At 41.3% G+C, this 54,592-nt stretch overlaps 1 protein-coding gene across 1 annotated transcript; it reads right to left on the reverse strand.

The window, feature by feature from the left end:
• Positions 1–10,497: 10,497 nt before the first annotated feature.
• osbpl5 (oxysterol binding protein-like 5) lies at positions 10,498–52,421 on the reverse strand. The gene is made up of 23 exons (XM_070906817.1): positions 52,394–52,421; positions 41,414–41,475; positions 25,827–25,982; positions 25,494–25,567; positions 23,981–24,061; positions 23,513–23,614; positions 23,020–23,223; positions 22,334–22,418; positions 22,044–22,206; positions 18,052–18,265; positions 17,594–17,778; positions 17,345–17,426; positions 16,457–16,555; positions 16,092–16,188; positions 15,715–15,813; positions 14,641–14,738; positions 14,388–14,477; positions 13,864–14,000; positions 13,270–13,449; positions 12,990–13,119; positions 12,626–12,740; positions 12,447–12,549; positions 10,498–12,295 (listed from the first exon to the last, which is right to left on the reverse strand). The coding sequence occupies exons 3-23, from the start codon at positions 25,960–25,962 to the stop codon at positions 12,160–12,162; spliced, it is 2,610 nt and encodes an 869-aa protein (XP_070762918.1). The 5' UTR covers positions 25,963–25,982; positions 41,414–41,475; positions 52,394–52,421; the 3' UTR covers positions 10,498–12,159.
• Between the last annotated feature and the right edge of the window lie 2,171 nt (positions 52,422–54,592).

Consider the following 54,592-nt stretch of genomic DNA (forward strand, 5'->3'; position numbering starts at 1 on the left):
TGTTTGGAGAAAAGCGATTGTTGATTAAATTAAATTAATTTCCTCTAGATTCTATGTTCATTATATACAGTACAGATGTGATACAATCAGTAGCATCTAGTATATGTAAGCTTTTATATTTTTTACACATGATGCTGGTGTCTGTGACAAATCATCAGGACCACCTGAAGTGATGTGCTTTACATTTCTGGCAACAGCAGTTTGTTTGAATAAATGAGCAGCAATGATTATAGCGGATTAACAAATGAGAAAAAAGAAAAAAGACAGAAACTCAGCAGGAAATGTGAGGGCAAAGTGCTGGTTACACTGTGTGATAGCCACGTGATTTCTTCAAGGTGCCACTTGAACTAACTCCACAGCAACTTATCGTCACTCACATGAGTTACAGCAACTTACATCAGATTGTTGGTGCAGCAAATAAGGCAGCAACATGATCAAGTTTGCCTGACATGAAACTGAAGGTGAAACAAATGGCTGTAATAACCTGTAATGATGACCCCGGGTCCAGAGCTGCTATCAGAGTGAGAGGAAATTAGTTCACCGCAGATATTACACAAGAGGAAAGCGAGTGAAAGAGAAAGAAAGATAAATGAGCACATAAAGGGAGGGAGGAAAAGCACAGAGAATAGAGAGTTTGCTGAGAGGAGGATGCAGGAATTCCCCCCCGAGCCACACAAAAGCCAACAACATACCAGGCACGATCTAATCGACTGGTAATTCAGCAGGGATACTGCACCCTGCACAAACAGTGTGCAAAATGATTTTCAATCAATCTCTCACTTTGTCTTTACTTTAAGGAAATGGTTTGACATGAGTAAAGAAATGGAAGAACACACATTATGAAGAAAGACAAACCTTTATGAGAGCAGTTTTTACTGTTTGTTTGGCACCAAACACTGTGTTCATCACAAGCATATCAGTATTTTCCACAATTTTCCATTATAATATAATATTGTGACATTTTGTCCATAATTTGTTGAGGAAATATTGAGTCATAAAGTGAAGTAATATCTGACATTTATGTGGTAGGTGTGGCAGTTTTGGCATTTTGTGTACAAAACAGTCATAGGTGCAGTAAATAACTTTTTACTATTAAGGAATAAAGCACAAACATCAATTACTTCATTGTCAATCTGTTTTCATTTCTGTCTAGCCTGAATATTTTGTCAATATTACATGATTACATGGTATTTCTAGTTCTAAATGTGTGTGAAAACAATAAAAAGATGGCATCACTTTTGCAAAGAAAAGGAAAGCTGTCTATCACGTGCCTTTGCTCAGAGAGGTTTGTGGGAAACATTTGGAAAACATTATATTCTACTTGATATTTAGTGTTGTACATCAGGGAAATTAAGGCTGTTTGTCTGAAAATGTCTTTCTCAGTGTGAGCAGACCACAAGGAGCAAGCAGGGGAAGCTGGAAAGTCCCTTTATAAGAGTATAGGTTCTCACACAATGCATTCCTGCAGTCCCAGATCCTATGTATTGTTTGGCTCTAGCTCCCTGATCACTTCAGCAGTGTGGTACTGACCCAACAGCAAATGTCTCCATCAATCATAGCAGGACACAACAGAGGTATATTGTTCAAAGACACAGCAGAGGGTGTGTAATCGCTGCTGATCAGAGTGTACTGTGCATACCTTCGCTGAGGTGACGTGATCTCTCAGCAGTCGCCCAGGAGCTGGACGCCTGTGTGGGTTGATCCATGAATGGATGGGTGGATGGATGAAGCTCAAAACAAAGGAAACCACAGTTCAGTTTCATTTGTGTTTCTCGTATTCCTTTTCTTCTTACTAAAGGAAACGTTATTTATATTGTCGTTGCTCTGGCCGTCAGTTTCACTCATCAAAGTGAATGTTGAGATCTTGAAATGTGGCCACATGGCTAAAAATAGGTTCAACAAACATGAGCAGTCAGACAATCATACAGGTTGTACATTTTAAGTACAATGATAAAATAAAAGATAGAACTGATGGCAGGAGTTACGAAAAATCAAATCCAGTCTGTAATAAACTGTAGTTTTCGTTTAACATAGGTAAAAATAGTAATGATGGTTGCCATTATAGCATTAGCTATAGTAGCAGTGCTATTGTGGTAGAAGTAGACGCAATAGCAATGCCAGTATGGTCTTTAATAACTGACTGTTAAACCTACATATTTAATTTGTGATGACAGCACAACAAGCACAAAACACAACATTGATTATTATCACAGAATAACACATCCAGCAGGAGCAACTTCATCATTCATTTACAGTCATGTTTCTGGCCAACTTCCAAATATAATTTCAATATTAACTCTACATTTAGCTCAGTTTTTGGTCTCCACCAACTCCTGGGAGAAATATCTGGCTTTAATAGCAGCTAAATGCCCCACTCTTTTCACCAGCTAGTACAGTACAGTAGATTTATCAGCAATTTTCAGATTAAAACAGCTGCCTGCTGCGGTTAAAAAAGGACGCTGAATGAGCGGTGAGAACCAGAACAGCACAGTTTTAGGCTGTAAAACAAAAACAAAGAGCCGGAAGACGGTAACGTACTCCGTGGAGCTGGGGGGGACTCGGACGAGCAGCCTCCTTCACATTACACTGAGACATTTGAATGTTAATACAAATACTGATTAGAGCGTGATTATTCATTTGTCCAGTGTTAGTTTATTTCTGCACTGTAATACGATGTGTTACGGTGTGGTAATGGCAGCTAGCACGGCTGCAAACTGTCGCTGTTGATTGTCAGTTAATGTTCTGGAGCTAATAAAGTTTTAGATTTTAGCTAAATTGTAAAATCCGTTGATAATTTTGTAATAAAGTACTTATATTGTACAGTCCATTTAGTAGTAGACACTTTGATTTTGCTTTGTGGTTGAGTTAAATAGTTGAGCATCTTTTAAAGGTGTGTCACAGTAGGAAAGGCACAGGTGGAACTAATAACCTCAACTGAGCCATGTCATTAATTACACCTGTGCTTTTCATCCTATGACAGCTCAAAATGTCAAATGTCAAAATGTTACATTATCTAAAAATCTGACATGCTGGTGGACTTATTAATAAAAAATCAAACTGGTCAATCATTGGACACGGTAATAAAACCTCATCAAACCTGCTGCTGCCCGAAGCTGAATTTTGGTGACACTACAGAGCTGTAAGTAGCTGCTTTATACATCCCCTATAGAAGAAGGACATGGGAAGTAAGAGGAAATCCTGTTTGTCATGGCTCAAGGGTCTTTCCCAAGGAGCAGGGGAACTCACAATGGTCCTCTCTGTTCACATGCTGCCCCGAGACTAAGCACAGTGGCAACCTTTTGCCAAATAGGCTACGGTTGTATTGGAGGTCAGCATTAATCAAATTAGACAGCACGTTTAAATGCAGCGCAAGCACACTTCAGCAATGTAAACACAGGCGTTTATGGACTTGTTATTTCTATAGAAATCCATAACATGTTGCCTTAATCCTTTTCATCTTTACTTGCATCACACAGTTGTGTAATTTATATGCCAGAAAGAAATAGAATTTACATCTTGAGTAGTGGTATTTATTGAAGATTTTAATGTAGCAAAAAGTTACGAAAACCCACAACTTTTTCTTCAATCAGAACTTGAACTCAGAAACTGGCCGTAGTTTTTACTGAGGGGCAAAAATGTGTGCAAGGATCATTTGTAAAAGAGGTTAGAAATGTGACATTCAGCTCCCATGCAATGCACAGCAGCCTCATTGACTCCTTTTGTTCTCCACCCTGTTTCACAATTCACATTGAATCAGTCTGAAAACTGGGCACAGACTGTGAGCCAGGAGTTTCACATTACACTTCATGCTCATTTCAAATCGCGATGCACTCAAACTTATTGGAAACATTTTCCCATGAACGCAGAGGCAAATTATTAAGTTTTGTGAATCACTATGTAATTTTGCTCTTTGTGCTCCAGACAGGAAGACCAAATGATGTCACCTGCTATGGATGTCATCTTTAATGAACACACTATATACAGACACCCGGCAGTATGTGAAAAACATACACATGTCCTGGACCAATTGCTAAAACATTGGCGCAGATGTCTGGTTTTGTCCCCACGAGGTGCGCAGATGTGTGCTCACACCAGTTAAAGATGGGGGGGTATGACCCGGGTGAGCTGTGGGAACAGGAGTCTGTGGTGTAGCTTTACACAACCCCCAAGGAAACACGAAGAAATTACTCGAGTAGGAGAGACGGAGGAAGAGATCAGGATGTCAGGTTTATACATGAAATGATGGAACATTAAATATGAAAACTGAGATCGTATCTGATAAAACTTGCTTCCACATGCTGTTAAAAGTGAGAAATATTAGATGAGTTAGTGCAGTGGCTGACATACAGTACAACATCTACACACACACACAGAGGAGTCTTTCACAGAGGTTCGGTCCACACAATCCCTGTTCCGCTGAAACAGAATCTCTTTTCTTCAGTCAACGATCGACGAGTGTGTGTGTGTGTGTGTGTGTCTGCACTGCATCTGTGCCAGAGGACAAGGGGCAGGGGCTGGAGCGAGGATGGAGATGTTTGGGGGGTGTAGAGGACACGAAGGGTAGGCGGATTGTTGGGTAATGAGTCACTGGAGCCTCCTTCAAAGCCTGCTCCCCAACCCCAACACCCCCCTCTGGCCCCAACCCACCCGAGCAGGGAGGTCCACTGGAATCTGGGCCTATGGATGGAAGAGCTGAGTGGGCAGGCCACATGCAGTGTGCATACACATGGACGACACACACACACACACACACATTTCTTGTCTCTCTAACTAGGGTCAGGATCTCGGCGCAGAGGATGTGGCCCCTGCAACAAAGGCTCCTACTGTAGAAAATGTGAAGGGTGAACGTACAGTGTGTACTTGTCTGTACTTTGTGTAAGTGCAATGCAATTTATTATCTTTCCATAGCGAACTGGCATACACACTGTGAAACTGTGGCTTGTATGTGTGTGTGTGGCTGAACTAAAAATTATGTTTAGTCAAATAAGATATTTGGTGGTTTGTGTGTCTGTAACTTAAATTTCTTTTTGTGTGTTGTTCTGTGTTTGTTCCAACAACAACAACCTGCTGGCAGCAAACTCCCCTGTGTCACATCTCTGTGTTAATGCCGACGATGATCCTGGTAGCAAGTATGACGTCTGTATAGGATTTCAAACATACACACCAGCTGTGACCTCATGTCACAGCTTTCACTCTCCTGTTTATTAGATCACGAGCAACTGTTGAGAAGAGAAGTAAAGAAGTGGCATGAAACAAAAGTAATCAGAAGGTTAGCAGAACAACCGGACTTCCCTGACCAATGAGGACAAAACAAAGAGACACAGACAGGAAGTAGGAAGCTGAGCTCAGTCAGCAGTAGCTTTTAACGTATGTAAACAAGACATACAGAGGGACAGGATCAAACACAAACATAGTCTTGGCACTACACTCCATACATAGATACCACAACTATATTTAGATGCCATACATCCTCATGCGGAATTGCACCCATGCTGTACAGGTCAAAGGTCACTCCTCTTGTGACACCGCAGTTCATAAATGCTTAACAGAGGTGATAAAAATGATGGGTTCCTCTCTCTTTTGAGAGTAATATACACTCTATTTTTGTTTGAACAGACGGGACATGATGGCCTTTTCTTTACAGGGAGAATTTAAGTTATAGCGAGGCGGTGATGGGCGTGTAGTGATAAATGCCCTCTAAACGAGTGTGTGTTTGTCTCGTTAAACTGTGGGACGGGCGCTCCGGGACAAGACTCGACAAGAACAGCAGCTCTACTTGGAAACCCCACAGGCGGGCAGCCCCGGCGCCATGGCAACAAATCAAAGCGTTACACTATACAACTGGTAATAACTGTATTTGAAGATTATGTAACTGCTGGCTGGTAGTGATTTCCAAACATTAGAACTTTGTGAGAGACTCTTCATTATCGCGCCTCGCTGCTTTTAACATTTTTCATCTCAACTGTGGATGGAAATGTTGCATCCTGGGAGGTAAAAGAAGAAGAAGATCCTCCTCTGTGTGTGTTTTAACAGGTCATGGCTACCTGTCTGCACAGGAAGACCACCCCACATCCTTTTCCTCGCATTTACATCACATGCTGTGGGCGGTTGGCACGGCAACAAACAGGCAGGGCATTGCTGCAGCCATAACAGCAAATCGGTACTCACCTTGAAGGGTTTTTCCTATTATAGTGAAGCATAATGATTCATCCTTTGAATGATCAAAGGCCATGTTTAATGAGTCGATTTAGATGGAAACCAGAAGCTTGAGTTTGGTTTCATTATCTCTTCAAGGGACCAGAGATGGTCAGGCTCAGTAAATACTAAATACTAATGAAATACACAAAGATTATCACACACTAACCTACATCAGGGTCTGCAATCAAATACAGATGATGGTTGAGGGTACTGTATTCCCAAGACCCAAATTCTCATCACGTACTGTAAATTATTGGATTAAATTACATAAAACTAGGTTAACTCATTAACCTAAGGGCTTCATCCTGACCACAAAAAACAGCTCTGATTTTAAATATTCTATATACTGTTGAACAGCGGAATCGATAACAATGCAAAATATTCAAAAAGCTGATCGTTTTCTATATGTAAAAATATTATTCTGCAAGGTAACTAGTAACCAAACAGTAAAAAGTATGATATTTGCCTCTGAAATCTAGTGGAGTACAAGTGTAAGATACAGCATAAAGACAGTTCAAACAGCAGCATCATATGGTCTTCTTCACCATCATCATTTTGTGACACAGTCGAAAGCTCCAGAACAAATGAGAAAGTGGACCTTGAGTAGAGGTTGTTCGTCTGGAAACTTGAAGTTTAACTTTAAAGCCAACAAGTGATGGAGTCTGAACAGAGTCTGAACATCTAGTAAACCATGGCAACAGGGCACATTTCATCTGCAGATGAAGGCCACATATTAGGGTCAAAAGCTCCAGAGCAAGCATGCAAATGAACCTTGAGTGGAGTGTCAAAAGTGTAAAGTAGCATTAAAGTTAAGTACGCACCAGTACTTTCAAATTCTAATTAAGTGCAGTACTTCAGTTACTGTACTTACTTACTTTTTCACCAATGGCAACGCCAGACAAAAGGTCCACCTACATACCAGACTTTTAAGATCTCAGCAGTGATTTACTGGTTTACTTGGTGTAATTAACCTGACAGCATCTGCTCTCGTGCAGCAAAGATAAAGAAATAGACACATGACACACGTTGCCTCAGGGTGCACCAGACTACTGGATCCCTCCTCTCCTCTGCCTTCTGAAAGGCAAGTCCAGACATGTCCTCTGTCTCTGCCTCACTCTGGCCTGTTCGGGACGAGCCTGAGCTGCCACAGAGAGGCAACCCACAGTGCAAAACATCTGACCTGACTCCTGCGGCCCTTCAGCCAAAACAAGCAGGATGTGCCTCGGCACAGCTGGCCTCTCACTCACTCACCTGGGGAGAAAATACAGAGGAGGAAGAGGCGGAGGCCATGGATCATAGAGGGAGAATAAAGGGATTATTTTTGTCTAAGTATGGCTCAGTGATGTTGAAAGGTGGAGAAATAAAAGCTTAATACAGCTAATCAAAATGATTTCGGAAACGAAATGTATGCCAATTATATAAAAAAACATTTAAGGTATTATTAGACTTATATTACATAATAGGATCAGTTTCATGTTAGCTTAAATTCAACAAGTTAGATGAAATAAATATGAAGCTATAGCTAGCAGCCGGTTAGCCTAGCCTAGCATAAAGACTGGAAACAGAGTGAAACAGCTAGCCTGGCTCAGTTCAAAGTTAACAAAAGCCGCCTACCAGCACCTCTATGGTTCACTAATTGACACATTATATCTGGTTTGTTTAATCTGGACAAAAACTAACATGTAAAAATGTTCATGTGTGGTTTTAAGGGGGGTTGTGTGCTGGTATGGACTATTTCTTAGCCAGGTGCAGTAACTTCCTAGAGTCTCCACTGGTTGCCTGACAACTGGTCCTTGCCGACAAATACCCATAACCCCCTGTAAAACCACACATGAACATTTTTACATGTTAGTTTTTGTCCAGATTATTAAAATAGTGTCATGTGTTAATTAATGCACTTTAGAGGTACTGGTTGGCAGATTTTGATACCTTTGGACAAAGCCAGGCTAGCTGTTTCCCTCTCTTTCCGCTTTTTCTGCTTAGCTAAGCTAACCACTGCTAAGCTAACTGCTTTTTAGGCAGAAGGGGGAACAAACGTAATTCTCAAAACGTAGATTGTTCCTTTAAATGTTCAGCAATGAAAAATGATTTTTGCAGGACATACAAGAAACATTTTGACAAATGTTAGAGAAAAGAAATGCTTGAAAAATGAATGTAGTCTGTTGTGATGACTGAAGTGTGTTCGTCAATGCTGCCAGTGTGTGGGGAACTGTCTTTGACCAGAGAGCAGTTTACACAGTGTCAGGAGAAGTAAACACACCGACACACATGGAGACAGACGAAGAGGGATCTAGAGCAGGGAAACTGTTACAAACTCAAGTCACACACGCTGAGAGGAACCTCCTTTGATGGAGAGCTTACTCCCTGGAAAATAAACACACACACGCTCTCCTCTGGCCTAATTTGGGCTGTCGCTCCTTCCGTCAGCCCCACACATACAGTCGGACAACACAATGGCCCAGTGTGCACCCACTCACACATCCAGCTGACTGGAGAATAGAAACAAACCATGGGGGAGGAGATTACCCCTTGATCTTTACTCTGCTACCAATCTGCCCAGTCTGCTGCTTCAATCCCATTCCTCATCCTGTTCACCTCAAAAACTCCTCATTTTAGAACAAAAGACAAAAAAACTATCTTGTTAACATTTGGGTAAGAGATGGGAGAAATGTGGATTTGCTGGTTTAGATCCATGCTTGGATCTGAGCTGCTGTGGTTCAGCCATAGCAAGGATTTCACAGTGAGTACATTTTGGGTCCAATCCCCTTGTTTTAGCAAATATCTGCGTTGCTTTAGTGTCTTTGAGCAAGACACTGTATCCCTACCAGCTTCACATAATTGTTCTGGTGCTAAACCCGTACTCTGACCTGTGGAGGTGGAGAAATATCTCTGCAGGTCAATAATTACCATCTTTTAATGAGATCCTTAAAGGTTCACAGAGAGAGTTTGCTTTCATGGTGACTTCAAGACAACATTTATGTTACAATGTGGATTTGCTGCAGGCTGTATTAAGGTCTTAAGTATCATTATAGCCCTTGGTATCACACAGGACTGGCAGCTTCAACAACTGCCTGTATTTCAGAGACAGAAGGGGACTTGAGTTCAGATCGAGTCACACATAAAGGCCCCAGGTAGCTTCAGAGAGCACTAAACCATAAACACATTCCACTTCTGCAGATTAGCCTCTGTTTGGATAGACGTGACACTTTGATATGTCAGGCATTCACCTCATCACACTTCAAAGGCTTTCTCCGTAAGCAGGATGGGAACGAGACTCTGTAGTGCCATCACTCACATCGCCTCACGTAGGGGCAAGAGGAAGTGGCGGACTGTGGATACTAGAAATTTGTGATTAAATTTAATACACAATAATAAAGTATTAGCGTGTCTCGTCCCATCTGTCCCATTGCTTCTGCCTGTTAAAGTCAGTAATGTTGCTTTTACTTAAGATTTATTGGTAAGAAATGTAGTTAACATCACTAGTTGAGAGACACATTTCTTAGCAAACAAATGTGGTCAGCTTCTCAGTTAAGCACCATTGACAGGACAGCTACAGAGCCATTCAGTCAAGAGTCTAGGGATAGAGGGTGTCATATGCTCAGGCATTTTTGTGATATTGGGCTACATAAATCAAATTAACTTCACTTGTTTGTGAGCATTTTATAATATCCAAATACTGAATCCAGGTTGAATTCATATAGGTTTCTCTTTTTAAAAAAACCTAACTTGGTCACTTTGAATTGTATGTTCACAGTGCCTGAATGTCAGTCACTCTAAAGGCCTCCACTGGGGCTTAAATCTCTGTGTGTGGCAGAGATGTTGATCCATGTGTCGTCTACTAAGAGATTTTCACCTGCTCAGGTTCAACTCCCAGGCCTGTGAGAGGGCTCTGCAGCCACTGTGTCAGTCACTCGTCTCAATTCTCATGTTGTTTGCATTAAAACAATGTTGCCACCAACGTTGTTAAGTTTTGCGTGTGGGCTGCTGTGAGGATCTTTGTTGTATTGAGGGAAGGATTGTCACCTGTAGTGGCCTTAATTTCGTGCAGTCTAACATTTTCTTTAATTTGTACCCAACGCCTGGAAGATTTTTCAGTTCGACTGCTGCAGTCTGGTTATGTAAATGGAAATCACTTAATCAGTCCCACTGTTTATCCACATCAACGTCTCCCTCTAGTGGAGGATATTTCACTACAGAGGAAACATATTTCTTCTGTAAAGAGAAGTATTTCTCATTGTTTTGAACACCAGCAGACACAACCTTCTAGCATAAGACATTAAAGAGAGCCAAGGGCAGTGGCAGGGTTAAAATGTTTTACTGTAGTGCTACAGTACGCAACAGGTATGAATGAAAACATTGGGCAACATCATGTTCTCTGTAGTTTCGTTCCATATGACAAAAATATCTGGCATGTAGAATCCCCACAACATGGCAGTAGAGTAGAAAACAGGGAAACAATGAAAATAAACAAATTAAGGTGTAAATAAAAGCATTCAAAGAGTCGACTTCCTTCTTGTGCTCTCCGAGTCTCTCCCCATGGGTAGATCAGTACTGGCAATGGAGACTGAAATTCAAGAGTTAAAAACCAGTAAAAACCAAGATCACAGACCTGGCTTTGTATAGCACAACCATAATGGCTTACTCGCACACATGTGCTCCCTCACACTGACACACACACACACATACATACATACATACATATACAAATATGACGAACCCATACAACCCTGGGAGAGCGATTGTCACCCCTGGTCTCCGTCCTCCAAGCTGAATTAGATTAGGAAAGTCAAGGTTAATCACCCAATAAATACATTCTGAAATCTCTTTTTGAAACACAGACCTCCAGACAAATATATACAAATTGATTAAAAGAAAAAAGAAAAATAACATTACTAAGTGTTTACATCTTTAAACCGTCACTTGAACATGGTGTGGACCAAGATGCACACACAAACCCCTTCTATTAGGCCAAAGTATTCAGTTTCCTTCGTGTTTTGCCACTCGTTCCCTCTGTCCCTTCCTCCACACGCTGCTTCTCTATGTAGCTGATTGTACACACTAGTGTCGTGGTCTAGACCAAAAGCAGTGCTATGCTATTATCCCTTCGGTTACAGCACTACAGGCACACAAATACAAAGACACTCTGTTTGGCTCTCTGCCCTGCCTCATTCCCATTATCCTTCCTTCCTATGTGTCACTACAAACACACACAGTGCTCCCTGTAAACAAGTACTCTTTGTCCTTTCGGATTATAAATACTGTTTTGGTAAAATCATCATCATTAAAAGATGAGACAGAGTGTATTTGAGCGTACGTCAATACAAAACACACGGAATTGCACTGTTGGAAGATATTCCTTCTTCGTTTGTATACGTCTTGTTTTTCTTCTTCTTTTTGGCTTCAGCGTTAAGGCCCAAAATCTGGCGTGGAAGGGGAGTAGGAGAAGTCCAAGCGGTGATCTGCCTGCGCCCATAGGGCCTACGGTACTGTAGGTACGAACAACACACATACAGGCACACAAACAGATAAACAGTATTGCAGGGCAATATAAAAAGACACTAAGGAATGGTGAAACATCCTCTCTGTCATTTCTTTTTGCAAAATCATTCTTCATCTTCATCATACATTTCATCTTTTTTTATTCAAAATCTTTTTAGCCATGCTCGTCTCTCGTCCCTCCTTTCCTGTCCAAAGTGCGTGGGTGCCGGTGCTGTTTCAGTCTGGCTACACTAGGGGGTGCCGTTACTCTCTGCAGATGACTGACAGGCGGTGGCTGTGGCTGTGGCTGTGTTTATTGCTATAATGTCCGTGCTCCTCCCCTCTTAGAGGAAAACAAAAAAGGGACAAAGTTGCCCTCCTAACACTGATCTGAGGTCTCATCTGCTGATTAGAGACTGTGCTTTGTGGAGGGATCTGATGCCAGATCAGTGCCAGAGGGAAACTCCTCCCCGAGGAGTGGGCTCAGGTGAAGACATAGTTGAGGAGGAGCTGTGAGAGGAGCAGAACGCAGAGGATGAGACAGTGGCGGCCTGTTAGCGATGCGCTGTCGTCTGTCACCCTCTGACGAGCCAGCTGACGACTCAGAGCCACCAGGTTCCTACAGGGGGGAGAAGGGTCAGGGCAACAAGTGTTCAGTGCTCAGCAGGAACCCAAACACTGTCAAATTATCACAATAAAACATATTTCTTAAGTTCTGAAACTGAAACTGATATCAACCAATTATGGATATTACTGTGTGTTATTTTCACCTCTGGATGTCCTGCTGTGTCTTCTGTATAGATGTGATGGAGGCCTCTATCATGGCGATGTCCTTCACCTCTTTATTGCACCGTGCACATTGGTTTGAGAACCCTGGGAACACGACAAGGAAAATAAGACTTCGGTAGCACAATTTAGGATTTTGTTTATTTCTCAGTGTGTGCCTCACCTTCATTGTCCGAGGACTCGTGTGTGGGTTCTGGCGTGGTGCTGCTGCTCTCTGTGTTCTGGCTGCAGCTTGACGGCTGGCTGCTGGCCTTCCTGCGCTTCCCGTTCACCTCAGCCTGGCAGGAGGGAGAGGAGTCTTACTGTAAGTTATTCAAACTTCACTGCAGACAGACAGCTGAATAAAGCTATCTGGGCATCATTGCAGCGAGTGAGAAAGGAAGGGGCTGATCATACTTGTTAGTGATTGTGGAGCAGATGCAGTCTGGCTTGACAGGACCCAGTGCACCTTTCATTTTGATGAAATGTCAATGACACACCCATCAATAATAAATCAGTGTAGCTCTAGAGGTGTGTGATTGGCTGACCTTCTGTCGGCTGGCCCAGCTGTGGCTGTAGGAGAGTCCGTTGTGTCGCCTCTGGCTTTTCTCGTGCGTCTGAATCACTCCGTCTTTCTCAAACTGAACCAGAGAGCGCTCAGGGTCCCACGGTTGCATGCTGCCAAACAGGACAAGAAATTAAGCTGAGGGTGCAGTGTAATTCAAATCTGAACACCTTACTCTACAGGCTCAATCCTCGCTAAAATCTAAATTAAAAAGGCCAGTGTGTGCCGTCTGTTTTATTGGCTTGGTATGAGTGTGTTCATACTCCATGTGCCTGTAGGTCCACTCGGAGGTGACGGGGTCCTGATGGAAAAGTCGCGGGGTCCAGGGTTTGTCTCCTCTCTCCCTGGCCTCGCTCCGCTGAGCTTCCTCCAGCACAAACTTCTCCTGGGTGGCCCGCAGCTGGTCCCGATCCATGATGGCACTAGTCACATGCTGCCACAGTCTGGGGAGAGCATATTAAGATTACATCAACATGAGGCAGACGTATTGTACATGTAAGCATCACTGAAGTCAGCAGTAGTTTGTGATTGTTTGAAGTGAAAGAAGCTGTTTAACTGGACCGGTTATTGGCCGTCACAGCGGCCATTTTATCTCGTCGTCAATATGCCAGCTCCAGAGCCCTGGTGTTGTGCATGTTGGCTCACTGACATGACATACTGACACACCTAAACGGCTGCCATTATTCATGTTATTAATTACACCTCTATTTTACCTGCAAAATGTACGCTGAGGGAAAGATCTTTAATCTTGTTTTCATGTTTGTTTCCTCCAATTAACAAACTTTAAATTCAGGATAAACAAAGGCATACATAGGTGACATACAATTTAAGTTAGGAAATAAGCGTGTGTGGTTTACCTTTCAGACTCAAACTCTCCCTGCTGCTCTATTTGGACCACTTGTCTCTTGAGGCGGCTGCTGCGAATATCTGGACTCGGGTTCCACAACGTCTCCTGCTGGCCCGAGCGCTTCTCATGAATGAACACCTCGCTGTCCTGAACACAACAAAACGCAACAGAACGTTCAGAATCATGAATCAAAGCAATTCATCACACGGACCTCTCAATATTATAATAATAATACAAATGGAAGGATCTGGTACTCTACTTCACAGGGAGGTAACACTAGAAAAACTGGAAAATATTTATACCTTGTTGTTAACAATAACCACAATGTAAAATGACCATGTTCCTTTTCAAACCCTTCCAAACTTTCTTACTTTTTCAGACCCTTCAACCCACTGAGAGCCCTCTAAAACTCTAATTACCAATTCTGCCAAATTCAGAGAATTACTGGGTTGCAGCGAGGGATGCTAAAAGATGAACTTAAGAGGGAGTTTGAGGCGGTAGGCAGAGGGATAAAAGCTGGATAAAAGCTCTTACCCAGTGTCCATCAACGGTAGCCAGTAGCTCCTCCCCCACAGAAATCTTCCCGCTGATCTGATTCACAGAGCAGGAGCCTCCGAGGAAAGGCTGCAGTGAAAAGAGTCAAACACCTTCACTAAAACGGCTGTTATCTCAGAGTGTAAAGTATCAATTGCTGACTAGTCAAGCAACTATTATAATACCTAAGAGTAAAAAATAACTAGTCAAAGTACATTTACAAACATTACCGATGTAAACACAATTTTAATACCTTGAGTTTGAACTCCAGCTCTGTGAAGCACTTTGTTTTCTCACACTCAATGGTAACCTTCCCACCCAGTTCCAGTGTCATAGTGCCGTACAGGATACCTGCACAGATACAGTATTACAGAGTGTAGATGAGGACAACAACTAAATCCTGTTGGAAGTCAGAGATCATTCCCTGTGTTACTGTACAGTTAGGAATATAATTCATGATCCAGGCACTTGCAGTGAGTGCATTCCTTGAGTGGACTGGGAGACAAGATAAAGACAGTAATTTACAACATCCCCATGTACTCTCGGAGAATAAACAGAAACTAGACCTGACTTAGATTCCACCCATCATCCATCTCTAATTTTGGCCGTTTGCCATGCAAGAGTTCATGAGCAAGGGGCTATTTGATTTCCAGTAGCTCAGACAGCTGCATCCATGGCCGATGAGTTTGTATGTTAACCTCCTGTACCGTAGCAGCGGCACGTTAGCACAGCAGCAGTGCTCTGTCTGTGTCTACACAGGATGCGTTCAGGCACAGTATTGAGTGCAGGTCACCTGCGTTTTGGCAGCACTTAGAGCCCAACATCCTTTAACATCCTAAATTGTTAACAACTTCACAGGATTTACTGTATTTGATGAGTAGTGCCAGAGATCTTTTTAGATGCTCAAAGGTCCACAAAGAACCTAATTCACTCACAACATCCTATTTGTCCCCTATCTGTTGAGTGGCTTGGAAAACTAACAATTGTATTTGAATGCTCTACAGTACAGTACTTATACTTATCTTAACCATGTAATTAGCTGGTAAATGGATTCAATAGTATTTAAGGGGACAGTGAAGGGGACTGAACATAATTGGATTATTATTACCATAACAGCATTAAGAGGGACATCAACACCAAAATGGACCTTTAGACCAGAGAGTCTAAACAATGTATGGCAATAAAAACCTCTACACAATGAGTTTTTCCAAAGAGATGCCGTATTAAGTAGATTATGGGAACTTACTGCCAGTGTTAACATAGCATCAAGGACATGGACAGATTACCTAGTAGTGATGGTCACCAATATTTACTGTAGATCTATTACCTTTGCAGTGAGCGTACGGCATGGTGATGACATACTCCTCCCCCCTGCTCAGGAACAGCAGCCTGGCTTTGCCATCCAGAATAGCTGACAGAGAGTTACCTACAGCAGCAGAAGGACAGAGAAGCACTCGATTAAAGAACATAAGTATCAATTTTCCTTGTAGATCCCTCTTAAAAAGCTTATACTGACAGCCATTTGTAGTGCCTTGTGGCAAGGGTGGGAATTTACCTCGACGTGCAAGGACAAAGGGATCAAAATGGTGACCAAACCTGTAACCACATTGTTGTGTCCTTGCACATTGTTGTGTGTATATGTATGGGTCTATGCTGATCTTTCATCTGTGACAAACAGATCACATATCGTAGTATGCTGTGTACCATAGAACTTTGACTTTGCCAGGATGCTCCCACTGATAGAATAACCATCCTTCCTATTGCAGACATAAAAGGCAGAGATGGGCGGATGGTGGGACACCTGGTAGAGACAGAGAGAGAGAGAGAGAGAGAGAGAGAGAGAGAGAGAGAGAGAGAGAGAGAGAGAGAGAGAGAGAGAGAGAGAGAGAGAAGAGAGAGAGAGAGAGAGAGAGAGAGAGAGAGAGAGAGAGAGAGGGGTATTAATTTTACACTTGCTGCATTTCACAGGTGTGTGCTCTGTGTGTTTGCCAAATTATGCTAAATATTACACACAACGAATGAATCGTGTCCTGTGCATTTACATGTTCTAGCTATGAATCTGGTTTAACCTGTTCAGCGATGTAGAAAGTGCAGCTGTCGGTTTGAGGATGAAGCCAGCAGCAACGAAACGTTTCCCCCAGGATCGGGTTGTAAGGCTTCTTCAGACCCTGGAAAAAATACATGCAGAAGTGTTGGTATCAATGTAAGTTTGTCTCTCTCAAGTCAAATGTGGAAATAGTTTGATGCTTTTTTTCCATCACAGTCAACCAAGATTACAGTTTCTTAACACTTAACCAATACCCGGTGCTGGGGACAAATTACATTGCAGATGATGACTGGATCAAACTTGCCTCACCCATAAGATTGAAAAAGTTACAGATAAAAAGCATCACCATGGAACTCATTACCACTTGTCTGGACTCAATAACTCAGCAGGAAATAATGCACAGCACAGCAGGCAGACAGCCCTGTAAATGTCCTAATAACGATAGGTTACCAAGTTTCATCCATCTCCAGTGAGTCTCCAAGAGTCAGCCCAAAAAGTGTTGAGCCAGCCCAGTTTAATCTACAGGCGTTGAGTGTTTTGCTGCCACTAAGGAAATAAATTCCTAATGAGTGTCTTCTGCTGTCTTTACTGCAGGAATAGATCCAGAGTTGTTTGTCAAGTGGCCGAGAAATACAGTGTCACAGAACGTCGTTAGAAGATGGTGATCCCAAAAAGGACGATCTGAAAAATGCTAGCACTCTGAGAAAATCTTCCAAGAGCTTGACAGGAGTGTGTGAGTGTGAGACTGAAAAACTGAATGAAGGGAGCTGATATTCAGCTGACAGCTTTGGCAGTCACCAAACAGCTGAATCCTCTGGTTACTGCTAATCTTTGAGGTGGTAAAATGGAATCTGACAGACCACTAAGCTATAGTATATAGACATCTGGTATAGTAGTGAACAAATCTTACCTTGGGCTTCTTGTAGAAGCCAGATAAGTACCATCTCAGCACCTGCTTGATCCGCCCGTATGCACTCTCCTCCAGTGCAGCTCTGTGGCAGGAAACAGACACAATTATGACAAGAAAAGCAGATGGATAATAATTCCAGTCTTCATCTGACTTTGAAGGAAAATACTACAAGGTGCGCACTCTTATGGACACACACACACACACACACACACACACACACACACAGTATAGTGACTTTAAGTTACTGACTGTGAGAGCAAATCAGCATGGTAGTAGTAGTCAGACAGCTTGTCCAGGAAAGAGCGTGGCTCCAGGATGAAGGTGGGAAGCACCACCTTGGAGAGATCCATGCCCGGCCGCAGCTGCTTCAGTAGTCCCCAGATCAGACCCTTGTTCTCCTCTGATACAGTCTCCACCTGGGACGCCTCCCCAGCCTGAAGTAACACATACGTTCACGAGAGGGGTTAGAAAAGAGTCACACTGTTGGCTCTCCAGTCAGAGAGTTAGGTTGAGACAACTGGGACAAGCAAAAAGAGAAAGAGAAAACTTATTCACTGGTATTAGGCCAAAGCAAGTAAGCGAGGGCACTGAATTTAAGTATGGTGGATATGCCTGAGTCATAAGGCCGAGAACTGTTATGAGGGAACTGTAGCTCAAACAAAACATGGCAGAGCAGAGATACTGTATCTGTAAACACAGCACCTCACCTCAGCCATGTCCTCTGTGCTTTGCTCTACATAGGCAGTGGCCTGCGGCCCGGGGGACAGCTCCTCTGATTGGTCCATGTCGCTCTCCCCCGTCAGCCTTCCACCGTTCTCATTGGCCGTAGTGTCCCAGTCATCATGAGCCTCGCGCTCGGATTTATCTGAAAAGCCGTCATGCTCCATGTGGTGATTGCCCAACAGCACAGTGTCATTTAACCTAGTAGGAACAGAGGAGAAGTGAACACAAGGTTAGATTTTCAGCCATTTTTTTTGCTACTGCATGTCCAGTTGTTGATTAAGCTTAATCAAACTTATTTAGGAAATGTTATAAATTACAGATGAAGAATAATCACGGGATGTAATGAGGTGCTTCCTCTGCGCTGATCTTTGACTTATTGTTGTCTATCTTAATAGATTTTAACTGGTATCATAAGTCATTACCAGGGATAATCTAATTGAGTGTGGAAGCTTGTGGAGGTTTTAATGATCTCGATTAGACATTAAAAGATAAGTAATGTCACATGACATCTTACTTAATTTTAGCTCAGTGCTGCCAAAGCTTTTTTGATTGCCTCTCAAGTCAGGCAATCTACAAACAGCTCCAACATTCAAGTGTATTCAATCTGTGATGTTCTCTTGTATCCTCCTCACGTCTATGATGAATAAGCACAGTGCGTTAGGAGACTATCCACTAACCACTTAATCCTTATCCTCCCACCACCTATTCACCTGGTCTGAATGTGACTGGCAACAATCAGGGGGCACAAACAGGGTAATATATGCATATGCATGTACTTTACATACATACATACATACATACATACATGTATGCACACACACCCATGCTTTCATAGATGCATGCACATGTGCACACACATACAAAGTCGAAAGATAACTAATTCAAACTGCGGCCTATGCTGATTTATTATTTTCTTGATGTGGAATTTTCCAGTTCAGTCCAGTCAAACCCAGACCTCAGATCTGTCAGCACTTTAACAACCAGAACAAAGTAAAAAAAAACAACACAGTGAAGAAAGTCACGCATCAGCTTCTAAATGGCCTAAGAAAGGAGAAGTGAGAATGAGAGAAGGGAAGAGAGACGGGGGTGAAATCGATAGCTAAAAAGGACATCATGGTTCGAATCCTACAGCCATTTTACAAGTCAGACAGTGGATGTCTGTGTGCTCTGGCGGGTGCACACATCCAAAACCACACTCAAGCACAAGGGATACACAATTAGACAGACAAATTAATGCTTAATCATGGGTCTTAATCATGTGCACACTCAAAGGTTTTAAGTCCTTGTGGAGGACCACACTCTGGATCCTAACAAAAACAGAAAAACATCAGGACAGTGGAAGATAATTGTAGTGTGTCATACGCTTTCAAAACCACACTCAGTGCTGGTATTATGGCAACAGAAAACAAGGAAACAGCTTATTTGCCCGACAACAATGGAAGGGAGTTGAATTTTCAAAATGCCCTAGGGCATGACAGACCAGACTAATCTCATTCCTGCGCACTCTGTAAATCACTAAGCACACAGTAACGTTATTTATTAATCTAAACACGCCCTGGAACAGAGGCGACCTACCTTACCTCAAAGACATGGACCGTACAGACAAACTCTTCCTCAGGAATCAAAACACCACCGATGATGTTACCAGCAAATCCAAACACAGGCGCAGTCTGTCCTTATCTCTTCTCCTCTCATGTGTGCACGTACATGTTTTTCATCTAGTGACTAAAAGGTGCCATTCTGTTTCCTCGACTCCGGCACGCCCGCTTCCTGAATGTGTGTGTGCATATTTCTGTCTGTGTACCAGTGTGTGTGTGTGTGTGTGCGGGCTTGCAATGGCTGTGTGGCTGCTGTCTCTTTCTGGGTGGTGTATGGTTAACATTCTATTCCATCTTCCTGCTCCTCTGTCAGTCATATGATTGTATGGGCTGCTGTGATTGGCTGGGAGAGGAGCAGGAGAGGAGGGAGAGCTGGGACGGATGGCCAGAGGGAGGGTTCAGCCATGGAGGGAGGTAAGGGGAGGAGGGGATTGGGGAGGAAAGGGATCTTTAATGTAGGATGTAAACAGTACAAGAACAGCACTGAAATAGGAAAATACCTAAAATATACATATAAAGAATAATAATACAAGTGTAGATGCAAAACAGGGTAGGGTTAGATTTATATATAAAGTTTTTAATAGAAACTACATACACGCCCTGGGTAACATGCTGGACAGGTTTTGTATAAAAATTTGGTGTGGCTAATGTTATTTGTTGTATAATATTTATGGTTTTATAGCTTTCTTGTTATCTAACTACTCACACATACTTCATACTTTTATTTCTAAATTTATGCTGCTTTCCAATCTTGAATGGAAGCACCAGTACTGTAAAATTTCCCCCCGGGGATCAATAAAGTATTTCTGATTCTGATTCTGACATCCCTATTCCCTGTCAACATAGTCACTCTTTAGGCTACTATTTCACAATCTATATCTCAATTTAAAACTGTATTTTTAAAGACAATATAAATGTCGCCACAATATAAGACTGAGACTTTAAAATCCTTAGCAGTTTCATTGACAGCATAAATTGCTATTTGGAAGACATTTCCACACTTAATAATCTAACACATGACACGTGGTTAAAAACCTGCTTTACTGGGCACTGGACAGTTTCACAAGGTGCTACTATATATATACACTCAACAAAGCAAAGGTGACTACCGGAAGTTTACTGGCTCCAATGTTAAAATAAAATAAAAAAAGAGCATTATATGAGAGGCTCAAACTAGGGCAACATCACACTATACCCACACAGTTCCAGCACAGGACAAACACGTCATAGAGCTGCAGTGTAATTATATGCCACATTTCATCAATGTAAAATGACACACAGCAAAACCACAGCAAATTTCTCTTTATGTCTCCCTTGCTCTCTATGCGTCACACACATACAGTACGTACATACATGCAGGTAGACCTATATATACATTCAGCGCACTCAGCTTCACTAATAAAGCAAAAAACAGTGACAGACTAATTTTAGCATAAGCATACAAAATTTAGATTCCATTTTCAGACAATGGATTTTCTAGGGTAAATTAGCAACAACAGGCAATAGAGTGGCTACAGTAGCTACCTCCTGCAAGACTACAAGATCAGACGCAGTCACAGCTGAAATCTGCTCTTTGTTTGAGAATGCAGCTAAGTGCTGTTGAAAAGTTATTTTGATGCGTTTCTATTTTAAAGTGAGGACTCTGTTGTGTTGACTCGCCAATTTTGCCTCAAGATTGAAAAGGTTTCTATGTAACTTTCTATTCTACACTAAAGGCGATGAATACTGCATTACTTTTAGGACAACATGGTTTTCAACAGGGGTCACAAGATTAAATGAATGGCATAAAATTATGTTTGAACACTCTTTACTGGTCTTATTGTTCATATCCACAAGTATGTATGACAACATCGAAGATGCACACCTGCATCTGACTATGGTTTCATGTTACAGTCTCGGGAAAACCAGACATGGAATAATGTACACAAGTATGAGCGTGTAGCTCGAGTAATTTCTATATGTGACTGGCACTGCATGACCTCCAGTCACATGTGTGTGTAAAAACAAAGAAATCTGAATTTTACTAGAATGGTGTATACATAAGTAACACAGCTAACCTTGTCTGTTACATTAGGGGCCAATATTTAGCATTAAGGAAGGAATACCTCTGGGAGTCTATGTTTCTTTAGCTGATATTCTGAGTTGATGACCTACCATCTGGGAATTCCTGACTACTGCATACATAAGACAGCATAAATGTGTTTGGTAGAAATGCCAACAGTCCTGTGTGTGAGTTGGCAAGCACAACAACTTGGAGTGTGATAACAGGAAGCATAGATCATCCAATAACAACAACTAATAAAGCTGAATTATATCTCAGAGGCTCTCAGTGTATGCAGCTATATGAGTGTATTATTATTAGTAGTAGTACTACTTACTGTAGCAGCTCTGCATCACTGAGTGCGGTAGACTGCAGCAGGTGGAGTATATGGGAGGACTCTGAGGACATGCTGATATCTGCCTCCCTCCCAGCTTTGGCTGTCAGCTTGTAGAGACTGGAGCAGCTGAGAGCCAGCTCCAAGGCATCCATCCAGCACCGGCCTGGAGAGACAGACACATTTTTGAGATGGGGATGAGTGCCTTCAGTACATTTTGCTCATAAAAACTAATTCATTGAAACCTCAAGAATGTACACTTCCAACCAAAAACAATCACACATAAGCCTCACCGTCAGACTCAGATGTTGCTCTGAAGATCAGGTAGTTGCTGGGTAGAGGCTGCGTGATGGAGCCAACATTCTCTCCTTTGGGACCCTGAGCATATGGATGAAACAGTGAGTCACGCTTCACACCATTTTAGTCATGTTGTACCAACAGACACAAGGGATATATGCATAATGGAGCCCTGAACAGGATAATTATCACTTAAAAAAGAAAACTATTGGTGAATAAATATGAAAGAAAACTGAAATGTAATTGCAGATTAAATTGCTGTAGTGCAAGTAAACCCTGCAGTTTCATGCAGTGTTGCTAAACCAAATTTTAATTAAAAACTTTAATTAAAAAACTTTTTTTTTTACAGCTTCAATGCTGGTTAGACCATTTCATTTTTGGCTTTTTTCAATTGTTCCCAATGACAAGAGAGCATATGCGGTAGCATGCAGTCAACTAGAGTAAAAGCGCTGCACCCAGAGTCTTTATTTCAGAGAGCTCAGACTTTTTTATACAGCCACTCCAAGTGCTTCTCGTTGAAAAAAACCCTCTTGTTTTGTCTAATATAGAATTACCTTAGTATACTGGGTAAATAGTTTTATTTAGATCTTAAGTCAGTCTCACTACGATCACTGAAGTTTTCTAGATCATCTGTTATTACTGGGTTTGTAAGAATGCCAGTGAGCCTACAAACTTGTCTGACCTTGACAGCCCAGATGGATTTGTCCAGTGGGTGGTAGAGCTTGAAGCAGAAGCCGTCCTTCTTGGAGGGTCTCTCAATCAGCTTGCATGCACTGAGCAGGATGGTGCCCACCCAGTGGTCTGTTTTGGGGGTCTTATAGATCAAAAGAACTCCAGGCTTCAGGACACACCACAGCTTGGTCCAACTCTTTAAAGAGCCACGGATCTACAGAAGGTCAAGGGATGAGATGGGAGGGAATTTTCGTATGAGGGATTGACATGCAAGGTGCAAAAAGGGCTCACTTTGTTTAGTAAACTGAACATAAACATGAATACATTCTGAGCTGTAGAATTGTTTCATTGTTGCACAATTATTTGTTAATTATTAACAGCGAATGATAATTAGCAAAAGGTGTAAATGACAGATGAGACAAAGTCTGAATAGCTTGCGGTCAGTGTGACTGCAGAGATGTCATTACTCTAGGTGTCAAAGTAGCAGCGCAACATCCCCACACCTTTAGCCAGTTGGACATGATGACAACACTGGGATCCTTTAGTGCGCTAAACATTTCTTTAGCTGCCCGTTTCTTCTCTTGCCTGTAATTCTGCTTTTGGACCTGTGAAACAGAAAAAAAAACACATATGAATGAGTCATCAGTCTTACTGGTCAGAGGACCTATCTGAGAGAACCAACACTAGGTGGAAGCAGAAGCAAACACATGCCAGCAATCATGCTGTCACACCGATGTCTTTAGTTATCATTAGCACGATTCATTGTTGATCATTACAAAAGGGTACACATTTAACATATAATTAGAAGTCATTTCAAAAGATTCCCAAATGGCTAGTGTACTTTTAACCCACTGAGCTTAGACTGACAGACATACTGAAGAGCTAAATTATATGCACTTCATGACAAATCCAAATGCACAATAATGCTCAACATTTTGCATGACTGTCTGATGCAAGGAAGTGATGTGCACCTTGAGAGACTCCTTCCGGGCCAGCTTCTCTGTGGGGGAGGGGCAGTCCTTCTCAACACCATTAAACATTCTGGACTCAGACTAGAGGCAGGAGGGAGGGAGTAGAGGAGACAGTCAGTGATCACAAAGACAGACATTATTAACTATTACAACTTCTGTAGAGACTTTAGTTTATGAAAATGAACGATGTAAAATATTGACTCGTAAAAGTAAATTTGTCAAAATGTAGAAAAATAGTTCTGTCTCTTATTAAATGTGGATTAAATTATGCATGATTAACAATCACAACAACATTTTAAACAAACTTTTTGGATCATATTTTAGAAGATAACTGCGCAGCCCTATTAAACAAACAATAGCTCTTGTGATATACTGCCAGAAGAGTTCACTATCTTGTCTTGCTTGCATTATGAACAGCACATTGAATAATTGTTCCCTTTGCCACGTGGCATGTTTGATCTGCCACAAGTTTGTATGAAGCAGGTGGGTGGCCCTTTCAATCAGCAAGGCAACTTAGTTGCTTCTGGTGTTGTGACCACAAACCCACTGACTTCCTTGGTTAGACAGCAAAGGGCATGGACTGTTTGATGTTCTCCTCTGATCAGTAAGTAGAGATTAGAATCTCAGTGGTAAATGATGCTGTGATATGCAATTACATAACCACTTGTTCCGTATGCGCTAAACCAATATGACTCACAATATTATTTGGTGAGCCCACACAGCCGCTTAGTCTCATCTATTTGTGTTAAAAGAAGCCATTCTTAAAGCACACTACACTATTACAAGCCCGTATAAATGACAACATGCAAGGGGAAGGCTGTGCTCAGTCTCCTATTGTCCCATAAGGGCTTTCAGGATGGAAGAAAGGGCAAAAGGCCAGGGATGCAGCTGCGCCAGTGAATTATTCCACATATAAATAGACTATATTGCGAGACGAGGCGAAGCGAAGCGACAAGAGGAGAGGAGACAAGACAAGATGAGTTTACCCGGTTGCCATAGGAAACATTTACTGACCACTCCTAATTAGTATCACTATAGAATGGAGACAGGTTGTTAGGACTAATACAACATGAGCAGGAGAGGCAACACAAGGACCATAAAGCTCTGGCTTAACAAATAAATGGCTTGTGCTAAAGACACAGTTCCCACCATGGCCCTGACATAGAAAATCCCACAGCTTTTTTTATCAATTCCTGGTTTGTTTGTGCTGTTTTACTGAGAAAGTAAAATATCTGTTTTCCATTTCAACTGCGTTGAATGTTTGAAACAAGGTGGAAATCGCAATCTTGTATATTTCATGACGCATTTGTAAAATGCACTGATATTACTTGACTTCCTCTAAGGCCTCAACAATTGTAGGTTTGTCTACTTCAAATCTTGTGAATGTTTCAGGTTGCTAATACTGCAAGCAATCAGAGCAAAAGAAATGGCATACAAAAGGCGAGGGGCTCACCTAATGAGTCAGTTAGAGTGAGCTGTTGAGGAGCTGCCCAATCAGGAACTGTGTTCTTACCTTGCTGCCTGGTGATTGGGCAGGACTAAGTTCATTACTCAGCATGGAGAGACCGTTCCTGTCTGTCTCACTGCCTGGTGGGATCCCACAACACACAGTCACATACAAATGAACTCATTGAATAAACCTGCTGACAGACAATTAAAGCATGGCAGCCCCAAAAGCAGCTAATAAGCAGCAGCTGAGGTTTGTTGATTTGTATGGAGTAAGTACAGTACAGCACAGTACGCCATTATTTCACAGACGCTGCAATCCACTAGCACACATCACTGAAATATCAGATTTTGTCATATTCACATTTCATTTGTCAGCTTCGACCTCTTGGTTTTTTACCTGGGCTGAGGTTGTAGAGGTCGTTGTCTCCTCCATAAGACAGGTTGCGGGTCAGGGTGCGGGGGTCTATTTTGGGTGGGGAGGTGGCATTGGGGCACAGAGAAAACCTCCGATGGAACAAATTCTCCTCCTTCATCTTGACAACCTGCTCGTCCTCTGCAGGGGGAGAGGGAGGAAGGAAGGAAGGAGGGAAGATTTGAAAGGAAGGAAGAAACAGAGAAATTTTGATTAGAATAAAATGTTACTTGATTTTTGCATGTATGCATTTATTCATCTAATATTAGGATTGACAAACAGTTCAAGTGATTAATCCTGTCTTCTTTTGAATATGATCTTACTTGTTGTCTCTCCCTGCGTCACTGACTCTGAGCTCTTAAACTCCATCCTCACTCCGTCTCCTTGTGTATATCTATCAGTCTGTCTGGACCCCCCCCCCCAACCCTTTCTCTCCTCTCTGACACTAACAAAGACCTACTGTACCAGGACATGTCAGCACTGTGCATGGCAGTGACAAGCAGTTCAGACTGCACATTGTCAGTGTATATGACAGATAGCGTCTCCAACCAAGTTCAGTCACTCTGTCCACAGAGACCCACTGTCAAAGAAGACCCCCACCACCATTACCACTACTCCTGCCTGCCTGAATCAACAGCTTCAGTCTACACCCCAAAAAATTATGCTACTTCAGTCACTCCCTTAATATCCACAAGAATCTACTAATGAGATGCATCTCAGCACACAAAAGGGGGCAGATGCAGCTACTGCGGATGTGCGCAGGATCAAGCTGTGGCTCTGCAGCTTCATGCTGTCATTGTGCTGTTGTTCATTGAGTGAGTAAATGAGTGAAGAAAGTACAGAGACAGAACTGTGTCAAGACTTTAAGTCTCCCGTGAATCTGTGGGCTGTTAATGACAGACATGTTTTTCTTCTTTGATACCAGGAGACACAATGACGTAAGCGCGTAGCCTCACATTGCCTGTTTTCTCCTCTCTTTAATGCCTTGTTTTCTCCTCTACTGAGCTCTGTAACTATTGACAGGTTGCAAACTATTCATAGCATGTTATTAACAACTGCTGAGGGTCACGGCTGTTTCCAGGCAGATCATTACGCTCGTTCAAACGGGTGGCGAGCTGATCATAGCAAATCGGAGCTGACGGTAAAACACTAAGGTTAATGGAGCGTAGCTGTTACCACCTGGGTCTGTCTGGACGGCCACACTGTGCTCGGCTCAGATCAATATAATCCCATTCATTTTCTCTCAGTGCACAAACACATACAGCAGACAAGACCCTCTGACTCCCAGCCTACAGAGCAGTCTCGCCTACAAGTTCTCAATTACGACATCCAAGAACAGCATGTTACATAAAATTCATTCATAGAACATTTTCACAGACTGATTCATCTTCTGACTCTCCCACATTATTCTACTGTGATTACACTGGTACAGTATGTCAAAGTGTACATACTGGTAAGTGACAGAGGGAAAATCTGTGGGTTGACAATGGCTTAAATTGGATATTGGAAACCACATGTAGTGCTGGAGGTGTCTTGGTGTTCTCTCCCCAAGTACAAATACAAAGTATGTACATATTAGAAATACACAAGCCCACTCACATCCGTATACTCGTCACACCACTCCCTGTTTCCCTCCGTTTTCTACCCTGCCTCTGTGACTCACTCTCTCAACCTCCTGACTCCCTTCTCATTTCTGATCTTGCAATCTTTTCTGCACATTTCCCTCTCCTGCCCTCTGCTCCTTTGTCCTTTCAAAAGAGGCAGCTATGAACGACCAAGATATGAGAGTGAATAGGTAGATGGATTCTTCCAGAAAAGGAGCCTTATTTGTCCTTGTGGGGCAGGTCTATAAATAGCAATCTATTGCTGCAGTGCATGAGTAGTACAGTAGTGAACCCTCAGTGCGGTGCAGGGTGCATGGAAAAAAGCATGAAGCTTTAGCATGACACAACAGTAAACACAATGGGCTGCCAAACTGTACTGGGACAGTCACACACACACACACACACACACACACACACACACACACACACACACACACACAAAGGTAATACCACTTACAGTATCGGCCCTAAGGCCGGTCAAGATGTGGGCAGACATGCAAACTGACAGGATAAACCAATCACAGCTGGTTTTCACAGCTGCAGGGCGGGATTTGTTTGGTGTGTGTGTGTGAGCATATTACGCAGTCTAGACTGAGCATGGATGTGGAATCCATGCATGCTTAATGTGTTTGTGGGTGTCCGTCAGTTGAGCATATATGGAGGCCATTCCAATAGTGTTTGTGTTTGTGAGTGGTGTTTGTTGAATGACGCAAGTGTAAAAAAATGGGTGTGTGGATGTGCATATGTGACCGTGAGTGTGCCTGCCTTGTTGCTGCAGAGTGAAGGGAGGATTACACATGCACATGATGTAGTGCCAAAGGAGAGAGAAAATGCTCCTCTCCAACTAGCCAATCCAGGCAGCAGTGGCGAAGCAGGCCGCATTTAGGGTGCATTACTCACAGACACACACACACCAGCAGTGGTGCTGTGAGTTACAGTCTTACTACATCAGAGGTAGGCTATGTAATTTGGCATAACCAATATTAATGGCTTTATTGCAACCCTGATATGCATTAACACTGTCAAAGATTCAGACAAAAGAGCATTTAAAATAGGTGAGAGGAGAGAGCTGTCCAGCAGTCGGTGGTTAAGCTAACTTAGCTTGTCTGCCCCGGCTAGCTTGACTTTTAGCTCATCCTTCTTTTTCAATGCGTTTAGTCACAGTAGCTCTCAATGGCATAATGTACTTGGGCTTGAGGTACCAAACTAGCTCTTTGAATCCCTTGCCATTTACCACACTGATTGGTAGCATATCGGTGTCGATCGTCCGGCACACCAACTGGGTGATGGCTTCGGACCGGCGTGCATCACACTTTCTCCCCCCGGCTAGAGTACTTGTTCTTAATGTGGTACTAAACTGAAGAGTAGCATACCACAATTTACATTTGACTTTGTTGCCTTTCTGGAGGAAATGGTACCACACCAAGCTTCATTTAGCTATCTAGAGAAGCCATTAGCGGAGTGTATACGCAAATTCACCCATAGACCGACATGCATAACCGGTCAAAAATAACATCACTAATCTAAAAATAAATGAAAACACAATGAGGTGTCATGTCCAAATATATATCAAAACATTTGGCTACTGTATTATCTGAGGTTAAGCAGTTCAGTGTTGGCCTTGACAGAAGTAAGAGAAGATGCAGTGTGTGCAATGGAGAAGGTGCCACGGTGAGGGGAAACATAACAGCACATCAGCAGCAAAAGGACATTCACATATTTCAGTGAGACCAATATCAGCGTGGCCGCCATAAATACAGATAAGTAGGAAATTAGTAGAAACACTGAAAAAGAAGGACCTCTCAGTGAGTGAAAATATAAGGTTTGTCAGGTCACATTGGTTTATATATTGAAAAAGGAGAAATTCAAGCACCATTTTGCTCGCTCTGAGCAGTCAGTCTACCCTTTGACTGACTTATTAATACTGAAACACAACATGCAATTGCGCTGAACCTCAACTCTTATGAATCACTGTACTCAGTACCTAAAGTTTGCCAGGCTAGGCTAACATTAACTTAATCTACCACAGTAATGCTACACAGGTGCTAGGCTAATATTTACCCTGTGATAGGAACATCTTGTGGAAAACATAACAGTGAGGTAGCAGCAACAGGCCAGTCAATAACGCACATTCCTGTGTCATACATTAACCTTGAACTATGAGAAGAAGGACAGAGAAAACAACAACAAAAGCATCTGACCCACAGTTACCTTGTCGCGGTGAAAGTACTCGTCTTGCTGTCACATGGGACACGCTCGTTTTTAGTACTCATTACACCAACTGGGAGGAGGAGGGAGAGAAAGCAGAGGGAGGTGTCTGGAAGGGAACATGTTGACATGTTCTAACCTGTATATTTTTAATATGCTTGACTGATCTAACTAGCATTAATCTCAGTCTCTCTCAGGGACACACAAGGCTGGGCTGCAGATGTAGTGGCTGATAGTAACCTTGGGTGTACAGGGAAAAAAAAGTCAAAGTTTGCATTATGTTCCACAGATCCAGGTTTAGTAGAGAGGCCATTTCTAGCAAACAATTTCACATTATCCCAACCCACAACCTAAACTCTACTCAAAAACACTTTGAGAATCGGGCTGGGTGACAGTTTACTCAATTGAATGAGTACACATAGACACATACACAGCACATTAGAGCAGCAAGGAGCATGGTAGCATGTTGGGTGTTGGCAATAGCACTAAAACCATTTCTACACTAACACAGCTACATTTGAAAATGCATCTTTTCCTGTCCATTTTGGGCTTTCATCCACACTATGTCATAGTTTTCACAGCCCAAAACTGTGCTTTTCAAAAACAATCCCAGAGGATAAATCCAGAAGCACCAGGCTCATGCTCCAGTGTGTGGAAAAGGAAAATGTTTTTTTTTCCCCAAAAAACCATGACATATGCCTTTACAGTTGGGCAGTTGGACAGTTGGGTAGTCTGGTCCGGTAAAGTTGAGACGCAAACTTTGAGTTGTCTTCAACTCGCTCTTGTCATTGCTAATTTTCAATGCAAATATAGCCAATCACACAATGCACACTTTGTCATTGCCTTAATAATGTTCAAATGATCTCACAAACATAAATTTAGATCGGCAGTCTCAATGCAGCATTGCAGCCGCTCCTGTGGGTTAACGGTTAGTGTTTTTAGCTGCAATTACATCCTGGTTTTATACTGGTAATATAAGTACCAGTCAATATAAGTGACAGTGTAAATAGTTTGTGATTGGCTACAGAAACAGAGATTTACAACAGTGGTTGAAAAGAAGGTTACTTTTTGTTTAAACAATGTCCAGTAATCGTAAATTATACACTGATACCCGATCTGTCAACACTGCTATTTAAGGCGGGAAATGTCATATGGAGTTTAAGTTCACTGATTTAGCACTCATGTTGGCTCAACTGTCTCTCTGCAGCCACACACATACACACACTCATGCAAAGAATCAGAATGTATTTTAACACCAAATCAAGTTCAATATGAAAAAAGTTTCAAGTATAACCAGTCAGTCTGTCAAATGAGACAAAACTAGTTAATTTGATGGCTCCCCTTGGCTTCACAGACTGTAATTTTCTTGCTTTTACCAGTATCTCTCAATCTCATTCTCTTTAACTAGCATAGTATTGTTGCTAGTGGTAGTGAAAAACACCCAGCCTGATAGGGAGTCAAGTTAGAAATATTGTCTTCTTCTTCTTCAGAAATAGATCAGCTCAGTCTGTCTGTGCTACATCTTTCCTCATGATACCTTGTCATGCCAACAACAACAACATGCAGGTTGTCAGTACACAACATCATCATTGCATCATCACCTACTTGTCTGCTTGATCTGCATGTGCTGTGTTCCTCTGACTGTTAGCTTGCTAACATGAGCAAATAAAAACACAGAGTTTGAGAAAGCTTGACAGTTTCTTCAGAAGAGGAGAAGAGATAAAAAGGCATAATGTGTTCTGACTTAATGTTAGAACCTAATTTTTATTTCAGTCATGACTCCCCTCATGCCGGCAGATCCATCAATATAAAAATGGTTGGTGCAGGGCTCAATGCTAATGTTGTGCATGTACACAAAGAAATTTAGGAGCACAGTTAAAAATACCCACGCCACACTTGATGTAAAGAAGATTACTGAACAATATTTATAACAATAGCTTTAGTAGAATAGAACAAGGGGAACGTGTTGCTCTTAGGAGGCGAGAAGGAGCACATATTGGCACAATGGCACTGGTATCCTGGCTCTGGCTAAATCTACATCTGTGCAGACGCACTATCCACAACCTAGATGAGTAACTAGTATAAATTAGTGCATTAGTATAATATTATAACACTAAATAAAAAGTATAATGATAATATCACAGTATAATATTAATATATGAATTATATAATGTTAGTATATTCATTATAATTTCATAGAAGAGTATACTGTATGCCTAAAGCATATCACTAGTATAATATTAATTGCAGTTGGACAATACAGCAGTTAGTCTCTAATTTGTTAATGCGTACTAAGTACTAACTTGACAACAATCACAACCATTCATGCTTAACAATATTTACTGCAGTGTGTAAACCTTTTTTAATGTCCCACCCCATCCAGGCTGTGATTGGTCGGTTCACGAAAAGTGACATTGACAAGTGCATTGACTTTATGAGAAGTTGAACACATTTCAATAAAAAGCACCCCATATAACGTTAGCTAAATAGCCAGCTAGCCAAACCCAAACCTTGCTTATCTTGTCCTGTTGTCTTGTCTTCAGCTGCAGAACCTTCACTAACAGTTGAACTGGTTTTGAGGATCTTGAGGTGGAGGAGGATGTAGGCTGGTGCATAATCAAAGTGGGCCGAGGACGCATCTCTCACGCTAGTGTTTTTGTATAATGGGCAGCTCAAGCGACCCACAGAGTGACCTTCTCCCGGTGCTCCCGATGGCCCCACTATGTTTTGAACGATTAGCAGTGGGGTTAGGGGGGTTATGGTAAGATGTCATCTTTACTAGCACACTGTGCTTGTAAATTATTTTTCCGGTTCGCACATATCTATTTTTGGGGCAAATGCAAGTGATATACTCGCACTGTAGAGCCCTACTGTGATACAAAAATGGTTGGGAAGGGTTGGTCACACATATTCAGTGAACACACCATTTGCCATTTGCGGCTGCACTGCCAGGAGCTATATGGGATGATATTATGCATATTAATAATTCAGCAAGTTCTGCCCTGACTGATGCACTTTGTTACATTTTAATTTACCACCTTTCTGTTGGCTGGGTGATGTGATGGAAATCACACCATGATTTCGAGTTTAGAAAAAACAAGGCCTCTGATTAAACTGAAACTGACAGCCCAAGTACACACACTGATACACATTTTGTCTCTCTCTGACATACTGAACATTTTTTTGTTAACAAAGATATATATATACAATAATATAAATATTCCTACTCAAAATTAGAAAACATACATCTTTAACACCTACCCCAAATTTCCAACCTAACTTAAATGATAAAAAAAAAGAAAAAATATATAATTACCGCCCTACGGCTGTGTTTCTTTTGCCAACTAATCAAGTTGCAGTTTATATCCCTGTCTTTCCACACTGTCATAATACATGTAGTGAATAACCAAATTCTAATCAGTTCATCCTTGTGCCCAAGCGGATGTCTGGCGTTCCTGAGATATAGCGTTCACGAGAATGGGATGGATGGACAACCCGAAAACCGGCCATGGCTATCGCTAAAGCGGAGGCATGAAAAGAAAGGGGGTATAGAAGTATACTAATCTTGATTCCAAAACAATAACGACTATCAGAATCTCAATTCTGTCTCAAAAGGAGACTCCATTGTGTGTGTGTCTACATGTGCACACTGCAGTATGTGCTCAGCTTGTGTGTGTGAGAGCCTTGCAATACGGAGAGCCAGCATCAAACCAGCTGTTGCTAATATGATGGCACAGATTAAGTCCAGACACTCCCTCCATCCTTCCATCACTCCATCTGTCCTCCCTTCAGCACCCCCAGCCCTGTTAACCCCCCGTCTCCAGTAACGACAGGACTAATGGATGGCCATATGACCTAGATATACACCAATAGGCTGTCGCCAAGTACAGTATGTGCATCAACAATGAACACTTCAACATACTGTAGCAGACAGACCACTATTTTTTTTAAATTTTTTATAAATGGTGCAATGGAGAGAGAGGGGACACACACACACACACACACACACACACACACAAGCAAGATGTGCAGACGTTTGTTCTTCCATTTGCTCATGTGCAGTGCATTTCAACCACTGCCTCTTATACTGCAGGATTGCTCGCAGACATCTTTTCTGTCCTAATAACATCCACCTGATCAAAATTCAAAATCCTATTATTATTCTTGCAAAGGAAACATCAGAAACATCATGTAATATTTCATCTACCGTCACATCCTGTAAAACAAACTATGCTAGGAAACACAATTAAAAAATGAAGAAGCAGCAGAAGGTAATGATGCTCTTTCCAAACTCAGTCATTATCATCAACAAAAAAAAGAAGGAAAATGAAAGCTATGGGTGCAACATTATCCTTAAACGTTATAAAATCACAAACTACTATGTGCACTATAAAACTAACTGAAACAACGAAATTACAGGGAAGTTGACTCTGTGTTTCCCATACTATGCATGACATTGCACCATCATGCATAGTTTAAAAGAACTCAGGTCAAGACATTGACAAAGCCACCAAGTAACACATATGTTCTTTTAACTGAATCTAGTTAATAAAATTTTAATAAAAAATTAATAAAAAACAATGGCCCTAAGTTAGTCCCAGCAAATGCCTTGACCAAGCTTAGGCAATAGAAATATTTTAAGTGATGATCACAGCTCCAACAAGTTTTTACAACTGTTGTCCTGACTAGGAAATGGGAGATGTAGCCTTAGAAATGTAATGACTACTGAACACTGAATTATAATATTCAAAACATCTAAAAATCTCTAACTAAATAAAAACAAATGAAAAATCAAAAACTGTAACCACTGTGTCTAAGAGAACATGAAGAAGGCAGAACTAGGACTACTGTTTAAAAAAAAGAAAAAAAAAGAAAAAAAGGAGACAGGAGGCTAATTTTGAGACACTCTGTGGGAGGATGTGTGGTTTAGTTGCTCTATTCTGAGTCTTGCGGGGGTTGCAGGTATATTTTAAGGAACTCACACGGAGAAAATGCCTTCCAGCCAGACTTTCCATTTGATCTTACTTTAAATAGGAAACCCTATTTGTTGTGTGGGGACTGCGGTGGTTCATAACCATGGTAAACCTTCAATACACCTTTGCAACCACAATCTCCACCCTGCTCTACCCAGCATGCCCTTCCCTGATGCTGCAGTAAAGTCAACAAGTGTACATCATGTAACTATTCTATGACCATCAATTAACTTCCTTTAAGGTCTCGCTCATCTGAGCTTGTATGTAGTCCAGCAAAGTTGTCAGAGGTTATCCGACTTCTTTCCCAGCTGTGACCTAAGCATTGAGGGGGAGGAGAGGGGCTACGGATTCGTCAACTGGGCAGAGTGCCTCCACTGTTCCCTGTGCTTCAGGTTAGACTGGCAGGAGACACAACCTCCCTTCGTACACACAGCCGGACTCTGAGAACAGAGGCTTCTGTCAGAGAGAAGGGAAAGAGCAAGGTAAACATAGCCTGAAAGTGAGACCTAGGATTCCCTACAATGCGGTGGGATATGAGCTCAGATTCTGGTTCAAGCTGAGGGTGAAAAGTAGGGGTGCAAGCATGAACCAATGTGTATCTGAGCCAGAGATGTGGCTACATCAAAACAAATTCTGTGTATCAAAAAGGATCTCTTCAATCTCTGCCTCTAATGTTTGTGTGTCTGTGTGAACTTCCCCCAAACACATATCTACTTCGAGCCCTCAACGTCCTGATACAAATGACCACATTGAACAAAATGACTTTACCATGCACACAGCCTGCAATCTCAAAAAAAAAGAACTGTAGTGTGTAAAATATCCATCACTACCACAAAATACACCAGAGGTACCACCAACCGCACTACTCATTTTAGAGTAGCTTTATTTGCAAATATCTCTGTATAATTTTCTTTCTTCTGCTCCCTTTTTACATGCATGCTGTTTAGTTGTAGATTTCTGTGAACATCAAGCCTGCATTTATTTATTTATGCATATTTTAATGTTCTTCCTGTGGCACAGGCCTCCTCTCTGTCCAATTTAGTTTCTAACAAAGTGCCCCCTCGCAGGACACTTCATCCCAAACTGCAACAAGGAAGAAGCAGGGGTCAAAAGCAATGTATTCTGTTTTTACAGGCCACCCTCAGTTTCATTTGAGTATGAAATTTGAGTTTGAGAGCATAGCAGGATGTTGCTAAAAAAAAAAAAAAAAAAGAGGTGCTATGATAAAACCTTCAATGGTTACATAAAGGCACAAGTAGAATATATGTCTTGGTAACACGATTGCGCTCATATGCCAAAAGAGAAGTTTATTCATGAAAATACCCAACTTAGAGTTTGACAGTATCAACTGATTTCATGCTAAGGCACCCTAGTGACATATCTACCTTCCCATCAGCTCTAAATGCCACTCCTACACTCCCGAAGCTGAAAAAGTCAAAGCATGAAAAAGCAACGTATCAGCCAATTTTACTTATCACATTGCACCTTCAATTATATATAAAAGGCTATGCAAATTGAATTCTTTCTCCTGCTCTACTTCAAGTTGCTGGAGTGATTTAAAGGCCCTTTTACCTCATGACAAGACCCTTTTATATACCTGAAAACCTCTGTGGCAAAAAAGGAAATAATAAGCTGTGGATGTTGCATAGAAAGAGAAAAGAGATAAAGAAAATTAGCCCGTGTCTGATTAAGCCAGTGCAGGCCACAGGCTAGGCAATGTGTGGTCCTCAGGGGAGTGAGTGTGGTGAGGTCAGGGGCTTGTCTGTCTGTCTGAAGGAGAGACAGGACGTGTGATGGGCTGGGAGGAAGATATCTGCCATCAGAGACCTGCCTATCCTGACTGGACAGAAGGAGGGTCATTAAGCAAGGGATTGTAGATGACAAGGTGTCTGATAAATGACTTTAATTAATGATGCTAAAGCAAAGAGCAGCCCAGTGGGAGGCAGAGGGTAGGAGCCCATTACAGACTCCTCAGGCTGTTATTTACCGTTTAATCAATGGCCAGCTGCCAAAGATGAATAAATTGTGGCTTATATATTTCCTGAAATAAAACTTTTTTTTCGGGCATTTCAATAACTTTAAGCAAATGTGTCTGTTTGTCAGGAATTCTGCAATAATATCTCTGCTTGGCAACACAAACCTGCTGCTTCTTCCTTCCCATCAGCTCATGAGCTGGTTGTTGGCAAAAAATACTGAAATACTGAATATTTTAAAAACTGAATAAAAATACTGCGGCTAGGAACAGAAAACTGCTTTGCCAGCTAAACCGTGGTGCAAAAAGTTAAATCAAAGTTAATTAAACTTTAGCCTACATTGAAGTTATAGAACTTCATGAATGAACAAACTGGAGAAAAAGCAAAGGAGCTACGGAAAAATAAGCAAAAGTTTTCAGTGCAATTTGCATTATAGAAAATACACTTAACAAAAACACAAGCAGTCAAATTAGTCCAATGAATAAAATTAAATTGTCAAAGTCCATGTAACCTCTGTCCTATACATTGAAGTCACCAGCCAAAAAATACTTTTTAAATGGCAATATATTCAAAATGTATGTTCTTATTATTATATTAAGATTATTTTTAGCACTTCCAAACTATTAAACATTATCCTTTTCACACTGTCCATGTTTGTTTTTTGTCTTCCAACAAAAAAGCAAAACACTTTTCAGAAATCAACTTTGAGACATCAGAGTCTCTAGCAGTATGTCAATGCAGCATACGAGTAGATATCTAAATTAATCCGTGAGCTGCCCTCCTCCCACTCCTGATCTCAGCACAGGACTCCTTCAACTCTCCTTCCCAGCGAGGGACGGTGAGAGAGGGAATAAGCCAACTTCACCCCACTTCTCACCAAACTCCAATCCTCTCATATCTGGGAAAAAAGAAACTCTTACAAACAAAAACAACAACAAAACAGTTGGCTGACCACTCCGTATTGGACTGCTGAGATGAATGGATACTTCCACAGCAAGCTCATGACTTGTAAAACATTCAATGGGAAGTAAGTGGGTCAACCTGCTAAGAATGCAAGTTCTGCCCTTTGTCCAGTCAATTGGCAGTCGTGTCACAAGCCAGCCCATGAGCTAAATTAAAGTCATGTAATGAGGCTAGACTTTTTTTTTTTCCCTCTATGGATCTAATGACTGAACAGTCACTGTGCTCCACTTACACTTCTGTCTAGGTGAAATCAGCTCATTCTTGTCCAGCATTTAATCTTTATCTAAAAACAACCAGTACTGTTCTGATTTCATTAATAAAAATGCACTAAGAGCTTAAACCCTTTGATGGAGTTTGTTGTATGCAGGGCAAGTTATAGTACCCCTAAGTTCCTTAACACAAGAACCACCAGGATTATGTAAATACTCATTAAAGAGCCTGTTTGTCAAAGCTATGCGCATAGCTTTATTTATTTCTCCTGCGGGAGAACAGTGACGCATATCAAGAAATATATGCAAATGATCAAATCAACTGGACTGCTGCATCAGACTAATTTCAGGAGATCATGTATAAAAGCTTTTTTTCATAAACTGTTTGGTCTCATAAAGCCTCTGCCACCATGCCACCCATGTGGTGTTCCTGAATGGGTGGCATGGTGGCGCAGTGGTTAGCACTGTTGCATTGGTGGTATAGCTGGTTAGAGCAGGTTGGAGGTTAGATCCCCGTCATGTCGAAGTGTCCTTGAGCAAAACACTGAACCCTAAATTGCTGGACCAGCACCTTGCCCATTTCCCAACATATCTTGAAAATAACAACATATAGTAAGATATGGAGTGACTGTGCTATGAGCTTTTAAATAAAGGAAGTGAACAGTCCAAGGTTCAAAGTGTTAAAAAACACTGTTTTTTAAGTGATCTGCATGGCTTTGACTAGTAAAACCCGAAACAGGTCTTTTTTACATCAGTCCATGTTCTAGACTTGAAGGGCAGGTTCCATACTTTACATGTTTTTACCCAAATCCATTTATATATTATCACCATATATCACAATCATGTTTGTAACACAATTTTTGAAAAATTGAAGGACAAGCATATGGTTTATAACATTTTTAAAGAGAAATTTGTACAATTGATGTCGGTTGGTTGGTGCTGTGAACTTTGTCACTGTTCCACACTTCATTCCCTTCCTGTGCACTTCTACCGTTCAGGAAATACACAGGCTTATCCTAGTCAGTGTGCTTATCATATACTCAACTCACTGGAGTAGGTAGAAAGGAAGGATCAGTTGCTTTACATTGCTTTACCTTTTAAAAAGGTGCCTCCTCTTTAAGGTTCAGTTCAACCAAATCACATAAAAATATGTTTTCCCACTTTCCCCAGCGGTATCTATCCATGCATACAGTTTCAGTTTTATTTGCTAAGGGTTGAGATGTCCACCACATAGACTTGTACTGCCGCCTTAACAACATAGAGATGATGTTGTGTAACCTTATGCTGTTTCAGAAAGAATGGGAAGTCCAGATTGGTTTCCATGTGTCACTAATGCACAGGGAGAGTCTCAGATCCAACACAAAGATGGATAAAGCCACTCTCCAACCATCAGGGACACAATAAATAAACATAAATCTCACACTGGTTCCCTCAGTGTTGATCTCATTGAACATTACACTTTGCTTTGCTGATCAAAAGAGACTGCTGGGTTATGGAGTTCTACAACACCCAGTGCAGATGCTATTTAGCACCACTAGCACTCCCCTTAATTTATTCTGCCTGACAACCAATTTGGACTTTTCCTTTAGATACATTATTACAAGGTCAGGCCCTGAATGTATGATTAGTCTTTCATGAACTGGCTCAAGGCTAACATTATGTAAAATATATACGCCCTATAATTTAGGGTATGACCTATACATATCCTTGTCCTATCCTATTCCTCTCACTGAGCCTTAAATCGTACATGTTATACTCTGCTACATCAAGCAATCTGTTCATCAAATGGAGAGCAGTTCTACTAACAACTTCCATATTTCTATTTATCTTGCAATTCCTCTCTAAAGCAAGTCAAAGACTAGGTAAATGAGTCTTTACAATGTAATTAACAGTTAGTATGTTATATCCTTTGTTATTTGGTCATCATAATTTTAACATGTAAGACCTTAGTGTACAGACAAACAGACGGTGAGGTTTGGTATTTCAGCTTGTACCTAGCAGTACCTCTTTCATGAAAATAAGTGTAAAGCTGAGTTGATGGAGATACTGAATATGGATTATGATCATTTTCTGCTTTCTGTACTTTCCACTTGTGCAAACCAAATTTTGATCACGGTACACTTTAAACTGTTGATATGGGGTGAGAGAAACGAACACAGCCAAAGTGATTCACTGCTGATGAGAGAGATTAGACATGTAGAGGAAAATTAAGACACCCTCCATCTGTTGACCCACAGAACATGAATTTATTAAAATTCCATGTCCACTACATGGACACGACATTGTGTGCACAATACTAATTAATTGGACACAGAACAGATAAGGGAAGTATTTATCCAGTCAGTCAGTTGACAGAAACATAAAACTAAAAAGTATTTCTAACCATTATCTGAACAGATAATCAGATAGTCTGAATGTGTGTGGCTTTTTAAGGCAGACAAAAACATGAGACAAGAGTAGCCTGGGCGTGAGCTGCTGGGCACAGGTTGAGACATTTTGCCTGGTTAATGTGTAATTTGCTGTTAAATCTCATATGTCTTAGAGCTGCAAACACATGCCAAGATAAACAGCTTGGGCATGGCTGAATCCAAACGCTTCCTGACAGATATGAGCGGGCAAGTGGTGTTTTTTCACGTCTACCACAGTACAGTCTGCTTCAGTCTTAGGGCTATACAGAATAGCAAAGCAATATTAATAACTGACAGTTTCTATCAATGTAATTTCTATCAATGTGATTCCCCCAAACCAAAAGGAACTTTTTACATTAAGAGGGCTAAATTCAAGTGTAATAAGAACACCTGGTTTCCATCCTTACACCCAATGGACAGATGTGTCCCACAGCTGACTGTCTCCGGTACTGTTTATACAACTAACCAACATGCATTAAGACACTGGTACACTTATCCTTCCAGGAGAGATAAAAATACACAGTGAACTAAGGATGGGAGGAAATAGTAACTAGTCATTACACTTTCTCTGCCACTGTATGAAAGATCAACAAGCACTCCAGGCAAACTGCCTGTTTTAGGGCTTTACGTATCTCTCTGAAGTATCATTCTGGAGCCAACTGTCCTTGTGCAACCCCAAACATTTACTCCCTTCTAACCCAAATGAAGCTGACACACCCTGTAAGCTGCTGATCTCAGTTCTGTCAAACCATTCTCTCTTCTTCCAATGCCGCACTGCGCTCCAACTTTGCAACATCGACACACAATTGCTCAGATGGAAATGCAGAAGTCACCACATGTCAGCTTTACAGCACTAACTGACATTGTGATCAAATAGCTGCAGAAAGAAAGTATGCTTAAAATGTAATACAAACTGGCATAAACAGAAAGTACATCTACTTCACACCTTAAGAGACATGCCCTAATTTTCTGTTCTGCTCAAAAAGTGAATTATCCCTCCTGGCAACACTGGGTAAAAATGTACTTGCATTTGTGTCAAATTTTGAAAGTAGACTTATGCCTGAGAGAAAACAGGTTCACAAATTACACCTTTAACCTTGAACTGCAGCATGTGAATGGTTCACGTAAACCACTGGATTAACTGAAGCTAAAACAGATAGCTAGCCAATCTAACAGAGCATATGCATTATTAAGACACTAGAGAGTGGGCACAGCAGGTGAGAGCTCGGCTTACCTTTCACCTGAGCCTCAGGGGACACCGCATCCAGAAGCCTTTGTTGGAGCAGCCTGCCTCACCTGCAGAGATACAAAAGTTAGTTTGAGGTTTCACTTTAACTCACTCGGTACAAACAGACAAACTGCCTCACTCCCGGTGTCTCTCCTTCCCATGCTCCTCCTGGTCACACCACTGTGCTAAGGAGGGTGGAGCCCCACCCCACCCACCCACCCTCAGTCCTAAGGGAGCCGCAAACGTCTCCCTGGGCCAAATGCAGAGTCTGTTTGCCACCTGCACGCACACACACACCACTGTCAGCTAGTTACAGCTCGTCTCCAGCTAATGTAGATTTGGGGCAAAATAACTACTTGAGCAGTCTATCATGGATCCAATCCAATAACAAAAGGTCACTGAAAGGAACAGTATAACTGATAGCACGGTCATGGAAAGAAACAGGATTTTATTCAGTGTGAGTGTTTACTAAGTCAACAGAGAAACAGCAGCAGTTACAGCTAACCATAACCAAACACACCTTACCACACACACTATCACATTCACGGAGGACTACTACTCTTACACTAGACAAATACACACCTTAGTAGGATGAGAATCCAGGAAGAATCTAAGACAGTATAATGGCCATTTTAAATCAACCCACTTGTCATTTTAATTAAAATGTTGACACTAATTGGCTGTACTTGACACATATTGTATTGTTTTCAGCTAAAAATGCTGTTTTCAACATTCACCCATTCTAGTCTGACTTTTGTTTTTCCTTGAAATGCCTCTTAATCCTGCCTGTGCAAAGAACAATACATTCTCGAAACAGCTGGGATGTGTGATAAGCCACAAATCCAAAAACCAAAACAAAACAACACACACATCAATTCACACAGCAGTAAGCACGCGTGCGCACACACACACACACACACACACACACACACATTCCCCTACTATACAACAAATACATTAATATGATTCCTAACAGATGCACAGAGTCACATACACAAATGCGATATTGTGATCACTCAACCCCAAACAATTCAGTATCCCACCAGTCTTGCTGCAGGGAAACACACACAATGTTTGTTTTTTAAGTTATTGTTATTATCATTGTAGAACTGTTCATGGACAGCCGAGGTTTGTCTCCAAGAAATTTCAACTATATTTTCACCAGGATCGTATAACATGGATATTTTTGTTGGATCATTACCATTTCACAGGTAGGATAACTTCGCTGACTAAAAAAGATACACTGTCACCAATTCCCTGACTTTATCAGGATTTTCAGTAACTGTATAAAACCTACAAAAAATAAAATCAAACATAATTTCAGCAGTTCAGTAAAAGACCTTGGCATGGATCTATGCAGTTAGCACCCCAGCTAATGATCTACTGGCAAACCAACAGGTGTAAAATGGGTTGGGCAGCAGAGACTGTGCCTTTAAATGCTATCGCTGAGCAAAGGAGGAAGCCATAACACTTGAGTATGTCTAACCTAAATAAGAAGTGAACTGAGAGAGAATCCCTGAGCTGACAGTGCTCGAGGGGCAAAGACAAAAGGGGGGAGGCAGTGCAGAGGAGGTGGGAGCCAAACACAGACAGCAACTAGAGGGGAAACAGAAAGACATGGAGAAGAGGGAAGGGAGGTGTAATCTAAGATTGGCTGAGAGGGCCAGGGCATCCTCAAAATAACCAAACAGCACTATTTTCTATTTATATATTCATTTTGTCCTACACAAAAGAAGGATTTGTACCACATGCACAACATATGGCACAAGAATGATCAAATATATTTCTTTAAAGTGTGCATGTACAAAGAGTGAAGTGAAGGAAGACACTGTGACCCAGAATGTGGCATGGTTTGGATGGAAGGACTCCAGAACTACACCACTTTCTTATACACACTCCTAGCTGTCCTACATTTTCTCATTCAGACCAGAAGTGTTGGGACCAATTCACACCGCAATAAAATAAACTACATGCCACGTAGAAGTGATGCTGCAAGATTGAGGTTGCATACACCACATGACCTGTATTGCGTTCCTTCTAACCTCCACTATGCTGTCCAACAACACACCAAACCCCAAAAAATACCCCCCTCTCTCTCAAATGGATTTTGATAACATTCAGAGCCAGACATGCAGAAACTACTCATCACTGTGACAGCTGATGTACAACACTATCACTTACTGTAGAGACTTGTGGATTTGCCAAAGTCTTTTACCTTCTACCCGAAGCTTCTAGTAACTGGGCCAAAATACAGGGAACGATTAGCCACACTAGCCCTGCACTTAGAAACTACATGGTTATGGATGGATGAAACACTGCCACATGCATATTCCATAACCAGCGCTCTGCATGCTTCTTTGCAGGCATACAACTAAGTAACATTTACATAAGAGCACTGTGAGCTTGCCAACCTTCCCAGCAGAGAGCCAAGACTGACTCATAGGAGGGGTCCAGGCCATATCCTGTCCAATGATTTATAGTTGTGTCTCTGGCTCAATTAAGGGAAACAATAGGAAGGGGGCGTGAATAATAACTTGAGGCTAAAAGTAAGGTGCTCCAGAATATAGTAGTGGCTAGAAGGTGAGGCAAAACTGATAAGTGATAACAAATGGCTGATTTTTTAACTGACATGAGATTTTAATGATCTATTCATTAATATACCAAAGCCTCCAAACATGACTGTGATGAACAAAGTCCTTGCACATCACATCAATATTCAGATTGTGCCTTTAGATTCTGCACCTCCTTAGGCAACCTTCTTTAAAAAATCTAATTTTACTGTCCAACTTGTTCACAGTTCTTTTACCTATTAATGGTGATTTTCCTAAAGGGTAAATAGTTAACACTCCTCCTCATCCCCACCTCCACACAGTGGGCATTTTCAAACATAAAAAGTCTCATGCAATGAAAGTTTGGACAATATATTTTTTTTCCACATCCATCCAAAACCCATCAAAAGTCAAGCATCTTATCAGCAGCCACCTCCACTTCCACACATGCCCACTTAGCTTAATGTAATCTTAAGAAAGGTTGAAGCAGGTCCCACATGGCTCTGCTGTGAAGGTATCTCGTCAAGCCAAATATGAAGTCAGTGTCTGTTTAGGGAGTAAGTGTTTTCAATTAACTGATTATTAGACAAAGTCCTTCGTCTGCTCCTGGATCTGAGATTCCAATCTAAGTGGACAATGGAGGTTGATATTTACAAGTGCCCTTAGATATACAGGGATTGTTTGTCCAGTTAAGCCAGGACCTACAAACAAACAGACAATAAACTTAATCATTCTCCCTGCATGAATGCAGAAAAATCAGAAGCCTGAGACACAGGGCCACAAAGTGATCACTCACTGCTCATAATAACAACGGATTAGACTTTACAGGAATGGTACTGGGTCTAAGGGCACTTACCATTAAGTGCACTCAAATGCCTAACAGACTAATTACTGCTCATCACATGCCTTCCTATCCTGGGGCCCATTGTCTGTGCCATTAGGTTTAACTCTGGGCTGGCACAACAAAACTGGTAAGCGACTGATCTATGGGATCCAGCAACATGGGAACAACAGTTAACAGCAACCATGTAAAATGGTTGGTTGGAAACTAATGGCCGTGCTCTTACTAATGATAATGATTCAGAAAAGACAAAACAATTATGAAAGATAATGTTTATGTGGCTCAAGTTGATGCACATGTCATTTTAAGTAAATGTAAAAGGTGTCTGTATTGTGTCACATTGGTAAAACAGCTTGCTTTGGAAATATAAGTATTGTCGGAGCTTTTTGTTGCTCTGACGAAGCCCAATTATTAACATTTTTGCTGTTAACATGAGGACTATTTGACAAGTAGCCTTTTACTTGATGTAGAGCCCAACTTTCTGCATAATAATTACCAAAATATTAAGCACGAATGGTAATAAATCTTCATAAGTGAACTGTGGCTGTGGGCGGCCAGGTTTTTGAATTAGGCTATAAAATGTTATGGAGCTGTAGCACAATTGCAAAGGAGCCTGTTAAGAGTTATAGTCTGCAAGGAGAGGACAGGGTGTCTTAGCAATCCTTTTAAACATAGGACATAGGTATGACGTGGTTCTACTAAACCTTACTAAACCTTACATAAGTACCAAATAAATTTCAGTTTCACTTCCCTCTTGCTTGAGAGAGCAAGTGAATGGAGCTCACAAATTCATGCTTTCTCTCAGGAGTTGGTTAAATTACATTTTAACATTAATATCATTAAATTAAAGTTTCAAGTTGCAGTCCTAATACAGACGCTTTTTCTCCAAAGCATGACAGTGTCTGACCTGCGTTCAACCCAGGACGGGAGAAAAGCTGTGGATCAGATCAACCACCAATCCGCTTCACTCTGTCGATCTGGATGGGGTAGATAAGGTTACTTTTTTCCACTGTGCATCCCACTGCTTGATAATTTACATTTGGTGAGCACAGGATACAGTACGTTATATATATGTTGGCCACAGACAGACAATTGTATAGCATTCCTCTACACATTCTTTATATTTGAATGTCTGCTTCAAAGTGGATATACATGTTCGTGAAAAACAAGAGACACCACCGCTTGTCATGTCTCTAGCTTACACAAAAGTTAGTGGAACTGCCATTTAACCATAGCCAGCTGTGTTGGCTATGTGTGGAAAGCATGATGAATCATCAGCATGATTTGCAGATGACACTGATCAATCACTAAAAAGAAGCTTAAATGTCAAAACCAGCAGAAAAATGTAAGCAGTGCTGCATCAACAAAACCATCATAATCTGGCATTAAAGGAATCCTCTGACATTTTAGAAAAACACACTTGTTTGCTCTCATACCGGGAGTTAGATGAGAAGATCGATGTCAATTTCATCTCTGTGCATTCACTACAGAGATCAGACCAAGAGGTGTTTATCTAAGGGGGGGGGCGGGTGCCAGAAGCAGTGAGACACAAACACTGGAGGGAGGGAGTGCGGACAAATGAATGCTGCAGCAGCGGTGTAAGAAGTTTCTATTATATTATCATACCATTTTTGATTTGTTTCCTGCATGACACCTGGTCACTATTGGAAATCATTGTAACCAACATAAATCAAACTGATTATTGCCAAAAGACAAAGCTAAAACCCTTTTACAGCCACCTCTCATACACAGGTGGTGAGTATTGAATACCCAAAAGATAGATTTTGGCTTTGAGACTGAGGTCCCATGACATGGAAACCGTCCCTGATCTGAAACCTGATGTCTTTCTTAAAGGTTAAAGCGATGCTTGCTTTCTTGGAGCTGCTTGGCAAAGACAGCTTGCCTGAATGTCACAAGTTTCCTTTGAGTGTAATCTAACACAATGTCACTTTCTCCCCACACCTGACTATTCCATTAGGAAAACAGAGACCACACACACACACACACACTACACAGCCTCATAAATGCTGACACTTGGGTGTTCATTTTCTAAAGCAACAAAGTTGTGACATAACATTAATCATTATTAACCGATTTGTCTGTAGCCAATGAAGTGCCATGACATGAAAACATCAGCAGGCAGATGCCAAAGAGCCAATCTGACACAGTCTACACAGAGCACCACAATGACCCTCCAAAGAGGGCTTTTACAGGCCGACGTTAAAACCATGACGTAATCAAGCCTCTCAGCGGCACGTCTTTCGTAATAAAACACTCAACGTAATAAAAGGATGTCAAAAACCTACAGCATCCCTGCTGTAAACTCAACACAGACGCAGCAGCTTATCCCTCGAGACTGCAGATTATCAGCATTTGACATGGGGTGTGCACAGTGCCAATCATTTTCAGGGACTGGACGAAGTCCCTGTACAAGGCCTGCCACTCAGAAACAGCTTTAAAACAAATGTAGATATATGTGCCAGTGCCTTATACTTGTACTGTAGGTAATTTGCAAAATTGGTTATTACTGCACAGGAGATAACCAAAACAAAATATACACATTATTAATGAAGCATCAACACAATATTAATGAAGACAGAGTATTAGATAATACTCTCTTATTATCAAATAACACACTATTGTTTGTATTCCATGTACACAAAACATGGGAGCACTGTATAGTTAGATTGTGGTATTTGCATTTGTGTAATTTTCTGTGTTAAGTTTTGCAACCGTACCTACAATAGAAAAGTAAAAACAGTGGGTCCTGAGTAAAGCTGGCAGCATTTACAAAAGCTGCAGCTCCATACATTAAGCTAGAGATGAGTGAAAGGTGGATATCGATTGCAGAGGCACTTGCTACCGTGAGAACGCTCTGGCTGCCACTGCCTCTGTAAAAAGAAGAGCAGTGGATCTATGGTGTTAAACCTGCTCTATAAATACACACACCAACCATCCAACAGCCTAGGAACAAACGTCAAAGGGTCACGAGGTTAGTCGCAAACCCTACATTTGTGTGTGTGTGTGTGTGTGTGTGTGTGTGTGTGTGTGTGTGTGTGTGTTGGATATGGTAAGAAAGAGATAGACAAAGAATGAGGAACAGAATTAATTTTTTTTTCCGTTTAAAGACTAGAGACACAAAAAAGGTTATAACAGGAAATTCTGTTAATAACAATAATTTGAAGATATGCACGCATCACAGAGATGGAAAAAACACCTGCATTATTTTCAGAATATTTCTTGAAATATAAATAAACTAGCACAAAAAAATGTTCAAGAGTGTACAAGTGGCAGACAAAATGGGCCCACACAGCAGAACGACACAGGGGATATACTGTCTATCTCAAATTATGCTGTTTAAAAAGGCTGCCCTAGACTATGCAAGTAACATTACCAGCACTCTGCAATCTGCATGGAAATCTCATAATGGAAAATCCAGTTTCCAGTTACATGGTAAAATGTTTCATCTGAGTCATAAATATGGTTTCAGGTCTTAAAAAAAGTAACTGTCTTTGCCTCACTTTTGTACTGAGAAAAGGGAAAGCTGCTTCCCCAGATGAGGTGGTACTAACACAAAAGACTACTGTCTACAGACATTACGGGTTGTTCAAATGCTGGAGTCATCATAAAGAACAGCTAACATTATAGCAGTTATAACGGGGCCAGAAGACATCTCACAGACAGGTACTGTGACTGTACAAACAATGCCTCCACTTGGCTAAAAGCTTTAAACATCTTACTACATATGCATGGGGCCATACAGCATGCAGTATATGTCATCTTGTGTGCTCTCTTTTTCTCAGTTTAATGACGCAGCTATATCATAACCTTGAAAATGTCAGCACTGCCATATTGTGTTTACACAGATGAGTTTTCTCTGGGAAAAAAGGGACATTTTGTGAGAAAGGGACCTGTTTTTAGACATAAAGGCCGACTTACAGCTGTAAATGAAACTTGGGACAAAAAAAACCCTCTGCAAGTCCATGGGAGGCGAAGGGAATCTTGGCACAAGAGAGGCTGCTAAAAGTGCGTTTGCTCTCTGGGGGTAGAGAGACAGATTCAATATGGAGCAGTATTAGCCTAGATTCCCCCACTAGATGTCGGGGAAAGCATTTACATCTCAAGGGAACTGGAACGGCGCTGAGCCACTTATCAAATCCTGGAGTAGGATACCTCCATTGTTAAGAGCAGTCAGATTCAAACTAATAGTTCATAAGGCTCAGAATTTTCACACTTGTCACATGGTGACAATCAAGTTTATAATATAGCCTGCCTAGAGACTGCTTTATTACATTCTTTCCACCTTGTACTGCCTATTTTGTATTTTGCAGTCAGTTCTCCTTGCTGTCGAGTCTAGCACGCATTTGAAATGAATTATTATTAGTTGCTACATCTCTTCTTGTCACTGCCACTATTAATGCATGGCCATGGCAACACATGTCAGCAGTGAGAAAAGCAGAATTTACATGATGATATGACAACAACAACTAAGACCAGTCAGCTACAGTGCACCAGCTACAGCCTGCATACTTTTTCAAGGGACAAAACACCTGCCCACAGATAAACCTGAAGATCCAATTGGTTGGGCTTTCTGGTGGTTGAGTGGTTTATCTCGGACCTGGAAGGTCCCCTTCGCCATGTCATCATCCCCTCTCTCTCTCTCTGCATTTCCTGTGTCTCTATACTGCCATACTGTTAAATAAAGGAAAAAAAACTCCAATTGGTCATTTAAAACAATGAACAATCCTGGCAGAGCTCAACTGAAATACCAAAGAAAGATTATAAAGTCTGACACCCTGACAGAGAGTGCCTATTCTTATAGTGGATATTCGAGATTAGACCAGAAATGAGGGGAGAGAGAGGAGAGATGACGTGTAACTAAAAGCTGGACTCAAACCAGGGACACTGCAATTACACAGTCAGCGTCTATATACCAATAGGCCACCAGGACGCCCTTGGGTGGCTTCTCCTATAGAGTCAGGTCAGATCTACAGTATGTTGTTGTACTTGAGTATTCCTCACAGCACAGCATGGAAGTTGGGACATCTGTTGCTGTGTCTTCCTGCTTGATAAAGCAGTGATAAAAAAAAAAAAGGAAAAACCAGCACAAACCACCCACAGAAACAGCTCAACCACGCTTTTCTCTTTCCTTCATTCACGACTACTCTCTCCCCATTTGTCATTCACGGCAGAGCAAAGCCACAGTTCTAGTTGATAGGCTTAGGGACCAACTCCATTAAATATCCCCACCTGATTAGTGCAAGGTAGACAGTCACATGGCATGACCAGACTTTGGGTGTTAACAGATCAGCGCAGAAAAACCTCTCATCATCATAAAAGCTAAGTTGGAAAAACTCAGGAAAAATGAAAAAGATGTTGATTTGTTTGATTATAGAGGAGTAATACTCAATCTAATGAAGGGTATTAGACATGGAGTATTTAAAGCAATAGAGACTTGAACAAAACCAGATATGCAAATAGGAGTAGAATCTGTTGTTATTGATCTCATGGCCTATTTCCAATGGCCACGCAGTATTAATGACCTTCAACTGCCTGGCATGTTATCATTCCAGCTACCGACGCCACTTGCAGTTTGACATTTTGCGGCCATTCAATATGAGATCAATTTTTGTCCAGTGTCAGTCTGATGGAGAATCCTAATACAGGATATCAGGCCTTTATTGTTCTGCATAACCCTCTCTGAAGGATGGAGTCAACTGAAAGTGCAGACTGGTAACAGAAAGACTGAGAGAACAAAGCAAATAATGTCTTAGCAGAGCTTTTACAAAAAGAGAAAGTGGGGAACAACAGACAGACTGTTAAACTGTCTTTTCTCACTCAGCTGCAATTTCCTAAATATCACCCAACATTTCACTTCCAGCACTCTGGTAATCATTTCCTCTTGTGCTTAGATTGCCTTCACTCAAGATTATTTTCCTCCAGTATTTTTGACCGACACGTTCTAGTAACCCTTTTAACTATTAACTAAAGTGCACTTCTGTGTTATTCTCATCTCTGGCAAAAGCCTAACTCCACATAATACCACACGATTAAAGATGATGAGCTCTTCTATCTTTGTCTGCACTGGGAATAGACAGAGATGGATGGGGCGAAGTGGCATTATCTCATCGAGATAAAATATGACAAGTATAGCCCGACCTACACTGGATTTTTGAGGCTGAGTTAAAAAAATCTGATATTAATATATTGGTCAACAGTCTTTATTTTTTCATAAACACACATATTTGATTAGGATCTCTTAAGTTCGCTTTTTTTGTTGTTGTTACCTAGATATGTACTGAGCAGGACATTTTGTAGATGAAAAATAAACTTCTCCGTGCTCTCTGGTAGAAAAGCTATGTAATGTTGACACTGTTTTTAAATATTTGGCATTTCTGTACTGCATTTTTCTTGTTACTTATCAGCTGACATATACTAACTGTGGTACCAATATGTCTACAATAAGCCAACATTGTTAGATTTATCTGTCTAGTTCTATTATGACACTTAATTTCTAGACAAAAAAAGTCAAATTCACATTATAAAGGCTGTGTCATGAAAAGAAACAACAGGTTGCTTAATTTTACATAATCTATCTCAAAAGACTCAACATTACCGAGTACTCCAAATATTAATATTTACAGCTCCTAGTTCTCTAAATATGAATTGAGAGAGGTCTGTGCAGAAAAGGCTGTTGAAAGTCGCAAAGTGCTGGTAGTCAACACATGTCAAAGGTTACAGTTTTGGCATCACACCAGCAACACTGGACTTAAACCATGCTGAAGATGTCTTGGCCTGCACTGCATATATCTGACATTTAAACGTGTGCCGGCCTCACCGCTCTCCTTTAAATCATCTACAATGCCACACTGCATTATGTCTAAACGTTACAGACTGCATGCAACACGTCTTTCCGACGATGTGCTGAGTATTATGAGTCCCTTGAGTAATGGAGGTTGTTTGGAAGTACCATTAATCGCTATGGTTTATTCCTCCGATGACTGCTCCACCACCTTCGCTGTTATATTACGACAACGCAATCCATTTTTGATTGGTGCAATTTACCAACCCTTTACACTTGAAGCAGGTGGTGGCAGGAAGGTAAAACGACTAAATATGAGGAAATACATACAGATGCACTTGCCCTTGCTTGTCACCGCCACCCTAGTCATCGGCTAGGTTCATGGTTGCCATGCAAACAAGTGACAGCCAAACCGCTGCCGCATGGGGCATGGTCTGCTAACGTGGTGATGAGGGTTTACTATATGGAGCTAGCTTGTAACGTTAGCCACCACCCAGCCGGACGACACACCAAACACACACAGGCAACGTTGCTGCCACCACTGAGACAAATTGCTCCAAATATTGCGACGTTATGATGCTCAAAACTACCGTCTGTGTCCTGAGTAAAAGGCAAATCCTCCTCATTCTGCCAGTTAATGCTATCTGCGCCCCGCTAGCTAGCTCAAGTAAGTTAGCACATAAAACATACGTTAACGTTAGTTGAAGAAACACAAGAGACGCTCGCTAAAAATAGCAAGTTATCTTTCTCGCCGTGTTGGCGTTGTTTAGTAAGACAGTTAAATGTCAACTCACTCTGTGTCGACCAGCGTGGCGCTCATACAGTTGTTCCCGAGCTTTCTTCCCAGTCCAGCGTCATAGCACGGGGCTGGGCGAGACAGCTGGGCTGAGCGGAGCAGCAGGCGGGCTGTGGCGGACGGTTGGAATCGGCTGGAGGAGAAGTTGCTCCGTTTCAACATGGAGAGTGTGGAGCGGACTGGATCCTCCTGCTGCGGTTCATCTGGCTGCTGCTGTCATACTGGGATCCTGGCGACACCTGTGGCCGCAGCAACGTACAACACCTGCTACATGGTACTGTATTGCGGATATTCACCAAATCAAGTCTTTTTTTAAATCAAAAGTACATAAGTATTATCAGCAGCATGTATGTAAAGTAACAAAAGTAAGGCCAATACAATGGCCCCTGTCAGTGTTAATTACTATTGATGTATTAACAGAATTTTAGCATCTTACTGCTGAAGCTGGAGCTAATTTTAAGTATTGTATATACTGTTGATTAGTCTATAACAATGCATCATATTATATATACATATATATATGATTCGTATGAAACATCTCAATGTGTTAAGTAATTAGTACATGATACATGTAGTGGATTAATAGGACAATATTTTTTTTTTTGAAAAGTAATGAACTAGTAGTGGAAGAAAATGGATATACTTAAATAAGTATAAGTGCTTCAAAATTATGGTTAAGTACTGCACTTGAGTAGGTGTCTTTAGTTACTTTCCATCACTGCCTCCAAGAGCAAACATTATCATACATTTGTCATTGTAAAAAAACATGTAAGCCCTAATTGTTCACAGAGAAATGGCCAAGCATTTACAGCTTGTCAAGAGTAATTATTATTCAAAAACTATTCAAAATGTTAACCCCTCAAACTCAAACAAAAAAACGTCAAGCTGCTTAGCTGAAGTGTTCCTCAGAAAGTGTTGGACTTGATAAAGCACAAGAACCTCAAAACTACTTAAGAACAGTGATTGATTAAATGTGTGTATTTCTTGTACTTCAGCACACTCCTGTTGTTAGCAATTTGATGATGGGTATTTGCCTTTGTCTTTTTGTTTTAATTTGCTGGGCCATTGTGCCTTTGTGTTTTGTCTTGCTACAAACTGAATGTTCATCATAGCTTTACTGACATAAACATACTTTTCAAATGATGTTCAGCCAAGTGACACACAAGCTTGCTAATATTGCACTGCACAGCTACATGCACAGTGGAGTCCATATAGTGTCAAGTCTGGAAGTCTTCATGCGGCTTCAGTGTAAAGTTAACAGGTCTTAACTTAAAGAAGGTCAAGGCAACACATACATACCCTACATAGCTGTGTGGCTGTGTGTTCCTACACTTACTGTAATAAGGCACAAATCCTCATTTGCGACTGTTTTATGTTATCAAAGACAGCTAAAAAAGAACCTATTATCTCCACAGCCAGAAGCTGAAATATCCCAGTGTAATCCATTATGGTGGATTTACTGGCACATAAGTATTTGAGCTCATCATTAATTTTGCATCACCCAGTTATCTTTTGTCCTATTTTAATTTTGTGTTTGCAGGTTGGACTGCCATCATAACGGCTCCAGCTCTCTCAAAGATCCATTAAAATGCCATATCTATTTTTAGATCCAATTTTTGGATCTGAGAGACATGAAACAAGGATGATGAGGAGGAGTGGAGGGGAGAGATGGAGAAACGGGAAAAAGGGGGAGGGAATACTGTGTAAGACGTGAGAAATATCAAGGCTTATTGAAGCCTACATGCTGACTAAATCTTTTATTACCACCATGCCAGGAGTGTCCTGTACTGTGTGAAAATGATTGCCCTTAAAAACACCTCCATATTGTACCAAATCCCCCGAGTGTAGGCCTGATGTGAGCTGTAAAATTAGAACTTTTTGAAGTCTCTGTGTAAAAAGCTTTTTCCTTGTGAAGTAAGAAACAGAAATGCCATTATTTATTCATCCTTTGAGGGTGCACTTAGCTACCTGCAACCTCAAGGTTGCTCTGAATAATGCAGAGGTGTGCCAGCTCAGTCCTCCTCTGCAGCATGCTGCATATTCTACTGTTGGCTTCTTTTGATCTTTCCATTTGATGCAAACAATTCAGAAACTATTTGCACAAGGAATTTATCAGCAGCGCAGTGTTTAGTGTAGCCGTCATACAGATTGTGCATGGTATATTTTTAATGATATCAATTAGCTTGTGAAATGTTAC

This window comes from Enoplosus armatus, chromosome 6 (genome assembly GCF_043641665.1).
Source record: "Enoplosus armatus isolate fEnoArm2 chromosome 6, fEnoArm2.hap1, whole genome shotgun sequence".
NCBI classification, from domain to species: domain Eukaryota; kingdom Metazoa; phylum Chordata; class Actinopteri; order Centrarchiformes; family Enoplosidae; genus Enoplosus; species Enoplosus armatus.

Coding starts and splice junctions, on each gene's coding strand:
- osbpl5 (XM_070906817.1), bottom strand. CDS start 25,962: ATGAAGGAGGAGAATTTGTTCCATCGGAGGTTTTCTCTGTGCCCCAAT. Junction 18,266..22,043: donor AGTGATGCAGAGCTGCTACA/GTAAGTAGTACT, acceptor TGTTCCTACTAG/GTTAAATGACACTGTGCTGT. Junction 14,739..15,714: donor GCCGTACGCTCACTGCAAAG/GTAATAGATCTA, acceptor GTATCTGTGCAG/GTATCCTGTACGGCACTATG.